We start from the raw sequence: 72089 nt of genomic DNA, 5'->3' as shown, positions 1-72089 counted from the left end.
TAGACAGCTTTCTACCCGCACTCAGTGTCCTGTATACATCTCTACTATAGACAGCTTTCTAGCCGCACTCAGTGTCCTGTATACACCTCTACTATAGACAGCTTTCTAGCCGCACACAGTGTCCTGTATACACCTCTACTATAGACAGCTTTCTACCCGCACTCAGTGTCCTGTATACACCTCTACTATAGACAGCTTTCTACCCGCACTCAGTGTCCTGTATACACCTCTACTATAGATAGCTTTCTACCCGCACACAGTGTCCTGTATACATCTCTACTATAGACAGCTTTCTACCCGCACTCAGTGTCCTGTATACACCTCTACTATAGACAGCTTTCTAGCCGCACTCAGTGTCCTGTACATACCTCTACTATAGACAGCTTTCTAGCCGCACTCAGTGTCCTGTACATACCTCTACTATAGACAGCTTTCTACCCGCACTCAGTGTCCTGTACATACCTCTACTATAGACAACTTTCTAGCCGCACTCAGTGTCCTGTATACATCTCTACTATAGACAGCTTTCTACCCGCACTCAGTTTCCTGTATACATCTCTACTATAGACAGCTTTCTAGCCGCACTCAGTGTCCTGTATACATCTCTATTATAGACAGCTTTCTAGCCGCACTCAGTGTCCTGTATACATCTCTACTATAGACAGCTTTCTACCAGCACTCAGTGTCCTGTATACATCTCTACTATAGACAGCTTTCTACCCGCACACAGTGTCCTGTATACATCTCTACTACAGACAGCTTTCTAGCTGCACTCAGTGTCCTGTATACATCTCTACTATAGACAGCTTTCTACCCGCACTCAGTGTCCTGTATATATCTCTACTATAGACAGATTTCTACCCGCACTCAGTGACCTGTATATATCACTGATATAGACTGCTCAGAGCTGTATCTATAATGGGTGCAGGATGTACGGTAATGGGTGCATAATGTGTGTAAGGTGTACGGTAATGGGTGCAGGGTGTATGGTAATGGGTGCATAATGGGTGCAGGGTGTACGGTAATGGGTGCAGGATGTATGGTAATGGGTGCATAATGGGTGCAGGGTGTACGGTAATGGGTGCAGAATGTACGGTAACGGGTGCATAATGGGTGCAGAATGTACAGTATTGGGTGCATAATGAGTGCAAGGTGTATGGTAATTGGTGCATAATGGGTGCAAGATGTACGGTAATAGGTGCATAATGGGTGCAAAGTGTACGATAATGGGTGCATAATGGGTGCAGGATGTACGGTAATGGGTGCATAATGGGTGTAGGATGTACGGTATTGGGTGCATAATGGGTGCAGGATGTATGGTAATGGGTGCATAATGTGTGCAAGGTGTACGGTAATAGGTGCATAATGGGTGCAAAGTGTATGGTAATGGGTGCATAATGGGTGCAGGATGTACGGTAATGGGTGCATAGTGGGTGCATGGTGTACGGTAATAGGTGCATAATGGGTGCAAAGTGTACGGTAATGGGTGCATAATGGGTGCAAGGTGTACGATAATGGATACATAATGGGTGCAGCATGTACGGTAATGGGTGCATGATGGGTGCAGGGTGTACGGTAATGGGTGCATAATGGGTGCAGTATGTACTGTATTGGGTGCATAATCAGTGCAAGGTGTACAGTAATTGGTACATAATGGGTGCAAAGTGTATGGTAATGGGTGCATAATGGGTGCAAGGTGTACGATAATGGGTGCAGGGTGTACAGTAATGGGTGCATAATGGGTGCAAGGTGTACGATAATGGGTGCATAATGGGTGCAGGGTGTACAGTAATGGGTGCATAATGGGTGCAGGGTGTACGGTAATGGGTGCATAATGGGTTCAGGTTGTACGGTAATGGGTGCAGGGTGTACATTAATGGGTGCATAATGGGTGCAGGGTGTACGGTAATGGGTGCATAATGGGTGCAGTTTGTATGGTAATGGGTGCAGGGTGTACGGTAATGGGTGCATAATTGGTGCAGGGTGTATGATAATGGTTGCAGGGTATATGGTAATGGGTGCAGGGTATACGGTAATGGGTGCATAAAGGGGACAGGGTGTATGGTAAAGGGTGCATAAAAAGGACAGGGTGTACGGTAATGGGTGCATAATGGGTGCAGGTTGTACGGTAATGGGTGCAGGGTGTACGGTAATGGGTGCATAATGGGTGCAGGGTGTATGGTAATGGGAGCATAATGGGTGCAGGGTGTATGGTAATGGGTGCAGGGTGTACGGTAATGGGTGCATAAAGGGGACAGGGTGTACGGTAATGGGTGCATAAAGGGGACAGGGTGTACGGTAATGGGTGCAGGGTGTACGATAATGGGTGCATAATGGGTGCAGGGTGTATGGTAATGGGTGCATAATGGGTGCAGGTTGTACAGTAATGGGTGCATAATGGGTGCAGGGTGTACAGTAATGGGTGCATATTGGGTGCAGGTTGTATGGTAATGGGTGCAGGGTGTACGGTAATGGGTGCATAATGGGTGCAGGGTGTATGGTAATGGGTGCATAATGGGTGCAGGGTGTATGGTAATGGGTGCAGGGTGTATGGTAATGGGTGCATAAAGGGGACAGGGTGTACGGAATGGGTGCATAAAGGGGACAGGGTGTACGGTAATGGGTGCAGGGTGTACGATAATGGGTGCATAATGGGTGCAGGGTGTATGGTAATGGGTGCATAATGGGTGCAGGTTGTACAGTAATGGGTGCATAATGGATGAAGGGTGTACAGTAATGGGTGCATAATGGGTGCAGATTGTACGGTAATGGGTGCATAATGGGTGAAGGGTGTACAGTAATGGGTGCATAATGGGTGCAGGTTGTATGGTAATGGGTGCATAATGGATGCAGGGTGTGCAGTAATGGGTGCATGGTGTACGGTAATGGGTGCATAAAGGGGACAGGGTGTATGGTAATGGATGCAGGGTGTACGATAATGGGTGCATAATAAGTGCAGGACGTATGGTAATGGGTGTAGGGTGTACGGTCATGGGTGCATAATGGGTGCAGGATGTACGGTAATGGGTGCATAATGGGTGCAGGATGTATGGTAATGGGTGCAGAGTGTATGGTAATGGGTGCATAATGGGTGCAGGGTGTATGGTAATAGGTGCATAATGGGTGCAGGGTGTATGGTAATGGGTGCAGGGTGTACGGTAATAGGTGCATAATGGGTGCAGGGTGTATGGTGATGGGTATATGGTAATGGGTGCAGGGTGTACGGTAATGGGTGCATAAAGGGGACAGGGTGTATGGTAATGGGTGCATAAAGGGGACAGGGTGTACGGTAATGGGTGCATAATGGGTGCAGGTTTTACGGTAATGGGTGCAGGGTGTACAGTAATGGGTGCAGGGTGTACGGTAATGGGTGCATAATGGGTGCAGGGTGTATGGTAATAGGTGCATAATGGGTGCAGGGTATATGGTAATTGGTGCAGGGTGTACGGTAATGGGTGCATAAAGGGGACAGGGTGTACGGTAATGGGTGCATAAAGGAGACAGGGTGTACGGTAATGGGTGCATAATGGGTGCAGGTTGTACAGTAATGGGTGCAGGGTGTACAGTAATGGGTACATAATGGGTGCAGGGTGTACGGTAATGGGTTCATAATGGGTGCAGGTTGTATGGTAATGGGTGCAGGGTGTACGGTAATGGGTGCATAATGGGTACAGGGTGTATGGTTATGGGTGCATAATGGGTGATGGGTGTATGGTAACGGGTGCAGGGTTTGCGGTAATGGGTGCATAAAGGGGACAGGGTATACGGTAATGGGTGCATAAAGGGGACAGGGTGTACGGTTATGGGTGCATAAAGGGGACAGGGTGTACGGTTATAGGTGCAGGGTGTACAATAATGGGTGCATAATGGGTGCAGGGTGTATGGTAATGGGTGCATAATGGGTGAAGGGTGTACAGTAATGGGTGCATAATGGGTGCAGGTTGTACAGTAATGGGTGCATAATGGGTGAAGGGTGTACAGCAATGGGTGCATAATGGGTGCAGGGTGTACGGTAATGGGTGCATAATGGGTGCATGGTGTACAGTAATGGGTGCATAATGGGTGCAGGATGTACGGTAATGGGTGCAGGGTGTATGGTAATAGGTGCATAATGGGTACAGGGTGTATGGTAATGGGTGCAGGGTGTACAATAATAGGTGCATAATGGGGGCAGGGTGTATGGTAATGGGTGCATAATGGGTGCAGGGTGTATTGTAATAGGTGCATAATGGGTGCAGGGTGTATGGTAATGGGTGCAGGGTGTATGGTAATGGATGCAGGGTGTACGGTAATAGGTGCATAATGGGTGCAGGGTGTAAGGTAATGGGTGCATAATGGGTGCATGGTGTACAGTAATGGGTGCATAATGGGTTCAGGGTGTACGGTAATGGGTGCAGGGTGTACGGTAATGTGCATGGGTTTGGGGAGTGGTACCCCCCAGGTCTGGTGGGGCTGGGCCACCTTGGGGTAGCACGCCATATTATTTATTTAGCACTTATGTAACACTCCTATTTTTTCACTAATATTACTCTTTTGAGTATTTTATTAACACCCTTATTTTTGTAGCACTTTCTAACCCATAGCTTCTGCTTCTTTCTTAACACATATTAACACTTTAGTATTTCAATAGTGTGCTGCCCTAGGGTGGTCGGGCCTGAGCCGACTTTGTGGGGTCCAAGCCCTGGACTTATGCTTAGTTAGGGACCTCCAGCAATAGAGCAGCCGTGAAGTGGCCTGGAGGCTTATCATATCTTTTGCAAAACATATGTAACGAAGAGCTCTAAATTTTCTATTATTACATAGTGTATACAGTTCTTCTTACTAACAGCCAGCAGAGTGCGTGGGAAAAATCCCTTTTGTATTTCTTGTCTAGAGTAACCCCCTCCCGCAGCACCTGGGGATTGTTACCAGCTTGATTAGAGCAGTTTTCCACAATTTATTGCAGTACGGTAATGGGTGCATAATGGGTGCAGGGTGTACAGTAATGGGTGCATAATGGGTGCAGGGTGTACGGTAATGGGTGCATAATGGGTGCAGGTTGTACGGTAATGGGTGCAGGGTGTACAGTAATGGGTGGAGGGTGTATGGTAATGGGTGCATAATGGGTGCAGGTTGTATGGGAATGGGTGCAGGGTGTACGGTAATGGGTGCATAATGGGTGCAGGGTGTATGATAATGGGTGCAGGGTATATGGTAATAGGTGCAGGGTATACGGTAATGGGTGCATAAAGGGGACAGGGTTTATGGTAATGGGTGCATAAAGGGGACAGGGTGTACGGTAATGGGTGCATAATGGGTGCAGGTTGTACGGTAATGGGTGCAGGGTGTACAGTAATGGGTGCATAATGGGTGCAGGGTGTATGGTAATGGGTGTATAATGGGTGCAGGTTGTATGGTAATGGGTGCAGGGTGTACGGTAATGGGTGCAGGGTGTATGGTAATAGGTTCATAATGGGTGCAGGGTGTATGGTAATGGGTGCAGGGTGTATGATAATAGGTGCATAATGGGAGCATGGTGTACGGTAATAGGTGCATAATGGGTGCAGGGTGTATAGTAATGGGTGCATAATGGATGCAGGGTGTATGGTAATAGGTGCATAATGGGTGCAGGGTGTATGGTAATGGGTGCATTATGGGTGCATGGTGTACAGTAATGGGTGCAGGGTGTACGGTAATAGGTGCATAATGGGTGCAGGGTGTATGGTAATGGGTGCATTATGGGTGCATGGTGTACAGTAATGGGTGCAGGGTGTATGGTAATGGGTGCAGTGTGTACGGTAATGAGTGCAGGGTGTATGGTAATGGGTGCAGGGTGTACGGTAATGGGTGCAGGGTGTACAGTAATGGTGCTAAAGGGGACAGGGTGTATGGTAATGTGTGCAGGGTGTATGGTAATGTGTGCAGGGTGTACGGTAATGGGTGCAGGGTGTACGGTAATGGGTGCAGGGTGTACGGTAATGGGTGCAGGGTGTATGGTAATGGGTGCAGGGTGTATGGTAATGGGTGCAGGGTGTATGGTAATGGGTGCAGGGTGTATGGTAATGGGTGCATTATGGGTGCATGGTGTACAGTAATGGGTGCAGGGTGTACGGTAATGGGTGCAGGGTGTATGGTAATGGGTGCATGGTGTACAGTAATGGGTGCAGGGTGTACGGTAATGGGTGCAGGGTGTATGGTAATGTGTGCAGGGTGTACGGTAATGGGTGCAGAGTAATGGGTGCAGGGTGTAAGGTAATGTGTGCAGGGTGTACGGTAATGGGTGCAGAGTAATGGGTGCAGGGTGTACGGTAATGTGTGCAGGGTGTATGGTAATGTGTGCAGGGTGTACGGTAATGGGTGCAGAGTAATGGGTGCAGGGTGTATGGTAATGTGTGCAGGGTGTACGGTAATGGGTGTACGGTAATGGGTGCATAATAGCGCAGGGTGCGCCCATTACATTAACCTCCTGTCTGCTGCATGCGCAGATCTCCGCCATTAGTTTCAGAATTATAACGCCATCACCATGCTTACTAAGACTGCGCTGGAAATATGCGTATGCACGGAATATTGGCACGCCCCCTTAAGTCATGACTCCGCCCCCTTTCCCAGAGTCTCTCATGTTTTATATACAGGGGGGATGTAACTGAGGCGCACCTATCTCCTGTCTGTGGTGGCTACACTGAGCAGACCCCAGAACACATAATAAAGTCTACAGTGTGTATCTTGGTAGTTGGATATATATTCACCTACACTCAAGCTGAGAAACATGTTATAAGTAGAGATGAGCGGGTTCGGTTCCTCTGAATCCGAACCCGCCCGAACTTCAGGTTTTTTACACGGGTCCGAGCAGGCTCGGATCTTCCCGCCTTGCTCGGCTAACCCGAGCGCGCCCGAACGTCATCATCACGCTGTCGGATTCTCGCGAGGCTCGGATTCTATCGCGAGACTAGGAGCCGCGCGTCGCCGCCATTTTCACACGTGCATTGAGAGTCATAGGGAGAGGACGTGGTTGGCGTCCTCTCCGTTTAGAGAAGAGAGAGACACAGTATTTTCGGGGAGCATTATTAGGAGGAGTACTACTGTATACTACTATACTACTTGCTGAAGTGATATTTATAGATTAGATAGTGTGACTGTAAGTGTATTATCTGACTTGTGGGGGAGACACTGACAGTGGGGAGCAGTTAGAGTCTGAGAGCAGGACTCAGGAGTACATATAACGAACAGAGCACACTTTTGCTGCCAGAGTCAGTGCCACACTGCCATTGTTGTGACCACACTGACCACCAGTATAATAATATATTTTGTGATTGTCTGCTTAGGCCTCGGAGTACTAGTTGCAAGTTGCAACGTGACCTGAAGTGACCACCAGTTTAATAATCAATCACCACCAGTTTAATATATATATATATATATATATATTTAATTGTATATAATATATATATATATATATATATATATTATATTGTATACCACCTACCCGTGTTTTTTTTTTTTTTTTCATTCTTCTTTATACATACTACTATAGTAGCTTACTGTAGCAGTCTGCGGTGCTGTGCTGACCTGACAGTGTCCAGCAGGTCCGTCATCAGTCATTACATAATAAATATATATAGTACCTGTCCGGCTGCAGTACTAGTGATATTATATTGATTTCATCTCATTATCAATAATTTATCATCCAGTCTAGACTCTATATTAGCAGCAGACACAGTACGTTAGTCCACGGCTGTAGCTACCTCTGTGTCGGCACTCGGCAGTCCATCCATAATTGTATACCACCTACCCGTGGTTTTTTTTTTTTCTTTCTTCTTTGTACATACTACTATAGAGTATAGTAGCTTACTGTAGCAGTCTGCGGTGCTGCTGAGCTGACAGTGTCCAGCAGGTCCGTCATCAGTCATCATTACCTAATAAATATATTATCTTCCTGTCCGGCTGCAGTACTAGTGATATTCTATATACATACATATATATATTGATTTCATCTCATTATCAATCATCCAGTCTATATTAGCAGCAGACACAGTACGTTAGTCCACGGCTGTAGCTACCTCTGTGTCGGCACTCGGCAGTCCATCCATAATTGTATACCACCTACCCGTGGTTTTTTTTTTCTTTCTTCTTTGTACATACTACTATAGTATAGTAGCTTACTGTAGCAGTCTGCGGTGCTGCTGAGCTGACAGTGTCCAGCAGGTCCGTCATCAGTCATCATTACCTAATAAATATATTATCTACCTGTCCGGCTGCAGTACTAGTGATATTATATATACATACATATATATATTGATTTCATCTCATTATCAATCATCCAGTCTATATTAGCAGCAGACACAGTACGTTAGTCCACGGCTGTAGCTACCTCTGTGTCAGCACTCGGCAGTCCATCCATAATTGTATACCACCTACCCGTGTTTTTTTTTTTTCTTTCTTCTTTGTACATACTACTATAGTATAGTAGCTTACTGTAGCAGTCTGCGGTGCTGCTGAGCTGACAGTGTCCAGCAGGTCCGTCATCAGTCATCATTACCTAATAAATATATTATCTACCTGTCCGGCTGCAGTACTAGTGATATTATATATACATACATATATATATTGATTTCATCTCATTATCAATCATCCAGTCTATATTAGCAGCAGACACAGTACGTTAGTCCACGGCTGTAGCTACCTCTGTGTCGGCACTCGGCAGTCCATCCATAATTGTATACCACCTACCCGTGGTTTTTTTTTTTCTTTCTTCTTTGTACATACTACTATAGTATAGTAGCTTACTGTAGCAGTCTGCGGTGCTGCTGAGCTGACAGTGTCCAGCAGGTCCGTCATCAGTCATCATTACCTAATAAATATATTATCTACCTGTCCGGCTGCAGTACTAGTGATATTATATATACATACATATATATATTGATTTCATCTCATTATCAATCATCCAGTCTATATTAGCAGCAGACACAGTACGTTAGTCCACGGCTGTAGCTACCTCTGTGTCGGCACTCGGCAGTCCATCCATAATTGTATACCACCTACCCGTGGTTTTTTTTTTTTCTTTCTTCTTTGTACATGCTACTATAGTATAGTAGCTTACTGTAGCAGTCTGCGGTGCTGCTGAGCTGACAGTGTCCAGCAGGTCCGTCATCAGTCATCATTACCTAATAAATATATTATCTACCTGTCCGGCTGCAGTACTAGTGATATTATATATACATACATATATATATTGATTTAATCTCATTATCAATCATCCAGTCTATATTAGCAGCAGACACAGTACGGTAGTCCACGGCTGTAGCTACCTCTGTGTCGGCACTCGGCAGTCCATCCATAATTGTATACCACCTACCCGTGGTTTTTTTTTTTTCTTTCTTCTTTGTACATGCTACTATAGTATAGTAGCTTACTGTAGCAGTCTGCGGTGCTGCTGAGCTGACAGTGTCCAGCAGGTCCGTCATCAGTCATCATTACCTAATAAATATATTATCTACCTGTCCGGCTGCAGTACTAGTGATATTATATATACATACATATATATATTGATTTAATCTCATTATCAATCATCCAGTCTATATTAGCAGCAGACACAGTACGGTAGTCCACGGCTGTAGCTACCTCTGTGTCGGCACTCGGCAGTCCATCCATAAGTATACTAGTATCCATCCATCTCCATTGTTTACCTGAGGTGCCTTTTAGTTGTGCCTATTAAAATATGGAGAACAAAAATGTTGAGGTTCCAAAATTAGGGAAAGATCAAGATCCACTTCCACCTCGTGCTGAAGCTGCTGCCACTAGTCATGGCCGAGACGATGAAATGCCAGCAACGTCGTCTGCCAAGGCCGATGCCCAATGTCATAGTACAGAGCATGTCAAATCCAAAACACCAAATATCAGTAAAAAAAGGACTCCAAAACCTAAAATAAAATTGTCGGAGGAGAAGCGTAAACTTGCCAATATGCCATTTACCACACGGAGTGGCAAGGAACGGCTGAGGCCCTGGCCTATGTTCATGGCTAGTGGTTCAGCTTCACATGAGGATGGAAGCACTCAGCCTCTCGCTAGAAAACTGAAAAGACTCAAGCTGGCAAAAGCACCGCAAAGAACTGTGCGTTCTTCGAAATCCCAAATCCACAAGGAGAGTCCAATTGTGTCGGTTGCGATGCCTGACCTTCCCAACACTGGACGTGAAGAGCATGCGCCTTCCACCATTTGCACGCCCCCTGCAAGTGCTGGAAGGAGCACCCGCAGTCCAGTTCCTGATAGTCAGATTGAAGATGTCAGTGTTGAAGTACACCAGGATGAGGAGGATATGGGTGTTGCTGGCGCTGGGGAGGAAATTGACCAGGAGGATTCTGATGGTGAGGTGGTTTGTTTAAGTCAGGCACCCGGGGAGACACCTGTTGTCCGTGGGAGGAATATGGCCGTTGACATGCCTGGTGAAAATACCAAAAAAATCAGCTCTTCAGTGTGGAGGTATTTCAACAGAAAAGCGGACAACAGGTGTCAAGCCGTGTGTTGCCTTTGTCAAGCTGTAATAAGTAGGGGTAAGGACGTTAACCACCTCGGAACATCCTCCCTTATACGTCACCTGCAGCGCATTCATAATAAGTCAGTGACAAGTTCAAAAACTGTGGGTGACAGCGGAAGCAGTCCACTGACCAGTAAATCCCTTCCTCTTGTAACCAAGCTCACGCAAACCACCCCACCAACTCCCTCAGTGTCAATTTCCTCCTTCCCCAGGAATGCCAATAGTCCTGCAGGCCATGTCACTGGCAATTCTGACGATTCCTCTCCTGCCTGGGATTCCTCCGATGCATTCTTGCGTGTAACGCCTACTGCTGCTGGCGCTGCTGTTGTTGCTGCTGGGAGTCGATGGTCATCCCAGAGGGGAAGTCGGAAGACCACTTGTACTACTTCCAGTAAGCAATTGACTGTCCAACAGTCCTTTGCGAGGAAGATGAAATATCACAGCAGTCATCCTGCTGCAAAGCGGATAACTGAGGCCTTGACAACTATGTTGGTGTTAGACGTGCGTCCGGTATCCGCCGTTAGTTCACAGGGAACTACACAATTTCTTGAGGTAGTGTGCCCCCGTTACCAAATACCATCTAGGTTCCACTTCTCTAGGCAGGCGATACCGAAAATGTACACAGACCTCAGAAAAAGACTCACCAGTGTCCTAAAAAATGCAGCTGTACCCAATGTCCACTTAACCACGGACATGTGGACAAGTGGAGCAGGGCAGGGTCAGGACTATATGACTGTGACAGCCCACTGGGTAGATGTATGGACTCCCGCCGCAAGAACAGCAGCGGCGGCACCAGTAGCAGCATCTCGCAAACGCCAACTCTTTCCTAGGCAGGCTACGCTTTGTATCACCGCTTTCCAGAATACGCACACAGCTGAAAACCTCTTACGGCAACTGAGGAAGATCATCGCGGAATGGCTTACCCCAATTGGACTCTCCTGTGGATTTGTGGCATCGGACAACGCCAGCAATATTGTGTGTGCATTAAATATGGGCAAATTCCAGCACGTCCCATGTTTTGCACATACCTTGAATTTGGTGGTGCAGAATTTTTTAAAAAACGACAGGGGCGTGCAAGAGATGCTGTCGGTGGCCAGAAGAATTGCGGGACACTTTCGGCGTACAGGCACCACGTACAGAAGACTGGAGCACCACCAAAAACTACTGAACCTGCCCTGCCATCATCTGAAGCAAGAAGTGGTAACGAGGTGGAATTCAACCCTCTATATGCTTCAGAGGTTGGAGGAGCAGCAAAAGGCCATTCAAGCCTATACAATTGAGCACGATATAGGAGGTGGAATGCACCTGTCTCAAGCGCAGTGGAGAATGATTTCAACGTTGTGCAAGGTTCTGATGCCCTTTGAACTTGCCACACGTGAAGTCAGTTCAGACACTGCCAGCCTGAGTCAGGTCATTCCCCTCATCAGGCTTTTGCAGAAGAAGCTGGAGACATTGAAGGAGGAGCTAACACGGAGCGATTCCGCTAGGCATGTGGGACTTGTGGATGGAGCCCTTAATTTGCTTAACAAGGATTCACGGGTGGTCAATCTGTTGAAATCAGAGCACTACATTTTGGCCACCGTGCTCGATCCTAGATTTAAAGCCTACCTTGGATCTCTCTTTCCGGCAGACACAAGTCTGCTGGGGTTGAAAGACCTGCTGGTGAGAAAATTGTCAAGTCAAGCGGAACGCGACCTGTCAACATCTCCTCCTTCACATTCTCCCGCAACTGGGGGTGCGAGGAAAAGGCTCAGAATTCCGAGCCCACCCGCTGGCGGTGATGCAGGGCAGTCTGGAGCGACTGCTGATGCTGACATCTGGTCCGGACTGAAGGACCTGACAACGATTACGGACATGTCGTCTACTGTCACTGCATATGATTCTCTCACCATTGAAAGAATGGTGGAGGATTATATGAGTGACCGCATCCAAGTAGGCACGTCACACAGTCTGTACTTATACTGGCAGGAAAAAGAGGCAATTTGGAGGCCCTTGCACAAACTGGCTTTATTCTACCTAAGTTGCCCTCCCACAAGTGTGTACTCCGAAAGAGTGTTTAGTGCCGCCGCTCACCTTGTCAGCAATCGGCGTACGAGGTTACATCCAGAAAATGTGGAGAAGATGATGTTCATTAAAATGAATTATAATCAATTCCTCCGTGGAGACATTGACCAGCAGCAATTGCCTCCATAAAGTACACAGGGAGCTGAGATGGTGGATTCCAGTGGGGACGAATTGATAATCTGTGAGGAGGGGGATGTACACGGTGATATATCGGAGGATGATGATGAGGTGGACATCTTGCCTCTGTAGAGCCAGTTTGTGCAAGGAGAGATTAATTGCTTCTTTTTTGGTGGGGGTCCAAACCAACCCGTCATTTCAGTCACAGTCGTGTGGCAGACCCTGTCACTGAAATTATGGGTTGGTTAAAGTGTGCATGTCCTGTTTATACAACATAAGGGTGGGTGGGAGGGCCCAAGGACAATTCCATCTTGCACCTCTTTTTTCTTTAATTTTTCTTTGCATCATGTGCTGTTTGTGGAATGTTTTTTGGAAGGGCCATCCTGCGTGACACTGCAGTGCCACTCCTAGATGGGCCCGGTGTTTGTGTCGGCCACTAGGGTCGCTTATCTTACTCACACAGCTACCTCATTGCGCCTCTTTTTTTCTTTGCGTCATGTGCTGTTTGGGGAGAGTTTTTTGGAAGGGCCATCCTGCGTGACACTGCAGTGACACTCCTAGATGGGCCCGGTGTTTGTGTCGGCCACTAGGGTCGCTTATCTTACTCACACAGCTACCTCATTGCGCCTCTTTTTTTCTTTGCGTCATGTGCTGTTTGGGGAGGGTTTTTTGGAAGGGCCATCCTGCGTGACACTGCAGTGCCACTCCTAGATGGGCCCGGTGTTTGTGTCGGCCACTAGGGTCGCTTATCTTACTCACACAGCTACCTCATTGCGCCTCTTTTTTTCTTTGCGTCATGTGCTGTTTGGGGAGGGTTTTTTGGAAGGGCCATCCTGCGTGACACTGCAGTGCCACTCCTAGATGGGCCCGGTGTTTGTGTCGGCCACTAGGGTCGCTTATCTTACTCACACAGCTACCTCATTGCGCCTCTTTTTTTCTTTGCGTCATGTGCTGTTTGGGGAGGGTTTTTTGGAAGGGCCATCCTGCGTGACACTGCAGTGCCACTCCTAGATGGGCACGGTGTTTGTGTCGGCCACTAGGGTCGCTTATCTTACTCACACAGCTACCTCATTGCGCCTCTTTTTTTCTTTGCGTCATGTGCTGTTTGGGGAGGGTTTTTTGGAAGGGCCATCCTGCGTGACACTGCAGTGCCACTCCTAGATGGGCCCGGTGTTTGTGTCGGCCACTAGGGTCGCTTATCTTACTCACACAGCTACCTCATTGCGCCTCTTTTTTTCTTTGCGTCATGTGCTGTTTGGGGAGGGTTTTTTGGAAGGGCCATCCTGCGTGACACTGCAGTGCCACTCCTAGATGGGCCCGGTGTTTGTGTCGGCCACTAGGGTCGCTTATCTTACTCACACAGCTACCTCATTGCGCCTCTTTTTTTCTTTGCGTCATGTGCTGTTTGGGGAGGGTTTTTTGGAAGGGCCATCCTGCGTGACACTGCAGTGCCACTCCAAGATGGGCCAGGTGTTTGTGTCGGCCACTAGGGTCGCTTATCTTACTCACACAGCTACCTCATTGCGCCTCTTTTTTTCTTTGCGTCATGTGCTGTTTGGGGAGTGTTTTTTGGAAGGGCCATCCTGCGTGACACTGCAGTGCCACTCCTAGATGGGCACGGTGTTTGTGTCGGCCACTAGGGTCGCTTAGCTTAGTCATCCAGCGACCTAGGTGCAAATTTTAGGACTAAAAATAATATTGTGAGGTGTGAGGTATTCAGAATAGACTGAAAATGAGTGGAAATTATGGTTTTTGAGGTTAATAATACTTTGGGATCAAAATGACCCCCAAATTCTATGATTTAAGCTGTTTTTTAGTGTTTTTTTAAAAAAACACCCGAATCCAAAACACACCCGAATACGACAAAAAAAATTCGGTGAGGTTTTGCCAAAACGCGGTCGAACCCAAAACACGGCCGCGGAACCGAACCCAAAACCAAAACACAAAACCCGAAAAATTTCAAGTGCACATCTCTAGTTATAAGACCACCCACAATTCCTCCGAGGTTCTGATACTTTGTTCACAGATTAAACCCAAAGGGGATATTACACAACACATAGAAATAACCTGAGACTATAATGACTACAATCTTTATTATAAGCTTCTTCGTTGTCTCTGTGATTCATTTATAGCAGAAGAGAAGAGGGAAATGGTGACCGCTGAGTAGCACCGGGCAGTTATATACAGTATGTTACTGCGTATATGGGATATACAGAACCTTTGTAACGTCAGTGGCAGCCACACGTCTATAAAACATCTGTATTTTATAACAATGCTAGTAAAACGGTCACCTCCACCTCCCCCCGCAGTGCGCCCTTGTAATAGTAACCCCCTGTGCCGGCTTAGGGTTCTCCCCTGCTGATCTGTCCCCTCTCTGTCACAGCAGTGGGAGCCGTGGGTGAGGAGGTGGGGTGTGGGCAAGCTGATCTGCACATGCCCGACTCCGGACCAGCCATTCTCATCAGCACGGATGGTGTAATGGTTAGTATTGCTGTCTCACAGCACTGAGGTCATGGGTTCCATTCCCACCATGGCCCTAACTGTGTGGAGTTTGTACATTCTCCCCGTACTTGCGTGGGTTTCCTCTGGGTACTCAGGTTTCCTCCCACACTCCAAAAATATCCTGGTAATTGGCTCCTGGCAAAATGAACCCTAGCGTAAATGTGTGTGTGTGTACATGTGATAGGGAATATAGAGTGTAAGCTCAACTGGTGCAGGGACTGATGTGAGTGGCCAAATACTCTCTGTACAGCGCCGCGGAATATGTGTGCGCTATATAAATAACTGGTAATAATACATAACTCACCATTATTAAATAGAAACATAGAAATCTGTGCTCACTTTAAAGCAACTTACTGTAAATGCAGAATTTGTAATTTATTTACGCCATGTACTAAGTGACAGACGGAATGGTATCGGGATACCGGCAGGCAGAATACTGACAGCAGCATCCGATGCTCAGGATCCCAACACCTACAGGTAAGTATGCTTCCCCTAATCCCTAAATTCCCTTACACTATCCCCCCCCCCCTCCCCCCCTCGCTTGCAGCTTACGTCTCTGCAGTACAAGGAGACCTTCAGTCAGGATCCTGGCTTCAGCATTACGATCCACCCGGTGTTGGTATTCCGAGCAGTGGCGGTATACCGGTGTCGGTATTCCGACAGCCGGGCTCCTAACCGGACACTGACAGAGACAATCACTGGACTACAAAAAAATATTTTTATTGTACCTTAAATTAGGTGACTGCAGATGCATATTTTTATTTCATCAGTTTATAATTCCACAGACGTTCTGTTTTCTTTGGTTATTTCCCTTAGGTCTCAACTGAGACCAATCCGACAGAACCTTGGCGGAACGTTATGCCACATATCTCTCCTGAAACCAGTTAGGGTAAAATTAGCAAATTACTAAAATACATGGCGATCAATCTACAGAGTGCACTGATATAATGTGTATTTTTGTCTATCTGTGCCGGAGTGATAATGTTTTATGTGCTGAAAGATTAATGGGTGTCATTCCGAGTTGATCGCTAGCTGCCGTTGTTTGCAGCGCAGCGATCAGGCTAAAAATCGGCATTTCTGCGCATGCGTATGCTCCGCAATGCGCACGCGCGACGTACGGGTACAAAGGCGTTTGTTGTTTAGCACAGGTTCTAGCAAAGTTTTCAGTCGCACTGACGGCCGCAAGAAGATTGACAGGAAGGGGGCGTTTCTGGGTGTCAACTGACCGTTTTCAGGGAGTGTTTGCAAAAACGCAGACGTGTCTGAAAAACGCAGGCGTGGCTGGGCGTTCGCTGGGCGGGTGTATGATGTCAAATCCGGACACGAATAGGCTGTAGTGATCGCAAGCGCTGAGTAAACTGCACAAACTGTTTTTGCAGATCTCGGCTGCACAGGCGTTCGCACTTCTGCTAAGCTAAAGTACACTCCCCAGTGGGCAGCGGCATAGCGTTTGCACGGCTGATAAAACTAGCTAGCGAGCGATCAACTCAGAATGATCCCCACTGTCTCACACATGCTCCTCGTCCTCTTTGGGTCAGAATACTAATATTAATATTTCTTAAACCAAAATATATCACAAAAATGAAGAAAAATTATATTCACTGGGGGGAATTCAAATGTTTGAAAAGTCGGTTGGGTGTCTGTTTTTTCCTGTCTATGAGATAGGAAAAACCAGACCCCCAGCTGACTTTTCAAACAATTGAATCTCCCCAACTGAATCCTAGACAGTTTATCATAGCAAATTGTAATCTACCCACCCAGGTTTTAATTTCCTATGTTTCTCTTTTCCCACGTGGTCCATACCAGGTTTGCCAATACTTTTCTTAAGGAGAAGTTTTGCCATGAACTGAGGAATGTCATCGCCCTAACGCATTGCACCGTCCTCCTCACCCACCTCTCCGTCTTCACTAACCGCTCCGTCCTCACACACTACTCCGTCCTCCTTATTCATTGCTCTGTTCTCACACACCTCTCCGTCCTGCTCACCTACCGCTCCAACCTCCTCACCCAACGTTCCGTCCTCCTCATTTACTGCTCCATCCTCCTCACTCAAGTTTTCATCCTTTTCAACCACTGCTCTGTCAACCACGGCTCTCCCAATCCTCCATCCTTCTCACCCAGCGATCCATCCTCCTCACACATTGCTCTGTCCTCCTCATCCAATGCTCTGTCCTCCTCACCAAGAGCTCCGTCCTCCTCACCCACTATTTGATCCTACTTACCCACCACTTTGTCACCCTTACCCACCATTCTGTCCTTCTCACTTAATGCTCCATCCTCCTCACCCACCTCTTCGTCCTCTCCTACCTTTCCAACCTCCTCACTCAATGCTCCATCCTCCTCCCCCACTCATCAATCCTACTCACCCACTGCTCTGTCGCCCTCACCCACCATTCTATCCTCCTCACCCACCTCTTTGTCCTCCTCATCTACCTCTCTAACCTCTTCATCCAATGCTCCATCCACCTCACCCATTGCTCCATCTTTCTCACCAAACTATCCATCCTCTTCACCCACTGTTCTGTCCTCCTCTCCCAATCCTCCGTCCTCCTCACCCAACGATATATCCTTCTTACTCTGTCCTCCTCACCCATTGCCCTGTCTTCCTTTCCCAATCCTCAATCCTCCTTACCCATTGATCCATCCTCCTCACACATCTCTCTGTCCTCCTCATCCAATGCTCTGTCCTCCTCACCAAGAGCTCCATCCTCCTCACCCACTGCTCTGTCGCCCTCACCCACCATTCTGTCTTTCTCACCCACTGCTCCATCTTCCTCACCCACCGCACTGTCCTTCTCACCCAATGCTCCATCCACCTCACATAGGGGGTCATTCCGAGTTGTTCGCTCATTGCCGATTTTCGCAACGGAGCGATTAAGGCGGAAATGCGCATGCGCATGGTACGCAGTGCGCATGCGCTAAGTATTTTAGCTCAAAACTTAGTAGATTTACTCACGTCCGAACTAAGAATTTCCATTGTTGAAATGATCGGAGTGTGATTGACAGGAAGTGGGTGTTTCTGGGCGGAAACTGGTCAATTTCTGGGAGTGTGCGGAAAAACGCAGGCGTGCCAGGATAAAACGCGGGTAGTGTCTGGCCGAACGCAGGGCGTGTTTGTGACGTCAAACCAGGAACTAAACGGGCTGATCTGATCGCAGTGTAGGAGTAAGTCTCGAGCTACTTAGAAACTGCTAAGAATTTTCTATTCGCAATTCTGCTAATCTTTCGTTCGCAATTCTGCTATGCTAAGATACACTCCCAGAGGGCGGCGGCTAAGCGTGTGCAATGCTGCTAAAAGCAGCTAGCGAGCGAACAACTCGGAATGACCCCCATACTCGGGCTGATTCTGATTTGCAGACAAAGTGCATACAGGGTATGGTGTGTATGCAAGCAGAAACCCGTTTGCCATTGGCTTTTAAGTCGCCCACTGTATCCATCATTATCCATATCTGTACTTGCTCCAGCCCCATGCTGGGTGCAAGAGATTCATCAGAGACAGGCTTCCCACCCAGGTTTTCATTTTCTAAGTTCACCTTTTCCCAAGTGGCCCATACCAGGATTTTCTTAAGGAGAAGCTCTGCCAAGAGCTGAGGAATGACATTGCCCTAACACATAACACCATCCTCCTCACCCACCATGCCATCTTTCTCAACCAACACTCCGTCCTCCTCACACACCGCTCCATCCTCCTCACCCATCATGCCATCTTTCTCAACCAACACTCCGTCCTCCTCACACACCGCACCGTCCTCCTCAGCCACCTCTCCATCTTCCTCACCAACTGCTCCAACCTCCTCACCCAACACTCCGTCCTCCTTACCCACCTCTCTGTCCTCCTCACCCACCATGCCATCTTTCTCAACCAACACTCCGTCCTCCTCACACACCGCACTGTCCTCCTCAGCCACCTCTCCATCTTCCTCACCAACTGCTCCAACCTCCTCACCCAACACTCCGTCCTCCTTACCCACCGCTCTGTCTTCCTCACCCACCTTTCTGTCTTCCTCACCGACTGTTCCAACCTCCTCACCCAAAGCTCTATCCTCCTCACCCACCATGCCGTCCTCCTCACCCAACACTCCATCCTCCTCACCCACTGCTCCATCCTCCTCACCCACTGCTCTGTCCTCCTCACCCACTGCTCCATCCTCCTTACCCACCTCTCCATCTTCCTCACCAACTGCTCCAACCTCCTCACCCAACACTCCGTCCTCCTTACCCACCGCTCTGTCTTCCTCACCCACCTCTCTGTCTTCCTCACCGACTGTTCCAACCTCCTCACCCAAAGCTCTATCCTCCTCACCCACCATGCCGTCCTCCTCACCCAACACTCCATCCTCCTCACCCACTGCTCCATCCTCCTCACCCACCTCTCTGTCCTCCTCACCCACTGCTCCATCCTCCTTACCCACCTCTCCATCTTCCTCACCAACTGCTCCAACCTCCTCACCCAAAGCTCCATCCTCCTCACCCACCATGCTGTTTTCCTCACCCACATCTCCGCCCTCCTCACCCTAATATCCATCCTCCTCACCCACCTCTCCGTCTTCCTCACCCACTTCTCCAACCTTCTCACCGATTACATTTTCAGAGACAGTTATATGCTAAATCAGTTTGTGCTTTAGCAAAGCCACTGGCTGCAGCGCCGACCACATAATGCACGGGGAACCACTTAGCACATATAAACATACATGTTCTGATGTATGTAATATGTGTGCTGGCTGGTTCTCCTGGGGACAGGCAGCGCTGTGTGTCAGATGCCATGCCACACACAGGACCGAGCATAAACCCTCACAAACCCGGTTCATCATTGCTGTATGACCATATCATACAGCCCTCCAAGAACCTTTGCAATCTGGCGAACAACTCTGCAATAGATAGCACCTTTCCTTGTGTAGGGTGTAGTACGGCTGACCGGCGGTCTCCTGACCGCCGGTCAGCTTATTGACGCCAGGATCCCAGCAGCATACCGACGCCGGGATCCCGGCGGGGAGGGGCGAGTGCAGCAAGCCCCTTGCGGGCTCGGTGGCGACCTGCGGTCGCCACGGGTTCTATTCCCACTCTATGGGTGTCGTGGACATCCACGAGTGGAAATAGTCCCTGTTGGTCGGCATGCCGACCATCGGGACAGTGACCCGTCGGGCTGGTGGAGGAGGTCATGTGACTGTCGGTCAGCTGACCGGCGGTCACATGAATACCACCCCTTGTGTACACATGCCTATTTCCCTATAGATTGTAAGCTTGCGAGCAGGGCCTTCCTACCTCTATGACTGTTATCACCCAGTTTGTTATTGTTATTTGAAATTGTAAAGCGCAACGGAATTTGCTGCGCTATATAAGAAACTGTTAATAAATAATAAATAAATAAATAAATAAAGGTATCACACTCCTTCTAAGCCCGCCCCCGGACTCCCACTGACGGGCCGCCGCTGCTCCCTAACAACATCTGTAATTTTGTCATTTTTAAGACTTTTTGAGCAATACGCATCTTGCATTTAAGATGGCTGCATCTGTATCCTGCGACCAGTGAGGCGCATCATGATCCGGCCACACTCTGTCACTCCCCATCTGTTACAGAGAACATCTCACCGCACAGGTAAAATAATCACCTCGTTAGCTCATAAATCAGATTATTCACCTGCAGCAATCTAGAAATAGGCTTCATTTGCAAACCCACAGGCTACATGCAACAACACGGATGAGAATGCGCTGTGAATTATGAATGAGAAACTAGCGGCAAATATAGATAATGTTCTTTATTTTATTAAGATCCACATAGACTAGCCAGCAAGCATTCTTCCTGAACGGATGTATATCTTGAGAAATTATAACTATTAATACTGAGTCTCTGTAACATTTCATTGAGACTTTTTAACAAGATGCTCCTGTTTAAATTTAATACTTTTATTTGTAAATGTATTTATTTTGTTACTAGCGTTTGCCCGCGGCTTCGCTCGTGTGGATGTCTGTTATTGCTCAGCGGAACTAATGTTACAAAGACAGTAGTGCCATGTAATATTGTGATATATATTTTATATTGTACACATTGACCACAACATTTCTTTGTAAACAATATTTGCAGTTTTTCCTTCAGGGATTAACACAAAGATGAGTGGGGCTACCAACTCGTGATCAAGCCCATAGGAGCAGCAGCTGGTACATGCACTTTTTGGGGGTGTACAATATATGTATATATTGTATATATGCAATATATACATATAAATAACATCAAACATCAGTTTTTTCCTTCATTGCTCCTCTCCTTGATGTCGCATTGAGATCAGACATACCTCAGTTTCTTTCTAGGTCACAAAGTTATACAATAGTGACAACGCCATCTAAATTCATCCAGTCGTTTTTGCGTCATGCTGGAATGAACAGACAGACAAAAAAATTTTACAAGAATTTTGTCTCCATAGTTCATACACAGTCCCTAGAAGTATATTCCCCAAAACATTGCTCTGTACAGACACAACCCTTACAGCGTTATTATATGTATTGATTATACAGAATATCTGTTTGTGTCCAGTAAAAGTGTCACTTAATGTTGAGAATCCTATGTGGATCTTATTAAATTTTAAGAATTGTATCTATATTTGCAGACTAGTTCTCATTCATTATTCCCCTGCTCTCTCTGTGCTCTCTGCGTCTGCGTCACCCCTGTCTGTCTGCTCCTCCCCTGTAGATTGTAAGCTCTCATGAGCAGGGCCCTATATTTACGGCCCTGGCTGATGGTACCTTTTAAATAAAAGATTATGAATAGTAATCGTCAGATTTCCTTGAATTGTTACAAAGATGGATTTAGGACAAAGGATGGGATACCTGGATGCGGCACTGCTTTTGTTTCAATTCCTCTATTTATCAACTATTCCTACAACATTTACTGCCCTGCATGTTACTGCCTTCTACAGGCCTTTGAATGGTAGATGTGATCCCCCCCTTTGCCTCCCCACACATTCGCCGTGTGCTCCCTCCTACTCTCATTGTTATGTATAAATGTATTGTTATTAAAATCTACACTGATATGTTAGAGAACCAGAGGGAATGCTGTCAGATGAATGTCGGTCCCGGCTGCATCTGTGTGTACTGTGTGTTTATTGATAGGAAGCCAGGATCATCTGCAGCCCCTATGGTTCCCTGTCAGTCCCTGCTGTCTCCACACATTCTCGCTCAAGCTGCTAGTGAAAGATGTTCTCATTATCGTGCATAGCAGTTCTAAGGAACAACAATTAAAAATAAAAAGATTCTGACATTTGAAGAGTTATGCGCTTGTACAAGAGAGGATTGTGCAGTGACAACACGGTGCGAGGAGAGCGTTCCACAGTCCTGTGTCTTCTCTCCTTCCAGCTAATTAGCGGGGTAAACATACAGGACGCCAGGCACCGTAAATGGCTAACGGCTGGATCATCTGTAGAAATGGGCAGAACTCATTAATTTCCATGACAGTACAAGTATACAATAGAGATGAGCGCCTGAAATTTTTCGGGTTTTGTGTTTTGGTTTTGGGTTCGGTTCCGCGGCCGTGTTTTGGGTTCGAACGCGTTTTGGCAAAACCTCACCGAATTTTTTTTGTCGGATTCGGGTGTGTTTTGGATTCGGGTGTTTTTTTCAAAAAACACTAAAAAACAGCTTAAATCATAGAATTTGGGGGTCATTTTGATCCCAAAGTATTATTAACCTCAAAAACCATAATTTACACTCATTTTCAGTCTATTCTGAATACCTCACACCTCACAATATTATTTTTAGTCCTAAAATTTGCACCGAGGTCGCTGTGTGAGTAAGATAAGCGACCCTAGTGGCCGACACAAACACCGGGCCCATCTAGGAGTGGCACTGCAGTGTCACGCAGGATGTCCCTTCCAAAAAACCCTCCCCAAACAGCACATGACGCAAAGAAAAAAAGAGGCGCAATGAGGTAGCTGTGTGAGTAAGATTAGCGACCCTAGTGGCCGACACAAACACCGGGCCCATCTAGGAGTGGCACTGCAGTGTCACGCAGGATGGCCCTTCCAAAAAACCCTCCCCAAACAGCACATGACGCAAAGAAAAAAAGAGGCGCAATGAGGTAGCTGTGTGAGTAAGATTAGCGACCCTAGTGGCCGACACAAACACCGGGCCCATCTAGGAGTGGCACTGCAGTGTCACGCAGGATGTCCCTTCCAAAAAACCCTCCCCAAACAGCACATGACGCAAAGAAAAACAGAGGCGCAATGAGGTAGCTGACTGTGTGAGTAAGATTAGCGACCCTAGTGGCCGACACAAACACCGGGCCCATCTAGGAGTGGCACTGCAGTGTCACGCAGGATGTCCCTTCCAAAAAACCCTCCCCAATCAGCACATGATGCAAAGAAAAAGAAAAGAAAAAAGAGGTGCAAGATGGAATTGTCCTTCGGCCCTCCCACCCACCCTTATGTTGTATAAACAAAACAGGACATGCACACTTTAACCAACCCATCATTTCAGTGACAGGGTCTGCCACACGACTGTGACTGATATGACGGGTTGGTTTGGACCCCCCCCAAAAAAGAAGCAATTAATCTCTCCTTGCACAAACTGGCTCTACAGAGGCAAGATGTCCACCTCATCTTCACCCTCCGATATATCACCGTGTACATCCCCCTCCTCACAGATTATCAATTCGTCCCCACTGGAATCCACCATCTCAGCTCCCTGTGTACTTTGTGGAGGCAATTGCTGCTGGTCAATGTCTCCGCGGAGGAATTGATTATAATTCATTTTAATGAACATCATCTTCTCCACATTTTCTGGATGTAACCTCGTACGCCGATTGCTGACAAGGTGAGCGGCGGCACTAAACACTCTTTCGGAGTACACACTTGTGGGAGGGCAACTTAGGTAGAATAAAGCCAGTTTGTGCAAGGGCCTCCAAATTGCCTCTTTTTCCTGCCAGTATAAGTACGGACTGTGTGACGTGCCTACTTGGATGCGGTCACTCATATAATCCTCCACCATTCTATCAATGTTGAGAGAATCATATGCAGTGACAGTAGACGACATGTCCGTAATCGTTGTCAGGTCCTTCAGTCCGGACCAGATGTCAGCATCAGCAGTCGCTCCAGACTGCCCTGCATCACCGCCAGCGGGTGGGCTCGGAATTCTGAGCCTTTTCCTCGCACCCCCAGTTGCGGGAGAATGTGAAGGAGGAGATGTTGACAGGTCGCGTTCCGCTTGACTTGACAATTTTGTCACCAGCAGGTCTTTGCACCCCAGCAGACTTGTGTCTGCCGGAAAGAGAGATCCAAGGTAGGCTTTAAATCTAGGATCGAGCACGGTGGCCAAAATGTAGTGCTCTGATTTCAACAGATTGACCACCCGTGAATCCTTGTTAAGCGAATTAAGGGCTGCATCCACAAGTCCACATGCCTAGCGGAATCGCTCCCTTTTAGCTCCTTCTTCAATGCCTCCAGCTTCTTCTGCAAAAGCCTGATGAGGGGAATGACCTGACTCAGGCTGGCAGTGTCTGAACTGACTTCACGTGTGGCAAGTTCAAAGGGCATCAGAACCTTGCACAACGTTGAAATCATTCTCCACTGCACTTGAGACAGGTGCATTCCACCTCCTATATCGTGCTCAATTGTATAGGCTTGAATGGCCTTTTGCTGCTCCTCCAACCTCTGAAGCATATAGAGGGTTGAATTCCACCTCGTTACCACTTCTTGCTTCAGATGATGGCAGGGCAGGTTCAGTAGTTTTTGGTGGTGCTCCAGTCTTCTGTACGTGGTGCCTGTACGCCGAAAGTGTCCCGCAATTCTTCTGGCCACCGACAGCATCTCTTGCACGCCCCTGTCGTTTTTTAAAAAATTCTGCACCACCAAATTCAAGGTATGTGCAAAACATGGGACGTGCTGGAATTTGCCCATATTTAATGCACACACAATATTGCTGGCGTTGTCCGATGCCACAAATCCACAGGAGAGTCCAATTGGGGTAAGCCATTCCGCGATGATCTTCCTCAGTTGCCGTAAGAGGTTTTCAGCTGTGTGCGTATTCTGGAAACCGGTGATACAAAGCGTAGCCTGCCTAGGAAAGAGTTGGCGTTTGCGAGATGCTGCTACTGGTGCCGCCGCTGCTGTTCTTGCGGCGGGAGTCCATACATCTACCCAGTGGGCTGTCACAGTCATATAGTCCTGACCCTGCCCTGCTCCACTTGTCCACATGTCCGTGGTTAAGTGGACATTGGGTACAGCTGCATTTTTTAGGACACTGGTGACTCTTTTTCTGAGGTCTGTGTACATTTTCGGTATCGCCTGCCTAGAGAAATGGAACCTAGATGGTATTTGGTACCGGGGACACAGTACCTCCAACAAGTCTCTAGTTGGCTCTGCAGTAATGATGGATACCGGAACCACGTTTCTCACCACCCAGGATGCCAAGGCCTCAGTTATCCGCTTTGCAGTAGGATGACTGCTGTGATATTTCATCTTCCTCGCAAAGGACTGTTGAACAGTCAATTGCTTACTGGAAGTAGTACAAGTGGGCTTACGACTTCCCCTCTGGGATGACCATCGACTCCCAGCGGCAACAACAGCAGCGCCAGCAGCAGTAGGCGTTACACGCAAGGATGCATCGGAGGAATCCCAGGCAGGAGAGGACTCGTCAGAATTGCCAGTGACATGGCCTGCAGGACTATTGGCATTCCTGGGGAAGGAGGAAATTGACACTGAGGGAGTTGGTGGGGTGGTTTGCGTGAGCTTGGTTACAAGAGGAAGGGATTTACTGGTCAGTGGACTGCTTCCGCTGTCACCCAAAGTTTTTGAACTTGTCACTGACTTATTATGAATGCGCTGCAGGTGACGTATAAGGGAGGATGTTCCGAGGTGGTTAACGTCCTTACCCCTACTTATTACAGCTTGACAAAGGGAACACACGGCTTGACACCTGTTGTCCGCATTTCTGGTGAAATACCTCCACACCGAAGAGCTGATTTTTTTGGTATTTTCACCTGGCATGTCAACGGCCATATTCCTCCCACGGACAACAGGTGTCTCCCCGGGTGCCTGACTTAAACAAACCACCTCACCATCAGAATCCTCCTGGTCAATTTCCTCCCCAGCGCCAGCAACACCCATATCCTCCTCATCCTGGTGTACTTCAACACTGACATCTTCAATCTGACTATCAGGAACTGGACTGCGGGTGCTCCTTCCAGCACTTGCAGGGGGCGTGCAAATGGTGGAAGGCGCATGCTCTTCACGTCCAGTGTTGGGAAGGTCATGCATCGCAACCGACACAATTGGACTCTCCTTGTGGATTTGGGATTTCGAAGAATGCACAGTTCTTTGCTGTGCTGCTTTTGCCAGCTTGAGTCTTTTCATTTTTCTAGCGAGAGGCTGAGTGCTTCCATCCTCATGTGAAGCTGAACCACTAGCCATGAACATAGGCCAGGGCCTCAGCCGTTCCTTGTCACTCCGTGTGGTAAATGGCATATTGACAAGTTTACGCTTCTCCTCCGACAATTTTATTTTAGGTTTTGGAGTCCTTTTTTTTCTGATATTTGGTGTTTTGGATTTGACATGCTCTGTACTATGACATTGGGCATCGGCCTTGGCAGACGACGTTGCTGGCATTTCATCGTCTCGGCCATGACTAGTGGCAGCAGCTTCAGCACGAGGTGGAAGTGGATCTTGATCTTTCCCTAATTTTGGAACCTCAACATTTTTGTTCTCCATATTTTAATAGGCACAACTAAAAGGCACCTCAGGTAAACAATGGAGATGGATACTAGTATACAATTATGGACTGCCTGCCGACTGCAGACACAGAGGTAGCCACAGCCGTGAACTACCGTACTGTACTGTGTCTGCAGCTAATATAGACTGGTTGATAAAGAGAAGATGTCTATGTAACTATGTATGTATAAAGACTGAAAAAAATCCACGGTTAGGTGGTATACAATTATGGACGGACTGCCTGCCGAGTGCAGACACAGAGGTAGCCACAGCCGTGAACTACCGTACTGTACTGTGTCTGCAGCTAATATAGACTGGTTGATAAAGAGAAGATGTCTATGTAACTATGTATGTATAAAGAAGAATGAAAAAAAACCACGGTTAGGTGGTATACAATTATGGACGGACTGCCTGCCGAGTGCAGACACAGAGGTAGCCACAGCCGTGAACTACCGTACTGTACTGTGTCTGCAGCTAATATAGACTGGTTGATAAAGAGAAGATGTCTATGTAACTATGTATGTATAAAGAAGAATGAAAAAAATCCACGGTTAGGTGGTATTACAATTATGGACGGACTGCCTGCCGAGTGCAGAGACACAGAGGTAGCCACAGCCGTGAACTACCGTACTGTGTCTGCTGCGACTGGATGATAAATGATATAAAAAATATATATATATCACTACTGCAGCCGGACAGGTATATATTATATATTATATAATGACGGACCTGCTGGACACTGTCTGTCAGCAGAATGAGTTTTATTTTTATAGAATAAAAAAAAAAAAACACACAAGTGAAGTCACACGACGAGTGTTTAACTTTTTCAGGCAATCACAATATAAGTATACTACTAACTATACTGGTGGTCAGTGTGGTCAGGTCACTGGTCAGTCACACTGGCAGTGGCACTCCTGCAGCAAAAGTGTGCACTGTTTAATTTTAATATAATATGTACTCCTGGCTCCTGCTATAACCTATAACTGGCACTGCAGTAGTGCTCCCCAGTCTCCCCCACAATTATAAGCTGTGTGAGCTGAGCAGTCAGACAGATATATAATATATATAGATGATGCAGCACACTGGCCTGAGCCTGAGCAGTGCACACAGATATGGTATGTGACTGACTGAGTCACTGTGTGTATCGCTTTTTTCAGGCAGAGAACGGATATATTAAATAAACTGCACTGTGTGTCTGGTGGTCACTCACTATATAATATATTATGTAGTACTCCTGGCTCCTGCTATAACCTATAACTGGCACTGCAGTAGTGCTCCCCAGTCTCCCCCACAATTATAAGCTGTGTGAGCTGAGCAGTCAGACAGATATATATAATATTATATATAGATAATAGATGATGCAGCACACTGGCCTGAGCCTGAGCAGTGCACACAGATATGGTATGTGACTGAGTCACTGTGTGCTGTGTATCGCTTTTTTCAGGCAGAGAACGGATTATAAAGTAAACTGCACTGTCCTCACTAGTAAACTCTCTCCACTCAGTCTCTACACTTCTACAGTAACAGTACTCCTCCTAGTCAGCTCCAGTAAATCTCTCTCAGTCTCTTATAATCTAAATGGAGAGGACGCCAGCCACGTCCTCTCCCTATCAATCTCAATGCACGTGTGAAAATGGCGGCGACGCGCGGCTCCTTATATAGAATCCGAGTCTCGCGATAGAATCCGAGCCTCGCGAGAATCCGACAGCGTCATGATGACGTTCGGGCGCGCTCGGGTTAACCGAGCAAGGCGGGAAGATCCGAGTCGCTCGGACCCGTGAAAAAAACATGAAGTTCTGGCGGGTTCGGATTCAGAGAAACCGAACCCGCTCATCTCTAGTATACAATAACCTTTGGTCTCTACAGGCGCATTAATGGGGTAATGCAGATTATTGCAGAACTGATGGCAGTGACTTTACTGCTGAAATGCATGATCGCCAGGGGATCGGTGCCATTTGTCTGGTGCGCCAGTCCAGCTGCCAGTTCATATATTAGAGGTCTATTTATTAAAATTAGTGATGAAATGCCCCAAACACTGTAGTTCCTTTGATAGTAAGCAGCATTACATGCTTAAACGTTAATACTGTAAATAACTTTTGTACTTAAGTATGTTATAATCATGCGGAACTGCTGCGGGGCAAAGAGGGTTAATTAAATTTGCCCCTAAGAGACATTTCAAGGTGAGAGAAAATGTATTTGACGTGATAGAGAGCTGAAGCAAACCTCACAGCACACGGGAGAGCTGGATACAAAATCCATACATTATGACAAGCCTGCGTTTCCTGGTGTACTCCCCCACCAATGTCGCGTGGCTGATAGCATTGGCAACGACGTTTGATAATTAAGGCTCCTCCTGAAAAATATGACTGAAAATAATCTCAAAACAACTCTGATTACGATAGTTAATGACTTACTCCAGCAGGTAAACTATGAATGTTCTACTTAGTAGGGGGCTCTTCCTACCTTCAAACATGACCCATTCCAGGAGGAACAAAATGCCCTGCTCCTGGACTTCCCTCTTAATTTGTGATTGCCATCACCTATTTTCAATAGGTAAATTGATAAGAAAGGTGTTTCAGCACAGGTGATGTCAATCATACATTAAGAGGGAAGCCCAAGAACCGAGCATGTTGTCCCTCCTGGAATGGGTCATGTTGGGAGGCATGGCTCTTAGACCACCAGGTTCTTACTGAGAGTCTGGAGAGGGTGTCATCATCTTCCACAAATATTTTATTGATGAAGGGATACTTGCTAACAAAGTCCAAATTTATGAGGGTCATCCAATTAGGGATGTATGTGGGTCACCCATCAGGATTACTACAATTTTGTGCATTGCGTCACCTCCCAGATATGCTCATAAACAATCACGTTCTAAACACAGTAGATGAGAGCCTTCAAGTGAACCCTGATGGGACTACAGACATCTTTAGAGACATCACAAATTTGTCAACTTTCTTGTGAAATTGTATTCTCCATTCTCTTGGACGCCTCAGCTGGAAGATACTGAAGACCACACTCTCTAACACTAGAACCAGGCCAAGGATGACCAGTGATGGTAACAAATGATAATACGGTGCCACGCTATACTTCTCTGGCCTTCAGTTCTTCATAGTCCTGCTGGCAATATGACCATGAGATGATCCTCAGCCTCATGTATCCATTCTTTCCAAGACAGGCCCTTGTCTTTCACTTACCTTGGAACCCACTGCGTGAGCTTTACCTAGAGATCCCAATGTTCTTTCTTCATGACTCTTCTTGGACCAGATTCTGGTTATTTACAATCTCCTTATGGATTGCTCAACTATGGGTTCCTTCTACATTACATGATATTGTGAAGTTTGCAGTACCCTCAGGCCCTTAATATACAGTACAGCTCCTGGAGTGATGTATGGAGAGATGGAGCCAATGGTTATCAGACATTCCCATTGTAGCCGCGGTTGGATGATGAAGTCTCTTCTGGAGTCCTTGGCTGCCCACGCGGTTCTTATTCTTTTCTTATACCTGGTTATGGGTCCATAGGGTTCTATTTCTTTCTCTTCCTTCTTTTCCCCATTCGCAAATTTATTTAAAATAAAAAGCTAAGAAATCACATGTACATAAGTATTCACAGCCTTTGCCATGAAGCTCAAAATTGAGCTCAGATGCACCATGTGTCCACTGATCATCCCTGACATGTTCCTACAGCTTAATTGGAGTCCCCCTGTGGAAAAATTGGTTGATTGGACTTGATTTGGAAAGGCACAAACCTGTTTATATAAGGTCCCACACTTGACAGTGCTTATCTGAGCACAAACCAAGCATGAAGTCAAAGGAATTGTCTGTAGACCTCCGAGACAGGATTGTCTCGAGGCACAAATCTGGGGAAGGGTACAGAAAAATATCTGCTGCTTCGAAGGTCAAAATGAGCACAGTGGCCTCCATCATCCGTAAATGAAAGAAGTTCTGAACCACCAGGACTCTTCCGAGAGTTGGCCGGCTGTCTAAACTGAGCGATCGGGGGAGAAGAGCCCTAGTCAGGAAGGTGATCAAGAACCCGTTGGTCACTCTGTCAGAGCTACAGCATTCTTCTGTGGAGAGAGGAGAACCTTCCAGAAGAACCACCATCTCTGCAGCAATCCACCAATCAGGCCTATATGGTAGAGTGGCCAGACGGAAGCCACTCCTTAGTAAAAAGCACATGGCAGCCCGCCTGGAGTTTTTCAAAATGCACCTGAAGGACTGTCAGACCATGAGAAACAGAATTCTCTGGTCTGATGAGACAAAAATGTAACTCTTTGGCGTGAATGCCAGGCGTCATGTTTGGAGGAAACCATGCACTGCTCATCACCAGGCCAATACCATCCCTACAGTGAAGTATGGTGGTGGCAGCATCATGCTGTGGTGATGTTTTTCAGCGGCAGGTACTGGGAGATCAGTCAGGACAGAGGGGAAGATGAATGCAGCAATGTATATCCTGTATGAAAACCTGCTCCAGAGCACACTTGACCTCAGACTGGGGCGCTGGTTCATCTTTCAGCAGGACGACCCTAAGCACACAACCAAGATATCAAAGGAGTGGCTTCAGGACAACTCTGTGAATGTCCTTGAGTGTCCCAGCCAGAGCCCAGACTTGAATACGATTGAACATGTCTGGAGAGATCTGAAAATGGCTGTGCACCGACGCTCCCCACCCAACCTGATGGAACTTGAGAGGTGCTGCAAAGAGGAATGGGAGAAACTGCCCAAAGATAGGTGTGCCAAGCTTGTGGCCATCAATTCAAAAATACTTGAGGCTGTACTTGCTGACAAAGGTGCATCAACAAAGTATTGCGCAAAGGCTGTGAATACTTATGTACATGTGATTTCTTAGTTTTTTATTTTTAATAAATTAGCAAAAATCTCAAAAACACTTTTTTCACATTGTCATTATGGGGTATTGTGAGCAGAATTTTGAGGGGAAAAATGAATTTATTCTAATTTGGAATAAGGCTGTAACATAACAAAATGAGGAAAAAGTCAAGCGCTGTGAATACTTTCCGGATGCACTATATATCTTGGAATGTTCCGGGTGTCAGAGAGCTTGAGGCTTTTCCACACCTATATATATGGAATACACAGCTGCCTTGTAGGAAACTCAACATCAATGTGACACGATCCAACATCCTTACACTGTACGTATATAGCAACTGTAATGCTAAACCCTGGGGAGTCTTTATCTTCATGCAAAAACATGTACATTTAATAATCTAGCGTGAATGAAAATGGTCCGAAGCAATGCTGTGATTTAGAGTGTAGCAGCGCAGAGGTGGGGCCATATTGGCATGATTCACTGTGAGTGGCGTTGATTCCGCAGACCCACCCAATTCAAGTAACTGGTTTAATTGGTTGAAGCTCCTACCTGGATACCAAGTGTACAGGCCTCTGGCACTAACCCTGGCTGTGCTTCCTGGTATGTACCTGGCTACCAAGTGTACAGGCCTCTGGTACTAACCCTGACCGTGCTTCCTGATATCTACCTGGCTACCAAATGTACAGGCCTCTGGTACTAACCCTGACCGAGCTTCCTGATATCTACCTGGCTACCAAGTATACAGGCCTCTGGTACTAACCCTGACCGAGCTTCCTGATATCTACCTGGCTACCAAGTGTACAGGCCTCTGGTACTAACCCTGACCGTGCTTCCTGATATCTACCTGGCTACCAAATGTACAGGCCTCTGGTACTAACCCTGACCGTGCTTTCTGATATCTACCGGCCACCAAGTGTACAGGCCCCCTGGCACTAACCCTGACCATGCTTCCTGATATATACCTGACTACCAAGTGTACAGGCCTCTGGTACTAACCCTGACCGTGCTTCCTGATATCTACCTGGCTACCAAGTGTACAGGCCTCTGGCACTATCCCTGACCGTGCTTTCTGATATCTACCTGGCTACCAAGTGTACAGACCCTCTGGCACTAACCCTGACCGTGCTTCCTGATAACTACCGGCTACCAAGTGTACAGGCCTCTGGTACTAACTCTGACCGAGCTTCCTGATATCTACCTGGCTACTAAGTGTGCAGGCCTCTGGCACTAACCCTGACCGAGCTTCCTGATATCTACCTGGCTACTAAGTGTGCAGGCCCTCTGGTACTAACCCTGACCGTGCTTCCTAATATATACCAGGCTATCAAGTGTACAGGCCTCTGGTACTTACCCTGACCGAGCTTCCTGATATATACCTGGCTACCAAGTGTACAGGCCTCTGGCACTAACCCTGACCGAGCTTCCTGATATCTACCTGGCTACTAAGTGTGCAGGCCCTCTGGTACTAACCCTGACCGTGCTTCCTAATATATACCAGGCTACCAAGTGTACAGGCCTCTGGTACTAACCCTGACCGAGCTTCCTGATATATACCTGGCTACCAAGTGTGCAGGTCCTCTGACACTAACCCTGACCGTGCTTCCTGATATATACCTGACTACCAAGTGTACAGGCCCTCTGGCACTAACCCTGGCCGAGCTTCCTGATATCTACCTGACTACCAAGTGTACAGACCTCTGGCACTAACCCTGACCGTGGTTTCTGATATCTACCTGGCTACCAAGTGTACAGACCCTCTGGCACTAACCCTGACCGTGCTTTCTGATATCTACCGGCCACCAAGTGTACAGACCCTCTGGCACTAACCCTGACCGTGCTTTCTGATATCTACCTGGCTACCAAGTGTACAGGCCCCCTGGCACTAACCCTGACCGTGCTTTCTGATATCTACCTGGCTACCAAGTGTACAGGCCCCCTGGCACTAACCCTGACCGTACTTCCTGATATATACCTGGCTACCAAGTGTAAAGGCCTCTGGTACTAAACCTGACCGTACTTCCTGATATATACCTGGCTACCAAGTGTACAGGCCCCCTGACACTAACCCTGACCGTGCTTCCTGATATCTACCTGGCTACCAAGTGTACAGGCCTCTGGCACTAACCCTGACCGTACTTCCTGATATATACCTGGCTATCAAGTGTACAGGCCTCTGGTACTAACTCTGACCGTGCTTCCTGATATCTACCTGGCTACCAAGTGTACAGGCCCTCTGGTACTAAACCTGACGTGATTCCTGATATCTACCTGGCTACCAAGTGTACAGACCCTCTGGTACTAAACCTGACGTGATTCCTGATATATACCTGGCTACCAAGTATACAGGCCCCCTGGCACTAACCCTGACCATGCTTCATGATATCTACCTGGCTACCAAGTGTACAGGCCTCTGGCAATAACCCTGACCGTGCATCCTGATATCTACCTGGCTACCAAGTGTACAGGCCTCTGGCACTAACCCTGACCGTGCTTTCTGATATCTACCTGTCTGCCAAGTGTACAGGCCTCTGACACTAATCCTGACCGTGCTTCCTGATATCTACCTGGCTACCAAGTGTACAGACCTCTGACACCCACCCTGACCGTGCTTCCTGATATATACCTGGCTGCCAAGTGTACAGGCCCTCTGGCACTAACCCTGACCGTGTTTCCTGATATCTACCTGACTACCAAGTATACAGGCCCTCTGACTCTAAACCTGTCCGTGCTTCCTGATATCTACCTGGCTACCAAGTGTACAGGCCTCTGACACTAATCCTGACCATGCTTCCTGATATCTACCTGGCTACCAAGTGTACAGACCTCTGGTACTAACCCTGACCGTGCTTCCTGATATCTACCTGACTACCAAGTATACAGGCCTCTGACACTAATCCTGACCGTGCTTCCTGATATCTACCTGGCTACCAAGTGTACAGGTCTCTGACTCTAACCCTGACCGTGCTTCCTGATATATACCTGGCTACCAAGTGTACAGGCCTCTGACACTAATCCTGACCGTGCTTCCTGATATCTACCTGGCTACCAAGTGTACAGGCCTCTGGCACTAACCCTGACCGTGCTTTCTGATATCTACCTGTCTGCCAAGTGTACAGGCCTCTGACACTAATCCTGACCGTGCTTCCTGATATCTACCTGGCTACCAAGTGTACAGACCTCTGACACCCACCCTGACCGTGCTTCCTGATATATACCTGGCTGCCAAGTGTACAGGCCCTCTGGCACTAACCCTGACCGTGTTTCCTGATATCTACCTGACTACCAAGTATACAGGCCCTCTGACTCTAAACCTGTCCGTGCTTCCTGATATCTACCTGGCTACCAAGTGTACAGGCCTCTGACACTAATCCTGACCATGCTTTCTGATATCTACCTGGCTACCAAGTGTACAGACCTCTGGTACTAACCCTGACCGTGCTTCCTGATATCTACCTGACTACCAAGTATACAGGCCTCTGACACTAATCCTGACCGTGCTTCCTGATATCTACCTGGCTACCAAGTGTACAGGTCTCTGACTCTAACCCTGACCGTGCTTCCTGATATATACCTGGCTACCAAGTGTACAGGCCTCTGACACTAATCCTGACCGTGCTTCCTGATATCTACCTGACTACCAAGTGTACAGGCCTCTGACACTAATCCTGACCGTGTTTCCTGATATCTACCTGGCTACCAAGTGTACAGGCCTCTGACACTAATCCTGACCGTGTTTCCTGATATCTACCTGGCTACCAAGTGTACAGGCCTCTGACACTAATCCTGACCGTGTTTCCTGATATCTACCTGACTACCAAGTATACAGGCCTCTGACACTAATCCTGACCGTGCTTCCTGATATCTACCTGGCTACCAAGTGTACAGGCCCTCTGGCACTAACCCTGACCGTGCTTCCTAATATATACCAGGCTACCAAGTGTACAGGCTCTATTTTTTGTCAGCAGCCATTTAACCCACCAATATGTTTTTTGAAGAGGGTGATAAAACCCACTGCAGGCTCCGTGAGAACATACAAACTGCACACAGATATGGTTTTGCTGAGGAATTGTACTCATGACCTCAGAACTGTGAGGCAGTAATACTAACCACTATGCCAACTACGCTCACCTGCCAGTGACCGATAATGGCGTTAACAGCTGCGGTGGTATTTGTTTAATCTTTTAATGAAATCTCTCATATACTGTATCTGGAAAATAAAAATTGCAAAACAAACTACTATGGACGCAGCATTAAACATGTTTTGTTTAACATTACCCAAAACATTAGCAATTCAGGAACAAAGAACTCCACAAGAGAATAATCAGGACCCGAGGGCCAGGAAACAGCCTGGCACAGCCTCTGCGCTGGATTCAGTCACGGATGAGAACCACGGCGTTCTGTGTCCTTCCCCAAATAAATAACTACTGAGACGCGTTGTTCATGAAGACCAAAGCCTAATGGCGTCACTGCGGCACGAGAGTCTCCGGGACCGAATCCCAAACGTACTATTATTATTTAGAGCAAGGCGGTGGTGAGCTAGTAACAATATGAGGTCATTCCTCAGGGGCTCGTCGGGGAAGACATCTCCACTTTGGGCAAGATTCTGTTCTGTGTCATCTTGGCCTACAATGTGACCGAGAGTCCCTCTCGCCCTCCGTACATCATGCAGCCATCAGTGGTTGGGTGTTGTTGGCGGTTTTTGGTCAACCTGACCTTCCCCCTGGTTACTTAGATCGATGGCTTCAGGTGGATGGCAGAGCTGTTTGGCCGAGCAGCGAGGATATAGATAATATTCTCCCTCAGAAAGGTCTCCCAATTCACCGTCCTGTAAGAGAGGAACAAGCTTATAGTTCTATATGATAAATAATACCCCTTTCACATCGCACAAATAACCCGGTACCGACACGGCATATTGCCGTGTCGAACCGGGTCAGTGTGCGATGTGAAAGCACACTGGCCGATTTAGCGGGTCGCCTGACCCGGTAAATCAACCCGGTAAAAAAGAAGGGTTTTACCCGGGTTGATTACCGGGTCAGGTGCGGTGTGAATGGGAGCCGTGTCGATGCGACACGGTTCCCATTCACAAGATAGGGAGAGGCGGCGCTGGAGATGAGCTCATCTCCCGACGCCGCCTCCACCCCCGCCCCTGCTGCTGCTGTGCGCTCCGTTGTTATGGCAACCGACCCGGTATATTGCCGGGTCGGAAAGCCAGCAGCGGAGTGCAAATGCCGGATCCCACCCGGTAAGTACACGTTTGTCTTACCGGGTAGGATCCGGCATTTGCAGTCTGAATGCAGCATAAGATACGCGCATGTGTGGCAGATGTAACATGTGCAGAGAGAGTTAGATTTGGGTGGGTTATATTGTTTCTGTGCAGGGTAAATACTGGCTGCTTTTTTTTTTACACTGCAATTTAGATTTCAGTTTGAACACACCCCACCCAAATCTAACTCTCTCTGCACATGTTACATCTGCCCCACCTGCAGTGCAGCATGGCTTTGCCCAGTTGTGTGCTTTTTTGCTGTACTTACAAACATGAATTAGACCCATATGGGTAAATTTACTAAGATGTGAGTTCTATTTAAGATAGGATGTTGCCCATAGCAACCAATCAGATTCTACTTCTCATTTATCTAGCACCTTCTAAAATATAATACCTGAAATCTGATTGGTTGCTATGGTCAACATCACATCTTAAATAGAACTCCCATCTTAGTAAATCTACCCCTCAGAGTGTTATGTGGCCAGCCTGTAGCTACTGTAGCAGTTGGTATGTTACAATAAAAGTAATGATACAGTTTGAACACTAGGGGGCAGTGTGAGAAGTAATCGTCTATGGCAGTGGTGGCCAACGCGTGGCTCTTGAGCCACATGCGGCTCTTTCTTCATTCAAATGTGGCTCCCAACACTCAAAGTCACGTGACCACAAGAGATCTGTAAACCGCTGCACTCCAGCCAGACATGCAGCAGCACTACGTAGACTGAGAACTGAGGGAGCCAAATACACACGGGGGAGCTGGCTGGAGTGACACAGGCGGGAGCTGGCTGGAGTGACACAGGCGGGTGCTGGCTGGAGTGACAAGGCGGGTGCTGGCTGGAGTGACACAGGCGGGTGCTGGCTGGAGTGACACAGGCGGGTGCTGGCTGGAGTGACACAGGCGGGAGCTGGCTGGAGTAACACAGGCGGGTGCTGGCTGGAGTGACACAGGCGGGTGCTGGCTGGAGTGACACAGGCGGGTGCTGGCTGGAGTGACACAGGCGGGTGCTGGCTGGAGTGACACAGGCGGGAGCTGGCTGGAGTGACACAGGCGGGTGCTGGCTGGAGTGACACAGGCGGGTGCTGGCTGGAGTGACACAGGCGGGTACTGGCTGGAGTGACACAGGCGGGTGCTGGCTGGAGTGACACAGGCTGGTGCTGGCTGGAGTGACACAGGCGGGTGCTGGCTGGAGTGACACAGGCGGGTACTGGCTGGAGTGACACAGGCGGGTGCTGGCTGGAGTGACACAGGCTGGTGCTGGCTGGAGTGACACAGGCTGGTGCTGGCTGGAGTGACACAGGCGGGTGCTGGCGGGAGTGACACAGGCGGGTGCTGGCTGGAGTGACAAGGCGGGTGCTGGCTGGAGTGACACAGGCGGGTGCTGGCTGGAGTGACACAGGCGGGTGCTGGCTGGAGTGACACAGGCGGGAGCTGGCTGGAGTAACACAGGCGGGTGCTGGCTGGAGTAACACAGGCGGGTGCTGGCTGGAGTGACACAGGCGGGTGCTGGCTGGAGTGACACAGGCGGGTGCTGGCTGGAGTGACACAGGCGGGTGCTGGCTGGAGTGACACAGGCGGGAGCTGGCTGGAGTGACACAGGCGGGTACTGGCTGGAGTGACACAGGCGGGTGCTGGCTGGAGTGACACAGGCTGGTGCTGGCTGGAGTGACACAGGCTGGTGCTGGCTGGAGTGACACAGGCTGGTGCTGGCTGGAGTGACACAGGCGGGTGCTGGCGGGAGTGACACAGGCGGGTGCTGGCTGGAGTGACACAGGCGGGTGCTGGCGGGAGTAACACAGGCGGGTGCTGGCGGGAGTGACACAGGCTGGTGCTGGCTGGAGTGACACAGGCGGGTGCTGGCTGGAGTGACACAGGCGGGTGCTGGCGGGAGTGACACAGGCTGGTGCTGGCGGGAGTGACACATGGATGAACTGAAGTGTATTATGTGAATCTGGCTTTTCAATATATTTTATGCGGATCTGGCTTTTTCAATTATTTGATGTAGAAGTGGCTTTTTCATTGTACTTTATGTTGGATCTGGCTTTTTCAATGTATTTTATACCAGGGGCGTGGCCTAGCAGGCACAAGGTCACACCCCATTTTTGCAAGTGAGCCTTCGGCTCGAAGTCGGCTCTTTGATGTACCTTCCAAGATTTCTTGGCTCTTTGTCTCTGACTGGTTGGCCACCCATGGTCTATGGTATCATTTACACGGTATACCTGGAAAAACGTCATTTATTGTATATTTCTTATGCGCAGAGGTAAAACATGCGTCCACCTCTCATCGCCCCTGTACTTCCTCCTCGCTTGTGCTGACAACTGCCATCTCGCTGGTCTGTGTTTTCCCCTCGCTGCGGGCGACCCTGCCAAATGTTCTCGGCTTCAGCGCACATCTCTGTCACATTAGCGGCAGTGTTTAGGAGCGGAGAGGTCTTTATACATTTCATCACCGAGTCATAACTGACGGCTCAGTCACACGCTGCAGCTCCACACTGTAATTACAGTCACGGGAGGAAAGCAACTGATCGGAACGAGATGTTAATCGCTTCTTAATGTTACATAATTTTCTCTGGAAGTTGTGAAATAGATCACACAGCGACAACTGCTATGGGGGGTCATTCCGACTCGATCGCTCGCTGCAGTTTGTCACAGCGCAGCGATTGGGTCGGAACTGCGCATATGCCAGCGCCGCAGTGCGCCGGCGCATGGCAGCCGCCGTTACCTAGCGATCGCCTCTGAGACAGAGGCGGTCGCTAGGCGGGAGGGGGCTGGGGGGGCTAGGCGGAGCGGTCCGGCCAACGCAGGCGTGGCTGGACCGTTCGGTGGGCGTGCCGCGACGGCTGTGTGACGTCTCACGCAGCCGCTGCGGCCAGCGGGAGCGACGAGTAACTCCCGGCCAGCCGCAGAAGCTGCACTGGCTGGGAGTTACTCCTCAAATACAAAGGCTTTTGTATTTGTGCGGGGGGGGGGGGGGGGGGGGGGGGGGCGGCACTGACATGCGGGGCAGACTAGCCCTGTGCTGGGGGTCCCCCCCACATGTCTGAGTCTATGATCGTAGCTGTGCTAAATTTAGCACGGCTGCGATCAACTCGGAATGACCCCAGTTGTGTCTGGTACACACTTCCTCCGAGATCTGACATTGTACACAACGGACGCACAACCCGTTAAATGTCCAGCAAGTAAAGTCACACAAGTTAAAAAAGAACTCTACCTAAAGGACACATGGAGGCCTCTCCTCTGTGTCTCTCAGGGGGGAGATGTATCAAAGCTTGGAGACACAGTGGAGAGAGAGATAAGGTACCAACCAATCAGCTCCTGACAATTTTCAAACGCAGCCTGTAACAAGGCAGCCAGACACTGATTGGTTGGTACAGTAGTTTAACTCCTCTCTGCTTTATCTCTCACTAAGGCTTGATACATGTCCCCCTGGTGCTGATGTAGTCAGCAAAGGCAATGTGACGATGCTGAAAAGCACTGACTGCAGTGTTTCCGCACAAAGTTGCGTACTGTGGAGGGGTGGGCACAGAGGCCAAACAGTAATACGTGCATTTGCTTCACTTGGGTGACCATGAGATTACGATTTTCTGGATGAATGAGACGTTCTGCTCTCAGTTGATGAAGAAGGGTATGCTCGGGGAGACCTCAGATAATTCCACGCATCAGCGCTAATCTAATCCCAGATCATTTACCTCAGTAATGCTGTATATTATCTAGTAAGGCTAGTAATACAGAAGTGTCATATAACACGGCTTAACGAATAACAGGGCACAAATCTAAATCTCTCTGCACATGTTACATCTTCCCCACCTGCAGTGCAACATGGTTTTGCCCAATTGCTAACTTTTTTGGTTTGCTAACCAACCTGAATAACCCGCAATGTCTGTAGCCTGTTGCGACATTCCAGGAATGTAAGCTAAGCGAGAGACAGTCTGTGCAATAAAGTCTGCTTCATCTGCGCATGGCATTCTCGCAGCACCGGACACACTCACCTGTGCTCATCTGGCTCCGTGCTCAGCGGTACCTTCTCTTGGCTCCTCCCACTGGTGCTGCTAGCCGGGCTGCTCTCCGACATGGGGCCGACATGGCTAATACTGGGATAAGGGGAAAGAGAAGGACACGGAGGTTAGCGTCGCGGGCAGAATGTGGTGCTGTGTTACCTGGTACACGTTTATCAATTTACCTACGCCATAGGCATAACAAACATAGCCAAGGGTGCCCAAGGGGGGTAGGTACTGGTTATCAGGGCAGGAGATTCCGTAAGGGTCCCAGCAGGAGCCGGGGGAGCTGTGTGGGGGAAAGAGGACCACACTCCTCAGTTCTCATCATTTTTTGGGGGGGTGAGCGTGGTAACACCATGATTAAGCCACACCTCCACATTCACCCAGGCCCCTCACTCCTCTCTATGGCTCTGATCACGGATAGGGCGATGAGGTCACGGAGGAGTCTTCTATACTGTCCACCAGAGCCGGGTCACTGGCCAACAGAGTATAGCATTTGTATATCCTTGTGTACAATAGTTGATGCGTCTTTTCTGGTGTCTGTCAGGACGACGCACAATCAGCGCTTTCCTTTAGGTATTTTTTATTTTCAATGAAGTGTTTTTATAGCAGATTATACATAATCACTAGAAAATGTAATACACCAACATAGAAACGTATAATTTATCATTTACATTGAAAATGAATCACGTAGTAATACTAATAATTTTATTGATATAGCGCTCTTTCTCCGATGGGACGGACGCAAGGCACTTAAATGTATAAACACTGTATGAAGACTTTTAGCTGTATGACAAGGGACAGGATTCTCCTTAATGTAGGTCTCTGTGAGTGTATCCACAAAGATAAAAGCTGTTTGGGTGATGCGTCCGGCGGTGGCGCCTACAGATGTACACCAGGGAAGGACTTTGTATGAAGTCACAGACGGTGGCCGGCAATAGACGATCAGGTCATAATCTGAAGGGTACCAGTTCCTAGCACGCACTCTGAGCAGTATAGAGCAGAGGAAACGGGAAGTATAATTGTACCGCTTCTGTAAATACGGGTATAACAATACATGAACTGAAAAATGAAGAGACATAAATCTGGTAATCAGAGCAATATAAAGTCTCAGAGCTGCTGTTGCTACGTAATAAAACGCATGCAATAAGAAACTAATTGCTGCTCACATGACTGCATGCGCTCCCATGTGACATATATATGACAGTATGTGCGCCGCCAGTTCACGGTCGTGTGCGGTAAACCGTGGATGTCACAAGACGTTCACCCACCACATATGTATGAAAGGGAAAAGTTTCCCTTAATAGAGTGTTATCTATGGCTGAGACACGAGGAAATCACCGATCTGAGCGATTCCACGCAAGACGCGCAGTGATGACAGGCGCAGCACTCACACAACTAACTATGCGGAATACTGATGTGACTGTACCACACGTTGGGGTGTACACAGGGCCATAACGCGAGCAGTGCTGTCGTACAGGATGCAGGACCCTGCGGGCGGCCCTATCACCGCCCCTGTATCTGCCTCTCAGGGTGCTGCCTGTACAGCCGCCCTAACGAGGGTCCAGGTTCTTTTGTACTTAAAGGAACGTGTGGACCCGCTGTTTAGTGTGATGCTATGTAGTGATGGTGATATATTCCATGTTTTATAAGCCTATACTTCCTCCTTCCATAAGGGAGATAGATACCCATCTACGTTACCACAGAGTGCAGAGGCTTCCTCAGGGCTCTGTGTTACCACTGAGTGCAGCGGCTTCCTCAGGGCTCTGTGTTACCACTGAGTGCAGCGGCTTCCTCAGGGCTCTGTGTTACCAGTGAGTGCAGAGGCTTCCTCAGGGCTCTGTGTTCCCACTGACTGCAGCGGCTTCCTCAGGGCTCTGTGTTACCACTGAGTGCAGAGGCTTCCTCAGGGCTCTGTGTTACCACTGACTGCAGCAGCTTCCTCAGGGCTCTGTGTTACCACTGAGTGCAGAGGCTTCCTCAGGGCTCTGTGTTACCACTGAGTGCAGCGGCTTCCTCAGGGCTCTGTGTTCCCACTGACTGCAGCGGCTTCCTCAGGGCTCTGTGTTACCACTGACTGCAGCGGCTTCTTGAGGGCTCTGTGTTACCACTGACTGCAGCGGCTTCCTCAGGGCTCTGTGTTACCACTGACTACAGCGGCTTCATCAGGGCTTTGTGTTACCACTGAGTGCAGTGGCTTCTTCAGGGCTCTGTGTTACCACTGACTGCAGCGGCTTCCTCAGGACTCTGTGTTACCAGTGACTGCAGCGGCTTCTTCAGGGCTCTCTGTTTCCATTGAGTGCAGAGGCTTCCTCAGAGCTCTCTATTTCCATTGAGTGCAGCGGCTTCCTCAGGGCTCTGTGTTATTACTGAGTGCAGAGGCTTCCGCAGGGCTCTGTGTTATTACTAAGTGCAGGGGCTTCATCAGGGCTCTGTGTTACCACTGACTACAGCGGCTTCATCAGGGCTTTGTGTTACCACTGAGTGCAGTGGCTTCTTCAGGGCTCTGTGTTACCACTGACTGCAGCGGCTTCCTCAGGACTCTGTTTCCACTGACTAAAGCGGCTTCCTCAGGGCTCTGTGTTACCACTGACTGCAGCAGCTTCCTCAGGGCGCTGTTACCACTGAGTGCAGAGACTTCCTCAGGGCTCTGTGTTACCACTGAGTGCAGCGGCGTCTTCAGGGCTCTGTGTTACCACTGAGTGCAGCGGCTTCCTTAGGGCTTTGTGTTACCACTGAGTGCAGAGGCTTCCTCAGGGTTCTGTGTTACCACTGAGTGCAGCGGCTTCCTCAGGGCTCTGTGTTACCACTGAGTGCAGAGGCTTCCTCAGGGCTCTGTGTTACCACTGACTGCAGCAGCTTCCTCAGGGCTCTGTGTTACCACTGACTGCAGAGACTTCCTCAGGGCTCTGTGTTACCACTGACTGCAGTGGCGTCCTCAGGGCGCTGTGTTACCACTGAGTGCAGAGACTTCCTCAGGGCTCTGTGTTACCACTGACTGCAGCGGCGTCCTCAGGGCGCTGTGTTACCACTGAGTGCAGAGACTTCCTCAGGGCTCTGTGTTACCACTGACTGCAGCGGCGTCCTCAGGGCGCTGTGTTACCACTGAGTGCAGAGACTTCCTCAGGGCTCTGTGTTACCACTGACTGCAGCGGCTTCCTCAAGGCGCTGTGTTATCACTGAGTGCAGAGGCTTCCTCAGGGCGCTGTGTTACCACTGAGTGTAGCGGCTTGCTCAGGGCGCTGTGTTATCACTGAGTGCAGAGGCTTCCTCAGGGCTCTGTGTTACCACTGACTGCAGCAGCTTCCTCAGGGCTCTGTGTTACCACTGACTGCAGCGGCTTCCTCAGGGCTCTGTGTTACCACTGACTGCAGCGGCTTCCTCAGGACTATGTGTTACCACTGAGCGCAGCAGCTTCCTCAGGGCTCTGTGTTACTACTGAGTGCAGAGACTTCCTCAGGGCTCTGTGTTATTACTGAGTGCAGCGGCTTCCTCAGGGCTCTGTGTTACCACTGACTGCAGCAGATTCCTCAGGACTATGTGTTACCACTGAGTGCAGAGGCTTCCTCAGGACTATGTGTTACCACTGAGCGCAGCAGCTTCCTCAGGGCTCTGTGTTACCACTGACTGCAGCGGCTTCCTCAGGGCTCTGTTACCTATGACTGCAGCGGCTTCCTCAGGGCTCTGTGTTACCACTGACCGCAGCAGCTTCCTCAGGGCTCTGTGTTACCACTGAGTGCAGAGGCTTCCTCAGGACTATGTGTTACCACTGAGCGCAGCAGCTTACACAGGGCTCTGTGTTACTACTAAGTGCAGCAGCTTCCTCAGGGCTCTGTGTTACCACTGACTGCAGCGGCTTCCTCAGGGCTCTGTGTTACCACTGACTGCAGCGGCTTCCTCAGGGCTCTGTGTTACCACTGAGTGCAGAGGCTTCCTCAGGGCTCTGTGTTACCACTGACTGCAGCGGCTTCCTCAGGGCTCTGTTACCTATGACTGCAGCGGCTTCCTCAGGGCTCTGTGTTACCACTGACCGCAGCAGCTTCCTGAGGGCTCTGTGTTACCACTGAGTGCAGCGGCTTCCTCAGGACTCTGTGTTACCACTGAGTGCAGAGGCTTCCTCAGGGCTCTGTGGTACCACTGAGTGCAGCGGCTTCTTGAGGGCTCTGTGTTACCACTGAGTGCAGCGGCTTCTTCAGGGCTCTCAGTTTCCATTGAGTGCAGAGGCTTCTGCAGGGCTCTGTGTTATTACTAAGTGCAGGGGCTTCCTCAGGGCTCTATGTTACCACTGACTACAGCGGCTTCATCAGGGCTTTGTGTTACCACTGAGTGCAGAGGCTTCTTCAGGGCTCTGTGTAACCACTGACTGCAGCGGCTTCCTCAGGACTGTTTCCACTGACTAAAGCGGCTTCCTCTGGGCTCTGTGTTACCACTGACTGCAGCAGCTTCCTCAGGGCGCTGTGTTACCACTGAGTGCAGAGACTTCCTCAGGGCTCTGTGTTACCACTGAGTGCAGCGGCGTCCTCAGGGCTCTGTGTTACCACTGAGTGCAGAGGCTTCTTCAGGACTCTGTTTCCACTGACTAAAGCGGCTTCCTCAGGGCTCTGTATTACCACTGACTACAGCGGCTTCATCAGGGCTTTGTGTTACCACTGAGTGCAGAGGCTTCTTCAGGACTCTGTTTCCACTGACTAAAGCGGCTTCCTCAGGGCTCTGTATTACCACTGACTACAGCGGCTTCCTCAGGGCTTTGTGTTACCACTGAGTGCAGAGGCTTCTTCAGGACTCTGTTTCCACTGACTAAAGCGGCTTCCCCAGGGCTCTGTGTTACCACTGACTACAGCAGCTTCCTCAGGGCTCCGTGTTACCACTGACTGCAGCGGCTTCCTCAGGGATCTATGTTATTGCAGATTGTCTTTCCTCTATGAGAGAATGATAATATGGAGGTGATGCTGTTGGTCCAGTTATCCACTTCCAGTTAGAGAAATCATTTGTTGTTGTTACAGATACAGATTATGAGACACCAGTGCGTCATGTTGATGATTCAGAGATGTGCACTGCAGACCTGACGGTTACTGATCTGCGCATGCGCTGTATGCTACACTCGCCATTTGTCTCACCTGACGTTACACGAAACTGCTTCTTTAGACTGTTTGCGGAACCAGCCATGCTGCGCTCTCTTGCACTCGCTGCTGACAATCAGCCGGTCGTTGTCCTGGTCCAGGGACAGAAATGTGGCGCATGCCCGCTCCCGCTCCTTGGCAGACAACTGTCTCAGCAGAGAATTCTGTGTAAGGGAGACAAGAGAGGCTCAGCCTGCCATCCTATACTGAGATCACCCCATACAATGTAACACGCACTGTGCCCGGACTGGGAGACTGGCAGCGCTGGCAAGTACCCACAGGGCTGCAGTGTCAGGGGGCATTAGTGGACTAAAGGGGGTTCCCGCGTATAGAAATGCAGACTGTGTGTTCTGTGTGTGCCAGGGCTGTGTGTTCTGTGTGTGTGACAGGGCTGTGTGTACTGTGTGTGTCAGGGCTGTGTGTACTGTGTGTGTGCCAGGGCTGTGTGTACTGTGTGTGCCAGGGCTGTGTATTCTGTGTGTGTCAGGGCTGTGTGTTCTGTGTGTGCCAGGGCTGTGTGTACTGTGTGTGTGCCAGGGCTGTGTGTACTGTGTGTGCGCCAGGGCTGTGTGTTCTGTGTGTTTGCCAGGGCTGTGTGTTCTGTGTGTGTGACAGGGCTGTGTGTTCTGTGTGTGTGCCAGGGCTGTGTGTTCTGTGTGTGTGCCAGGGCTGTGTGTTCTGTGTGTGTGTCAGGGCTGTGTGTACTGTGTGTGTGTCAGGGCTGTGTGTTCTGTGTGTGTGACAGGGCTGTGTGTACTGTGTGTGTGCCAGGGCTGTGTGTACTGTGTGTGTGCCAGGGCTGTGTGTTCTGTGTGTGTGACAGGGCTGTGTGTTCTGTGTGTGTGTCAGGGCTGTGTGTTCTGTGTGTGTGACAGGGCTGTGTGTACTGTGTGTGTGCCAGGGTTGTGTGTACTGTGTGTGTGCCAGGGCTGTGTGTTCTGTGTGTGTGTCAGGGCTGTGTGTACTGTGTGTGTGCCAGGGCTGTGTGTTCTGTGTGTGTGACAGGGCTGTGTGTACTGTGTGTGTGTGTGTGTGTGTGTCAGGGCTGTGTGTTCTGTGTGTGTGCCAGGGCTGTGTGTGTATTGTGTGTGTGTCAGGGCTGTGTGTACTGTGTGTGTGCCAGGGCTGTGCGTTCTGTGTGTGTGCCAGGGCTGTGTGTACTGTGTGTGTCAGGGCTGTGTGTTCTGTGTGTGTGTGCCAGGGCTGTGTGTACTGTGTGTGTGCCAGGGCTGTGTGTTCTGTGTGTGTGACAGGGCTGTGTGTTCTCTGTGTGTGACAGGGCTGTGTGTTCTGTGTGTGTGCCAGGGCTGTGTGTTCTGTGTGTGTGCCAGGGCTGTGTGTTCTGTGTGTGTGCCAGGGCTGTGTGTTCTGTGTGTGTGCCAGGGCTGTGTGTTCTGTGTGTGCCAGGGCTGTGTGTTCTGTGTGTGTGCCAGGGCTGTGTGTTCTGTGTGTGCCAGGGCTGTGTGTTCTGTGTGTGTGTCAGGGCTGTGTGTTCTGTGTGTGTGTCAGGGCTGTGTGTTCTGTGTGTGTGTCAGGGCTGTGTGTACTGTGTGTGTGCCAGGGCTGTGTGTTCTGTGTGTGTGACAGGGCTGTGTGTTCTGTGTGTGTGTGTGTGTCAGGGCTGTGTGTTCTGTGTGTGTGACAGGGCTGTGTGTACTGTGTGTGTGCCAGGGCCAGGGCTGTGTGTTCTGTGTGTGTGACAGGGCTGTGTGTTCTGTGTGTGTGTCAGGGCTGTGTGTTCTGTGTGTGTGACAGGGCTGTGTGTTCTGTGTGTGTGACGGGGCTGTGTGTTCTGTGTGTGTGTCAGGGCTGTGTGTTCTGTGTGTGTGACAGGGCTGTGTGTACTGTGTGTGTGCCAGGGCCAGGGCTGTGTGTTCTCTGTGTGTGACAGGGCTGTGTGTTCTGTGTGTGTGTCAGGGCTGTGTGTTCTGTGTGTGTGACAGGGCTGTGTGTTCTGTGTGTGTGACAGGGCTGTGTGTTCTGTGTGTGTGACAGGGCTGTGTGTTCTGTGTGTGTGTCAGGGCTGTGTGTTCTGTGTGTGTGACAGGGCTGTGTGTACTGTGTGTGTGCCAGGGCTGTGTGTTCTGTGTGTGTGACAGGGCTGTGTGTACTGTGTGTGTGCCAGGGCTGTGTGTTCTGTGTGTGTGACAGGGCTGTGTGTTCTGTGTGTGACAGGGCTGTGTGTTCTGTGTGTGTGTCAGGGCTGTGTGTTCTGTGTGTGTGACAGGGCTGTGTGTACTGTGTGTGTGCCAGGGCTGTGTGTTCTGTGTGTGTGTCAGGGCTGTGTGTTCTGTGTGTGTGACAGGGCTGTGTGTTCTGTGTGTGTGCCAGGGCTGTGTGTACTGTGTGTGTGTCAGGGCTGTGTGTTCTGTGTGTGTGACAGGGCTGTGTGTACTGTGTGTGTGTCAGGGCTGTGTGTACTGTGTGTGTGCCAGGGCTGTGTGTTCTGTGTGTGTGTGTCAGGGCTGTGTGTTCTGTGTGTGTGACAGGGCTGTGTGTTCTGTGTGTGTGACAGGGCTGTGTGTTCTGTGTGTGTGTCAGGGCTGTGTGTTCTGTATGTGTGTCAGGGCTGTGTGTTCTGTGTGTGTGACAGGGCTGTGTGTACTGTGTGTGTGCCAGGGCTGTGTGTTCTGTGTGTGTGACAGGGCTGTGTGTACTGTGTGTGTGCCAGGGCTGTGTGTTCTGTGTGTGAGACAGGGCTGTGTGTTCTGTGTGTGACAGGGCTGTGTGTTCTGTGTGTGTGTCAGGGCTGTGTGTTCTGTGTGTGTGACAGGGCTGTGTGTACTGTGTGTGTGTCAGGGCTGTGTGTACTATGTGTGTGCCAGGGCTGTGTGTACTGTGTGTGTCAGGGATGTGTGTACTGTGTGTGTGTCAGGGCTGTGTGTACTGTGTGTGTGCCAGAGCTGTGTGTACTGTGTGTGTCAGGGCTGTGTGTTCTGTGTGTGTGTGTTAGGGCTGTGTGTTCTGTGTGTGTGTCAGGGCTGTGTGTTCTGTGTGTGTGTTAGGGCTGTGTGTTCTGTGTGTGTGTCAGGGCTGTGTGTACTGTGTGTGTCAGGGCTGTGTGTTCTGTGTGTGTGTCAGGGCTGTGTGATCTGTGTGTGTGTCAGGGCTGTGTGTTCTGTGTGTGTGTTAGGGCTGTGTGTTCTGTGTGTGTGTCAGGGCTGTGTGTTCTGTGTGTGTCAGGGCTGTGTGTATTGTGTGTGTGTGTCAGGGCTGTGTGTACTATGTGTGTGCCAGGGCTGTGTGTTCTGTGTGTGTCAGGGCTGTGTGTTCTGTGTGTGTGTCAGGGTTGTGTGTTCTGTGTGTGTGTCAGGGCTGTGTGTTCTGTGTGTATGTCAGGGCTGTGTGTTCTGTGTGTGTGTCAGGGCTGTGTGTTCTGTGTGTATGTCAGGGCTGTGTGTTCTGTGTGTGTGACAGGGCTGTGTGTTCTGTGTGTTTGCCAGGGCTGTGTGTTCTGTGTGTTTGCCAGGGCTGTGTGTTCTGTGTGTGTCAGGGGTGTGTGTTCTGTGTGTGTGACAGGGCTGTGTGTTCTGTGTGTTTGCCAGGGCTGTGTGTTCTGTGTGTGTGTCAGGGCTGTGTGTACTGTGTGTGTGCCAGGGCTGTGTGTTCTGTGTGTGTCAGGGCTGTGTGTTCTGTGTGTGTGACAGGGCTGTGTGTTCTGTGTGTGTGCCAGGGCTGTGTGTTCTGTGTGTGTGACAGGGCTGTGTGTTCTGTGTGTGTGACAGGGCTGTGTGTTCTGTGTGTGTGCCAGGGCTGTGTGTTCTGTGTGTGTGCCAGGGCTGTGTGTTCTGTGTGTGTGCCAGGGCTGTGTGTTCTGTGTGTGTGACAGGGCTGTGTGTTCTGTGTGTGTCAGGGCTGTGTGTTCTGTGTGTGTGCCAGGGCTGTGTGTTCTGTGTGTGTGCCAGGGCTGTGTGTTCTGTGTGTGTCAGGGCTGTGTGTTCTGTGTGTGTGACAGGGCTGTGTGTTCTGTGTGTGTGCCAGGGCTGTGTGTTCTGTGTGTGTGACAGGGCTGTGTGTGTGCCAGGGCTGTGTGTTCTGTGTGTGTGCCAGGGCTGTGTGTTCTGTGTGTGTGACAGGGCTGTGTGTTCTGTGTGTGTCAGGGCTGTGTGTTCTGTGTGTGTGACAGGGATGTGTGTTCTGTGTGTTTGCCAGGGCTGTGTGTTCTGTGTGTGTGACAGGGCTGTGTGTTCTGTGTGTGTGCCAGGGCTGTGTGTTCTGTGTGTGTCAGGGCAGTGTGTACTGTGTGTGTGACAGGGCTGTGTGTTCTGTGTGTTTGCCAGGGCTGTGTGTTCTGTGTGTGTGTGTGTGTGTGTGTGTGTCAGGGCTGTGTGTTCTGTGTGTGTGCCAGGGCTGTGTGTTCTGTGTGTGTGACAGGGCTGTGTGGTCTGTGTGTGTGTGTGTGTGTCAGGGCTGTGTGTTCTGTGTGTGTGCCAGGGCTGTGTGTTCTGTGTGTGTGCCAGGGCTGTGTGTTCTGTGTGTGTGCCAGGGCTGTGTGTTCTGTGTGTGTGCCAGGGCTGTGTGTTCTGCGTGTGTGACAGGGCTGTGTTTTCTGTGTGTGTCAGGGCTGTGTGATCTGTGTGTGTGTCAGGGCTGTGTGTACTGTGTGTGTGTCAGGGCAGTGTGTACTGTGTGTGTGTCAGGGCTGTGTGTACTGTGTGTGTGCCAGGGCTGTGTGTACTGTGTGTGTGCCAGGGCTGTGTGTACTGTGTGTGTCAGGGCTGTGTGTACTGTGTGTGTGCCAGGGCTGTGTGTACTGTGTGTGTCAGGGCTGTGTGTTCTGTGTGTGTGTCAGGGCTGTGTGTTCTGTGTGTGTGTCAGGGCTGTGTGTACTGTGTGTGCCAGGGCTGTGTGTTCTGTGTGTGTCAGGGCTGTGTGTACTGTGTGTGTCAGGGCTGTGTGTACTGTGTGTGTCAGGGCTGTGCGTTCTGTGTGTGTCAGGGCTGTGCGTTCTGTGTGTGTGTCAGGGCTGTGCGTTCTGTGTGTGTCAGGGCTGTGTGTTCTGTGTGTGCCAGGGCTGTGTGTTCTGTGTGTGTGTCAGGGCTGTGCGTTCTGTGTGTGTCAGGGCTGTGTGTTCTGTGTGTGCAAGGGTTGTGTGTACTATGTGTGTGTCAGGGCTGTGCGTTCTGTGTGTGACAGGGCTGTGTGTTCTGTGTGTGCCAGGGCTGTGTGTACTATGTGTGTGCCAGGGCTGTGTGTGTGTGTGTGTGTGTGTGTGTGTGTGTGTGTGTGTGTGTGTGTGTGTGTGCTGTGTGTGTGCCAGGGCTGTGTGTACTGTGTGTGTGTCAGGGCTGTGTGTACTGTGTGTGTGTCAGGGCTGTGTGTACTGTGTGTGTGTCAGGGCTGTGTGTACTGTGTGTGTCAGGGCTGTGTGTACTGTGTGTGTGCCAGGGCTGTGTGTACTGTGTGTGTCAGGGCTGTGTGTTATGTGTGTGTGACAGGGCTGTGTGTTCTGTGTGTGTGCCAGGGCTGTGTGTACTGTGTGTGTCAGGGCTGTGTGTTCTGTGTGTGTGTCAGGGCTGTGTGTACTGTGTGTGTGCCAGGGCTGTGTGTACTGTGTGTGTCAGGGCTGTGTGTTCTGTGTGTGTGTCAGGGCTGTGTGTTCTGTGTGTGTGTCAGGGCTGTGTGTTCTGTGTGTGTGTCAGGGCTGTGCGTTCTGTGTGTGTCAGGGCTGTGTGTACTATGTGTGTGCCAGGGCTGTGTGTACTGTGTGTGTCAGGGATGTGTGTACTGTGTGTGTGCCAGGGCTGTGTGTACTGTGTGTGTGCCAGGGCTGTGTGTACTGTGTGTGTCAGGGCTGTGTGTACTGTGTGTGTGCCAGGGCTGTGTGTACTGTGTGTGTCAGGGCTGTGTGTTCTGTGTGTGTGTCAGGGCTGTGTGTACTGTGTGTGCCAGGGCTGTGTGTTCTGTGTGTGTCAGGGCTGTGTGTACTGTGTGTGTCAGGGCTGTGTGTACTGTGTGTGTCAGGGCTGTGCGTTCTGTGTGTGTCAGGGCTGTGCGTTCTGTGTGTGTGTCAGGGCTGTGCGTTCTGTGTGTGTCAGGGCTGTGTGTTCTGTGTGTGCCAGGGCTGTGTGTTCTGTGTGTGTGTCAGGGCTGTGCGTTCTGTGTGTGTCAGGGCTGTGTGTTCTGTGTGTGCAAGGGTTGTGTGTACTATGTGTGTGTCAGGGCTGTGCGTTCTGTGTGTGACAGGGCTGTGTGTTCTGTGTGTGCCAGGGCTGTGTGTACTATGTGTGTGCCAGGGCTGTGTGTGTGTGTGTGTGTGTGTGTGTGTGTGTGTGTGTGTGCTGTGTGTGTGCCAGGGCTGTGTGTACTGTGTGTGTGTCAGGGCTGTGTGTACTGTGTGTGTGTCAGGGCTGTGTGTACTGTGTGTGTGTCAGGGCTGTGTGTACTGTGTGTGTCAGGGCTGTGTGTACTGTGTGTGTGCCAGGGCTGTGTGTACTGTGTGTGTCAGGGCTGTGTGTTATGTGTGTGTGACAGGGCTGTGTGTTCTGTGTGTGTGCCAGGGCTGTGTGTACTGTGTGTGTCAGGGCTGTGTGTTCTGTGTGTGTGTCAGGGCTGTGTGTACTGTGTGTGTGCCAGGGCTGTGTGTACTGTGTGTGTCAGGGCTGTGTGTTCTGTGTGTGTGTCAGGGCTGTGTGTTCTGTGTGTGTGTCAGGGCTGTGTGTTCTGTGTGTGTGTCAGGGCTGTGCGTTCTGTGTGTGTCAGGGCTGTGTGTACTATGTGTGTGCCAGGGCTGTGTGTACTGTGTGTGTCAGGGATGTGTGTACTGTGTGTGTGTCAGGGCTGTGTGTACTGTGTGTGTGCCAGGGCTGTGTGTACTGTGTGTGTGCCAGGGCTGTGTGTACTGTGTGTGTCAGGGCTGTGTGTTCTGTGTGTGTGTTAGGGCTGTGTGTTCTGTGTGTGTGTCAGGGCTGTGTGTTCTGTGTGTGTGTTAGGGCTGTGTGTTCTGTGTGTGTGTCAGGGCTGTGTGTACTGTGTGTGTCAGGGCTGTGTGTTCTGTGTGTGTGTCAGGGCTGTGTGATCTGTGTGTGTCAGGGCTGTGTGTTCTGTGTGTGTGTTAGGGCTGTGTGTTCTGTGTGTGTGTCAGGGCTGTGTGTTCTGTGTGTGTCAGGGCTGTGTGTATTGTGTGTGTGTGTGTCAGGGCTGTGTGTACTATGTGTGTGCCAGGGCTGTGTGTTCTGTGTGTGTCAGGGCTGTGTGTTCTGTGTGTGTGTCAGGGTTGTGTGTTCTGTGTGTGTGTCAGGGCTATGTGTTCTGTGTGTATGTCAGGGCTGTGTGTTCTGTGTGTGTGTGTCAGGGCTGTGTGTTCTGTGTGTATGTCAGGGCTGTGTGTTCTGTGTGTATGTCAGGGCTGTGTGTTCTGTGTGTATGTCAGGGCTGTGTGGTCTGTGTGTGTGTCAGGGCTGTGTGTACTGTGTGTGTGTGTGTGTCAGGGCTGTGTGTACTGTGTGTGTCAGGGCTGTGTGTACTGTGTGTGTGTGTCTCAGGGCTGTGTGTACTGTGTGTATGCCAGGGCAGTGTGTACTGTGTGTGTGTCAGGGCTGTGTGTTCTGTGTGTGTGTCAGGGCTGTGTGTTCTGTGTGTGTCAGGGCTGTGTGTACTGTGTGTGTCAGGGCTGTGTGTACTGTGTGTATGTCAGGGCTGTGTGTACTGTGTGTGTGTCAGGGCTGTGTGTACTGTGTGTATGTCAGGGCTGTGTGTTCTGTGTGTGTGACAGGGCTGTGTGTACTGTGTGTATGTCAGGGCTGTGTGTACTGTGTGTGTGTCAGGGCTGTGTGTACTGTGTGTATGTCAGGGCTGTGTGTACTGTGTGTGTCAGGGCTGTGTGTTCTGTGTGTGTGACAGGGCTGTGTGTACTGTGTGTGTCAGGGCTGTGTGTTCTGTGTGTGTCAGGGCTGTGTGTACTGTGTGTATGTCAGGGCTGTGTGTACTGTGTGTATGCCAGGGCAGTGTGTACTGTGAGTGTGTCAGGGCTGTGTGTCCTGTCACTGTTTGGGCTGTAATAGCGGGCAATGTCCATCCCTCCTCTGCCAGGCTGGGTGCTGAGTGATGATTGGCTGGGCAGCTGCTGTCCCCGCAGGAGATCAGTATATCAGGAATACATCTATATACCTGTCCTGGGTGCTCGCACAGTATATGGAAGTCACTCATAAACCAGTATATAATATATAGTATGGGAACAGCTTGGCTCTGACCATACTGCCAGTGTTACCCGCCAGCCGCACAGGGCAGACACCTATATTCTATGTAACAAGCTGATGTTGGGTCACACAGTCTGTGGCGTGGTATACGGGGCTATTCATCATTACTGCATTCTCGCCGCGTCAGATCCCGCTAGCGTCAGGCGTCTTTTTACGTCTATTTGGCAAAAATGCATCTTAGACGCACCACAATGAGACTGTGCTGAGTGATCTGATATACGACACTTGTGTATCTGTGTGTGACTGATGCAGCAAGTTGCCAGCTCACCCACGCCACGCCACGCCAGGTCAGGTCAGGTGATGGGGACACATCTGTACTGAGCTTGGAGCACTCACCGGTGAACGCAGCTTTTGCAGCAGGCAGATGGACTCATGGGAGAGGAAGTCCGCCCATTCCACCTGTCCCTTCTTCTCGGGGTCCATGGAGGAGAACTGTAGGGTGGCCTGTTCCTCCAGCTCGTCGCTCAGCTGCTTCTCCTGCATTCTGCGATTCACCAGGTGCTTGTAATGGAGGAAGTCATCCAGTGTGAGGGGGCACTCTGTGTAGTGACAGAAACAGGACAGCAGGGGGCAGCAGTGAGTATACTGCAGGTAAGTAATATATCCATATAATGGTGCATCCAGCTATGAACAGTGGGGTAAATTTACTAAGATTCGTATTTTCCCGTTTGAGGTCAAAGTTCAATCACGAATGACATCGCAAGTGTAAATTTGCAACTTTTTGAATTTATTACGACTAATTTACTAAGCTGTCGTATTCTGCATTTTCCATTTTACCGATGTCGATGTCATTCGTTTTTTTTGGCAGTGTTTTACGTGAGTGACTTGTAAAACACTGCCGACTTTAATACAATGAATCTCGGCCGGATCTGAGAGATCCGTGCTGGGCTTCATTGTGCACCTTGTAAAAAAAAAAAAAAAAAAATGTTTAAACTTAAAAAAAAAATTGCGTGGGGTCCCCCCTCCTAAGCCAAACCAGCCTCGGGCTCTTTGAGCCGGTCCTGGTTGCAAAAATATGGGAAAAAAATTGACAGGGGTTCCCCCATATTTAAGCAACCAGCACCGGGCTCTGCGCCTGGTCCTGGTTCCAAAAATATGGGGTACAAAAAGCGTAGGGGTCCCCCGTATTTTTGAAACCAGCACCGGGCTCCACTAGCTGGACAGATAATGCCACAGCCGGGGGTCACTTTTATACAGCGCCCTGCGGCCGTGGCATTAAATACCCAACTAGTCACCCCTGGCCGGGGTACCCTGGAGGAGTGGGAACCCCTTAAATCAAGGGGTCCCCCCCCTCCAGCCACCCAAGGGCCAGGGGTGAAGCCCGAGGCTGTCCCCCCCATCCAAGGGCTGCGGATGGGGGGCTGATAGCCTTTGTTGAAAGTGTTGAATATTGTTTTTAGTAGCAGTACTACAAGTCCCAGCAAGCCTCCCCCGCAAGCTGGTACTTGGAGAACCACAAGTACCAGCATGCGGCGGAAAACCGGGCCCGCTGGTACCTGTAGTACTACTACTAAAAAAATACCCCAATAAAGACATAAGACACACACCTTGAAAGTATAACTTTAATACATACATCCACACCACCATATACACATACTTACCTTATGTTCACACGAGGGTCGGTCCTCTTCTCCATGTAGAATCCATGGTGTACCTGTTGGAAAAATTATACTCACAAAATCCAGGGTAGAAGGCTCTTCTGCTTGTAATCCATTTGTAATCCACGTACTTGTCAAAATAAAAAAACGGAGTCCCGACCTCGAACTGAAAGGGGCCCCATGTTTTCACATGGGACCCCTTTCCCCGAATGCCAGAAACCCCCTCTAACTTATGTCTAAGAGGGTTTCTTCAGCCAATCAGGGAGCGCCACGTTGTGGCACCCTCCTGATCGGCTGTGTGCTCCTGTACTGTATGACAGGCAGCACACGGCAGTGTTACAATGTAGCGCCAATGCGCTCCATTGTAACCAATGGTGGGAACTTTGTGGTCAGCGGTGAGGTTACTTTCGGTCAACCGCTGACCACAAAGTTCCCACCATTGGTTACAATGGAGCGCATAGGCGCTACATTGTAACACTGCCATGTGCCGCCTGTCAGACAGTACAGGAGCACACAGCCGATCAGGAGGGTGCCACAACGTGGCGCTCCCTGATTGGCTGAAGAAACCCTCTTAGACATAAGTCAGAGGGGGTTTCTGGCATTCGGGGAAAGGGGTCCCATGTGAAAACATGGGGCCCCTTTCAGTTCGAGGTCGGGTGTCCGTTTTTTTATTTTGACAAGTACGTGGATTACAAATGGATTACAAGCAGAAGAGCCTTCTACCCTGGATTTTGTGAGTATAATTTTTCCAACAGGTACACCATGGATTCTACATGGAGAAGAGGACCGACCCTCGTGTGAACATAAGGTAAGTATGTGTATATGGTGGTGTGGATGTATGTATTAAAGTTATACTTTCAAGGTGTGTGTCTTATGTCTTTATTGGGGTATTTTTTTAGTAGTAGTACTACAGGTACCAGCGGGCCCGGTTTTCCGCCACATGCTGGTACTTGTGGTTCTCCAAGTACCAGCTTGCGGGGGAGGCTTGCTGGGACTTGTAGTACTGCTACTAAAAACAATATTCAACACTTTCAACAAAGGCTATCAGCCCCCCATCCGCAGCCCTTGGATGGGGGGGACAGCCTCTGGCTTCACCCCTGGCCCTTGGGTGGCTGGAGGGGGGGGACCCCTTGATTTAAGGGGTTCCCACTCCTCCAGGGTACCCCGGCCAGGGGTGACTAGTTGGGTATTTAATGTCACGGCCGCAGGGCGCTGTATAAAAGTGACCCCCGGCTGTGGCATTATCTGTCCAGCTAGTGGAGCCCGGTGCTGGTTTCAAAAATACGGGGGACCCCTACGCTTTTTGTACCCCGTATTTTTGGAACCAGGACCAGGCGCAGAGCCCGGTGCTGGTTGCTTAAATATGGGGGAACCCCTGTCAATTTTTTTCCCATATTTTTGCAACCAGGACCGGCTCAAAGAGCCCGAGGCTGGTTTGACTTAGGAGGGGAAACCCCACGCATTTTTTTTTAACAAATTCAAACATTTCCCACCCCTTCCCACTGAAAAACATGCACGGATCTCATGGATCCGTGCATGCCTATCCAATCACGGTAAAAAAAAAGCAGGTCTGGGTTTTTTTAGCACTTTTTCACGAATTGTATTTCAGCACGGAAGTGTTTGGCTATTGTCGGCAGTGTTTGAGATTTGCACTTTTTAGTAAATTCCCGATTTCTACCAAATTGCAGGCGTATTTGACCGATGGTGTATTGATTCGTGATTTTTTCCTAGGACTTCCAAAATATTACGAATGCCCTCATCACTGCCGTGATTTTTGCTTAGTAAATTACCGAGATGACACTTTGAAGAAAAAACGGCATCTCGGTCAAAATCGGGAGCTTAGTAAATATACCCCAGTGTGTGTACTGTGGGCACAGGTGTCATAATATTCAGTGATCCCTAAACTGAGTGTACATTCATTATAACAGTGATCCCTACACTGTGTACATTCATTATAACAGTGATCCCTACACTGAGTGTACATTCATTATAACAGTGATCCCTACACTGAGTGTACATTCATTATAACAGTGATCCCTACATTGAGTGTACATTCATTATAACAGTGATCCCTACACTGAGTGTACATTCATTATAACAGTGATCCCTACACTGCGTGTACATTCATTATAACAGTGATCCCTACACTGAGTGTACATTCATTATAACAGTGATCCCTACACTGAGTGTACATTCATTATAACAGTGATCCCTACACTGAGTGTACATTCATTATAACAGTGATCCCTACACTGAGTGTACATTCATTATAACAGTGATCTGTAATACTATATCATCCGGCAGGTAAGTGTTACCTACTGTTTCTGTAATACTATATAATCCGGAAGGTAAGTGTTACCTATCTGTAATACTATATCATCCGGCAGGTAAGTGTTACCTATCTGTAATACTATATCATCCGGCAGGTAAGTGTTACCTATCTGTAAAACTATATCTTCCCGGAAGGTAAGTGTTACCTACTGTATCTGTAATACTATATAATCCGGCAGGTAAGTGTTACCTATCTGTAATACTATGTCATCCGGCAGGTAAGTGTTACTTATCTGTAATTCTATATCATCCGGCAGGTAAGTGTTACCTATCTGTAATACTATATCATCCGGCAGGTAAGTGTTACCTATCTGTAATACTATATCATCCGGCAGGTAAGTGTTACCTATCTGTAATACTATATCATCCGGCAGGTAAGTGTTAGCTATCTGTAATACTATATCATCCGGCAGGTAAGTGTTACCTATCTGTAATACTATATCATCCGGCAGGTAAGTGTTACCTATCTGTAATACTATATCATCCGGCAGGTAAGTGTTACCTATCTGTAATTCTATATCATCCGGCAGGTAAGTGTTACCTATCTGTAATACTATATCATCCGGCAGGTAAGTGTTACCTACTGTTTCTGTAATACTATATAATCCGGAAGGTAAGTGTTACCTATCTGTAATACTATATCATCCGGCAGGTAAGTGTTACCTATCTGTAATACTATATCATCCGGCAGGTAAGTGTTACCTATCTGTAATTCTATATCATCCGTCAGGTAAGTGTTACCTATCTGTAATACTATGTCATCCGGCAGGTAAGTGTTACCTATCTGTAATACTATATCATTCGGCAGGTAAGTGTTACCTATCTGTAATACTATATCATCCGGCAGGTAAGTGTTACCTATCTGTAATACTATATCATCCGGCAGGTAAGTGTTACCTATCTGTAATTCTATATCATCCGGCAGGTAAGTGTTACCTATCTGTAATTCTATATCATCCGGCAGGTAAGTGTTACCTATCTGTAATACTATATCACCCGGCAGGTAAGTGTTACCTATCTGTAATACTATATCATCCGGCAGGTAAGTGTTACCTATCTGTAATACTATATCATCCGGCAGGTAAGTGTTACCTATCTGTAAAACTATATCTTCCCGGCAGGTAAGTGTTACCTACTGTATCTGTAATACTATATAATCCGGCAGGTAAGTGTTACCTATCTGTAATACTATGTCATCCGGCAGGTAAGTGTTACTTATCTGTAATTCTATATCATCCGGCAGGTAAGTGTTACCTATCTGTAATACTATATCATCCGGCAGGTAAGTGTTACCTATCTGTAATACTATATCATCCGGCAGGTAAGTGTTACCTATCTGTAATACTATATCATCCGGCAGGTAAGTGTTACCTATCTGTAATACTATATCATCCGGCAGGTAAGTGTTACCTATCTGTAATACAATATCATCCGGCAGGTAAGTGTTACCTATCTGTAATACTATATCATCCGGCAGGTAAGTGTTACCTATCTGTAATACTATATCATCCGGCAGGTAAGTGTTACCTATCTGTAATTCTATATCATCCGGCAGGTAAGTGTTACCTATCTGTAATACTATATCATCCGGCAGGTAAGTGTTACCTACTGTTTCTGTAATACTATATAATCCGGAAGGTAAGTGTTACCTATCTGTAATACTATATCATCCGGCAGGTAAGTGTTACCTATCTGTAATACTATATCATCCGGCAGGTAAGTGTTACCTATCTGTAATTCTATATCATCCGTCAGGTAAGTGTTACCTATCTGTAATACTATGTCATCCGGCAGGTAAGTGTTACCTATCTGTAATACTATATCATCCGGCAGGTAAGTGTTACCTATCTGTAATACTATATCATCCGGCAGGTAAGTGTTACCTATCTGTAATACTATATCATCCGGCAGGTAAGTGTTACCTATCTGTAATTCTATATCATCCGGCAGGTAAGTGTTACCTATCTGTAATTCTATATCATCCGGCAGGTAAGTGTTACCTATCTGTAATACTATATCATCCGGCAGGTAAGTGTTACCTATCTGTAATACTATATCATCCGGCAGGTAAGTGTTACCTATCTGTAATACTATATCATCCGGCAGGTAAGTGTTACCTATCTGTAATACTATGTCATCCGGCAGGTAAGTGTTACCTATCTGTAATACTATATCATCCGGCAGGTAAGTGTTACCTATCTGTAATACTATATCATCCGGCAGGTAAGTGTTACCTATCTGTAATACTATATCATCCGGCAGGTAAGTGTTACCTATCTGTAATACTATATCATCCGGCAGGTAAGTGTTACCTATCTGTAATACTATATCATCCGGCAGGTAAGTGTTACCTATCTGTAATTCTATATCATCCGGCAGGTAAGTGTTACCTATCTGTAATTCTATATCATCCGGCAGGTAAGTGTTACCTATCTGTAATACTATATCATCCGGCAGGTAAGTGTTACCTATCTGTAATTCTATATCATCCGGCAGGTAAGTGTTACCTATCTGTAATTCTATATCATCCGGCAGGTAAGTGTTACCTATCTGTAATTCTATATCATCTGGCAGGTAAGTGTTACCTATCTGTAATACTATATCATCCGGCAGGTAAGTGTTACCTATCTGTAATACTATATCATCCGGCAGGTAAGTGTTACCTATCTGTAATTGTATATCATCCGGCAGGTAAGTGTTACCTATCTGTAATACTATGTCATCCGGCAGGTAAGTGTTACCTATCTGTAATTGTATATCATCCGGCAGGTAAGTGTTACCTATCTGTAATACTATGTCATCCGGCAGGTAAGTGTTACCTATCTGTAATTGTATATCATCCGGCAGGTAAGTGTTACCTATCTGTAATTCTATATCATCCGGCAGGTAAGTGTTACCTATCTGTAATACTATATCATCCGGCAGGTAAGTGTTACCTATCTGTAATACTATATCATCCGGCAGGTAAGTGTTACCTATCTGTAATTCTATATCATCCGGCAGGTAAGTGTTACCTATCTGTAATACTATATCATCCGGCAGGTAAGTGTTACCTATCTGTAATACTAGATCATCCGGCAGGTAAGTGTTCCGGCGATAGCTGCCAGTGAGACAGGAAGGAGCTGGGCCGCAGGTGATGGGACCACCTATACCTATCTGATGCCTGTGGCTGCTGTTCTGTGATCTCTGTGCTGGCGGCCAGTGCCTCCTCTGCAGCACGCATACCCCTGCTGTCCTGTGATCTCTGTGCTGGCGGCCAGCGCCTCCTCTGCAGCACGCATACCCCTGCTGTTCTGTGTTCTCTATCTATCTGTGTGCGCGGAGCAGCAGATGTTCCATACTATTGATTGCTAATGAAATGATTGCTCCTTGCAGCGAGCTGGGATAAAACATGCAGCACCAGCACTAATTAGGCAATTACAAACTGAAAAATTATATGTGTAGCAATAAACAAAGCAGGAAACATGATTATTGCTGAGAGCACTTGTGACATGGTGCAGTGGGTAAGCGCACACGGGAGAACAGTGGGTAAGCGCACAAGGGAGGAAAGGCTTGTCAGATGCCTTGCAATAGTTACTAATAACTGACAATACATTCCATGGAAACCGGGTCATGTACGGTACAGAGATTCCGTAACTCGGGGCGTGCTGAGCGCTGCAATCTCCACCACATCATCATTGTGTCAAAGTTATGTACTTTCTTGTCATTTAAATTTCAAGGGGCAAAAATTTAAAACTTTGGAGTGTCCCTGAGAACTAGGGCATGTAGAAGGGTGGGACAAGGGCCGAGCATAAAGGATCTACCCTACAGATGTGTCCTCGTACACCGTGGCCGAAGCTGTGCAAAACAGCCCCTTTTGGTGCGCTAGTCCCTGCACGACTTGGTTGCACCGAGCATATACTAATTTGCTCAAAATGTGCATCTTTTATCCCTTACAGACATGCAGCTAAATTCCGGGTTGATGCGTGTTATTACTGCATGTGTGAAAGGACACAACCTGGGAGTAAGTCCCGGGTCCCCAGCCCTGCTCCCGACAAAGGTCACGGAGCTGAGACTCGGAAATCTGCTGGCTGCTAGACCTGGCAAATTCCCAGGTCACTATGTCTGAAAGGGGTGTTATTCATCTGTGTGCAACTGAGTCTGTATCTGTGCGATGTGCATCAGTGTGCGACTGAGTCTGTATCTGTGTGCGATGTGCATCGGTGTGTGACTGAGTATGTATCTGTGTGCGATGTGCATTGATGTGCGACTGAGTCTGTCTCTGTGTGCAATGTGCATCGGTGTGCGACTGAGTCTGTCTCTGTGTGCAATGTGCATCGGTGTGCGACTGAATCTGTATCTGTGTGCGATGTGCATCGGTGTGCTAATGAGTCCGTATCTGTGTGCGATGTGCTTCATGTGCAAATGAGTCCGTATCTGTGTGCGATGTGCGACTGAGTCCGTATCTGTGTGCGATGTGCTTCAGTGTGAGACTGAGTCTGTATCTGTGTGCGATGTGCATTGGTGTGCGACTGAGTCTGTCTCTGTGTGCGATGTGCATCGGTGTGCGACTGAATCTGTATCTGTGTGCGATATGCTTCATGTGCGAGTGGGTCTGTATCTGTGTTGGGAAGCAGTCAAAATACCAACGCCAGAAACCTGACTTGCGGCCACAATCCCGATGTCAGAATGCCGATGAGGGGGGGAATCCCGTCATCAAAACATAGACGCCGGGAATCCAGATTGCCTATAAGTGGGAGAAGGGGGGTTAGGGTGTAGGGATGGGAAGGTTAGGGTTAGGTAGCGAGGAGGGAGGGTTAGGTTTAGAGCTCTGCAGCCGTATATAGAAGACCCTATAATCCAGTTACCTGCGATCAGATATAACCTCACCTGGGATGACTTTGCACTGGCTGAACGTCTCCATAAGGCTGTACGTCTCTTCCTCCGTCAGAAGCAGGTTCAGGTTATCCTGCAGCAAAGACAGAGACGACACATGTAGACTTTCTGCAGAGGAACCAGGGGCCCATTTATCACACATCAAACGCTGTCACCTCCGCTCTCCGGTTACAGCACCGAAAACATCTACATCATTCTGTCGTATTGTGAAGCATTAAATGTGTCCGCGACATAATCTAATGAAATCTGACTCATACAGAGTCTTACATTAAAAACAAGTCACCCATAACCGTGATGATCTCTATATGATGGAAATGCCTCCATAGTGGTTCAATAAGATTCCCACAGAAAGTAGCGGAGGGATGACGTCTGCGCAGGAAAAATAATTCCAAGGAATCAGTCATGGTAAATGCAGCATTAACGTCACATTGATGGTTTACAGGTGTATCGGTGCGGGCGAAGATACTGATTAATGGACTCATGCTTCAAATGCAGGAGATATTATAAGCCCCTGTTCTCTGCAGGCCCCTAGGCTTCAGCCTTGTCAGCCTTCTGGATAACACGACCCTGGTCAGGATCACAGAACACAACGCCATTGTGGCAAAAGGGCTATTTATCAAGATTTCAGATTGAAAGACTTTCCTGGAGTGTGAAGAGGACGTCATGTAGATCCAACCGCCTCTAGCAGCGCGCCCGCTAGGCCTAAGGACAGAACCCAGCAGTGTATAGTTTCGCCCCCACCATTAGCGACAAAAGCAAAGGTTTTAAGATATCAGAGGAGCTGTCCCTGGCATGAGTGCCATGATAAATAGCCCCCAGCATTATGTGTGCAGCGGAAACATATACAGATGGAGAGATAATGTGGAGAGATAAAGTTCCAACTAATCCGCTCCTGTCGTTTTTCAAGCACAGCCTGTAACATGACAGCTAGGAGCTGATTGGTTGGTACTTTAGCTCTCCATGTTTTGACACGTCTCCCCCGGGATGAGCAGTGAAAGGCATGATGGGAGATGTAGGTCTTTGGTTCAGGCCAGCCTATGGAGCGGAGTGATGGCATTGCTAGGTCACTGACATGATCAGAGATAGTTACACTGACACACTGTATCGCTGTCCTGTTCTGCCGCCCAGGGGACGTATGTAATGTGATATTAAATCGATGCACTGGACTTCCCAATAAACCACGAGGCAGTAATTACAGCTATTACTCACAGATAACATTCTTATGTCTCTGTATTCACAGTGCACAGCATCCACTGACAAATGACGCTCTATATATACATTCCTATATATCCACACCTAATCACCAGCAGCGGTGGGGGAAATACGCCAGGCGCTGCGTTACATCACGCTTTGGCTTCGCTCTGGTGCACCTAGCACGTCCGCCCAACACCTCAAGCTGTGCGCCACCCCACCCCCTCGAGGTGCCCCTCTGTGCAGAGAGGCGGGTAAGTCTCAACCGAAACACCTGGCCGCCCCATCTCCCCCTCACGTGCCTAAGCACCTTCAGTTACACTGGGTTAGTAGTATCAGGAGGGGGTAGGGCATGCGGGGGAGTAGTATCAGGTGGGGGTAGGGCATGCAATGCGGGGGAGTAGCATCAGGTGGGGGTAGGGCATGCAATGCGGGGAAGTAGTATCAGGTGGGGGTAGGGCATGCAATGTGGGGGAGTAGTATCAGGTGGGGGTAGGGCATGCAGGGGAGTAGTATCAGGTGGGGGTAGGGCATGCGGGGGAGTAGTATCAGGTTTTGGTAGAGCAGCATCAGGTGGGGGAAGGACATGAGGGGGAATAGTATAAGGTGGGGGTAGGACATGCAATGCAGGGGAGTAGTATCAGGTGGGGGTAGGGCATGCAGGGGAGTAGTATCAGGTGGGGGTAGGGCATGCGGGGGAGTAGTATCAGGTGGGGGTAGGGCATGCGGGGGAGTAGTATCAGGTGGGGGTAGGGCATGCGGGGGAGTAGTATCAGGTGGGGGTAGGGCATGCGGGGGAGTAGTATCAGGTGGGGGAAGGACATGAGGGGGAGTAGTATCAGGTGGGGGAAGGACATGAGGGAGAGTAGTATCAGGTGGGGGTAGGGCATGCGGGGGAGTAGTATAAGGTGGGGGAAGGACATGAGGGGGAGTAGTATAAGGTGGGGGAAGGACATGAGGGGGAGTAGTATCAGGTGGGGGTAGGGCATGCGGGGGAGTAGTATCAGGTTTTGGTAGAGCATGCGGGGAGTAGTATCAGGTGGGGGAAGGACATGAGGGGGAATAGTATCAGGTGGGGGTAGGGCATGCGGGGGAGTAGTATCAGGTGGGGGAAGGACATGAGGGGGAGTAGTATCAGGTGGGGGAAGGACATGAGGGGGAGTAGTATCAGGTGGGGGTAGGGCATGCGGGGGAGTAGTATCAGGTGGGGGTAGGGCATGCGGGGGAGTAGTATCAGGTTGGGGAAGGACATGAGGGGGAGTAGTATCAGGTGGGGGTAGGGCATGCGGGGGAGTAGTATCAGGTGAGGGAAGGACATGAGGGGGAATAGTATCAGGTGGGGGAAGGACATGAGGGGGAGTAGTATCAGGTGGGGGAAGGACATGAGGGGGAGTAGTATCAGGTGGGGGAAGGACATGAGGGGGAGTAGTATCAGGTGGGGGAAGGACATGAGGGGGAGTAGTATCAGGTGGGGGTAGGGCATGCGGGGGAGTAGTATCAGGTGGGGAAAGGACATGAGGGGGAGTAGTATCAGGTGGGGGAAGGACATGAGGGGGAGTAGTATCAGGTGGGGGAAGTACATGAGGGGGAATAGTATCAGGTGGGGGAAGGACATGAGGGGGAATAGTATCAGGTGGGGGAAGGACATGAGGGGGAATAGTATCAGGTGGGGGAAGGACATGAGGGGGAGTAGTATCAGGTGGGGGTAGGGCATGCAATGCGGGGGAGTAGCATCAGGTGGGGGTAGGGCATGCAATGCGGGGAAGTAGTATCAGGTGGGGGTAGGGCATGCAATGTGGGGGAGTAGTATCAGGTGGGGGTAGGGCATGCAGGGGAGTAGTATCAGGTGGGGGTAGGGCATGCGGGGGAGTAGTATCAGGTTTTGGTAGAGCAGCATCAGGTGGGGGAAGGACATGAGGGGGAATAGTATAAGGTGGGGGTAGGACATGCAATGCAGGGGAGTAGTATCAGGTGGGGGTAGGGCATGCAGGGGAGTAGTATCAGGTGGGGGTAGGGCATGCGGGGGAGTAGTATCAGGTGGGGGTAGGGCATGCGGGGGAGTAGTATCAGGTGGGGGTAGGGCATGCGGGGGAGTAGTATCAGGTGGGGGTAGGGCATGCGGGGGAGTAGTATCAGGTGGGGGAAGGACATGAGGGGGAGTAGTATCAGGTGGGGGAAGGACATGAGGGAGAGTAGTATCAGGTGGGGGTAGGGCATGCGGGGGAGTAGTATAAGGTGGGGGAAGGACATGAGGGGGAGTAGTATAAGGTGGGGGAAGGACATGAGGGGGAGTAGTATCAGGTGGGGGTAGGGCATGCGGGGGAGTAGTATCAGGTTTTGGTAGAGCATGCGGGGAGTAGTATCAGGTGGGGGAAGGACATGAGGGGGAATAGTATCAGGTGGGGGTAGGGCATGCGGGGGAGTAGTATCAGGTGGGGGAAGGACATGAGGGGGAGTAGTATCAGGTGGGGGAAGGACATGAGGGGGAGTAGTATCAGGTGGGGGTAGGGCATGCGGGGGAGTAGTATCAGGTGGGGGTAGGGCATGCGGGGGAGTAGTATCAGGTTGGGGAAGGACATGAGGGGGAGTAGTATCAGGTGGGGGTAGGGCATGCGGGGGAGTAGTATCAGGTGAGGGAAGGACATGAGGGGGAATAGTATCAGGTGGGGGAAGGACATGAGGGGGAGTAGTATCAGGTGGGGGAAGGACATGAGGGGGAGTAGTATCAGGTGGGGGAAGGACATGAGGGGGAGTAGTATCAGGTGGGGGAAGGACATGAGGGGGAGTAGTATCAGGTGGGGGTAGGGCATGCGGGGGAGTAGTATCAGGTGGGGAAAGGACATGAGGGGGAGTAGTATCAGGTGGGGGAAGGACATGAGGGGGAGTAGTATCAGGTGGGGGAAGGACATGAGGGGGAATAGTATCAGGTGGGGGAAGGACATGAGGGGGAATAGTATCAGGTGGGGGAAGGACATGAGGGGGAATAGTATCAGGTGGGGGAAGGACATGAGGGGGAGTAGTATCAGGTGGGGGAAGGACATGAGGGGGAGTAGTATCAGGTGGGGGAAGGACATGAGGGGGAGTAGTATCAGGTGGGGGAAGGACATGAGGGGGAGTAGTATCAGGTGGGGGTAGGGCATGCGGGGGAGTAGTATCAGGTGGGGAAAGGACATGAGGGGGAGTAGTATCAGGTGGGGGAAGGACATGAGGGGGAGTAGTATCAGGTGGGGGAAGGACATGAGGGGGAGTAGTATCAGGTGGGGGAAGGACATGAGGGGGAATAGTATCAGGTGGGGGAAGGACATGAGGGGGAATAGTATCAGGTGGGGGAAGGACATGCGGGGGAGTAGTATCAGGTGGGGGAAGGACATGAGGGGGAGCAGTATCAGGTGGGGGAAGGACATGAGGGGGAGCAGTATCAGGTGGGGGAAGGACATGAGGGGGAGTAGTATCAGGTGGGGGTAGGGCATGCGGGGGAGTAGTATCAGGAGGGGAAAGGACATGAGGGGGAGTAGTATCAGGTGGGGGAAGGACATGAGGGGGAGTAGTATCAGGTGGGGGAAGGACATGAGGGGGAGTAGTATCAGGTGGGGGAAGGACATGAGGGGGAATAGTATCAGGTGGGGGAAGGACATGAGGGGGAATAGTATCAGGTGGGGGAAGGACATGCGGGGGAGTATTATCAGGTGGGGGAAGGACATGAGGGGGAGCAGTATCAGGTGGGGGAAGGACATGAGGGGGAGCAGTATCAGGTGGGGGAAGGACATGAGGGGGAGTAGTACCAGGTGAGGGAATGGCATGAGGGGGAGAAGTATCAGGTGGGGGAAGGACATGAGGGGGAGAAGTATCAGGCGGGGGAAGGACATGAGGGGGAGTAGTATAAGGTGGGGGAAGGACATGAGGGGGAGTAGTATCAGGTGGGGGAAGGACATGAGGGGGAGTAGTATCAGGTGGGGGAAGGACATGAGGGGAAGTAGTATCAGGTGGGGGTAGGGCATGCAGGGGAGTAGTATCAGGTGGGGGAAGGACATGAGGGGGAGTAGTATCAGGTGGGGGAAGGACATGAGGGGGAGTAGTATCAGGTGGGGGTAGGGCATGCGGGGGAGTAGTATCAGGTGGGGGTAGGGCATGCGGGGGAGTAGTATCAGGTTGGGGAAGGACATGAGGGGGAGTAGTATCAGGTGGGGGTAGGGCATGCGGGGGAGTAGTATCAGGTGAGGGAAGGACATGAGGGGGAATAGTATCAGGTGGGGGAAGGACATGAGGGGGAGTAGTATCAGGTGGGGGAAGGACATGAGGGGGAGTAGTATCAGGTGGGGGAAGGACATGAGGGGGAGTAGTATCAGGTGGGGGAAGGACATGAGGGGGAGTAGTATCAGGTGGGGGTAGGGCATGCGGGGGAGTAGTATCAGGTGGGGAAAGGACATGAGGGGGAGTAGTATCAGGTGGGGGAAGGACATGAGGGGGAGTAGTATCAGGTGGGGGAAGGACATGAGGGGGAATAGTATCAGGTGGGGGAAGGACATGAGGGGGAATAGTATCAGGTGGGGGAAGGACATGAGGGGGAGTAGTATCAGGTGGGGGAAGGACATGAGGGGGAGTAGTATCAGGTGGGGGAAGGACATGAGGGGGAGTAGTATCAGGTGGGGGAAGGACATGAGGGGGAGTAGTATCAGGTGGGGGTAGGGCATGCGGGGGAGTAGTATCAGGTGGGGAAAGGACATGAGGGGGAGTAGTATCAGGTGGGGGAAGGACATGAGGGGGAGTAGTATCAGGTGGGGGAAGGACATGAGGGGGAGTAGTATCAGGTGGGGGAAGGACATGAGGGGGAATAGTATCAGGTGGGGGAAGGACATAAGGGGGAATAGTATCAGGTGGGGGAAGGACATGCGGGGGAGTAGTATCAGGTGGGGGAAGGACATGAGGGGGAGCAGTATCAGGTGGGGGAAGGACATGAGGGGGAGCAGTATCAGGTGGGGGAAGGACATAAGGGGGAGTAGTATCAGGTGGGGGTAGGGCATGCGGGGGAGTAGTATCAGGTGGGGAAAGGACATGAGGGGGAGTAGTATCAGGTGGGGGAAGGACATGAGGGGGAGTAGTATCAGGTGGGGGAAGGACATGAGGGGGAGTAGTATCAGGTGGGGGAAGGACATGAGGGGGAATAGTATCAGGTGGGGGAAGGACATGAGGGGGAATAGTATCAGGTGGGGGAAGGACATGCGGGGGAGTATTATCAGGTGGGGGAAGGACATGAGGGGGAGCAGTATCAGGTGGGGGAAGGACATGAGGGGGAGCAGTATCAGGTGGGGGAAGGACATGAGGGGGAGTAGTACCAGGTGGGGGAAGGACATGAGGGGGAGAAGTATCAGGTGGGGGAAGGACATGAGGGGGAGAAGTATCAGGTGGGGGAAGGACATGAGGGGGAGTAGTATAAGGTGGGGGAAGGACATGAGGGGGAGTAGTATCAGGTGGGGGAAGGACATGAGGGGGAGTAGTATCAGGTGGGGGAAGGACATGAGGGGGAGTAGTATCAGGTGGGGGTAGGGCATGCAGGGGAGTAGTATCAGGTGGGGGAAGGACATGAGGGGGAATAGTATCAGGTGGGGGAAGGACATGAGGGGGAGTAGTATCAGGTGGGGGAAGGACATGAGGGGGAGTAGTATCAGGTGGGGGAAGGACATGAGGGGAAGTAGTATCAGGTGGGGGTAGGGCATGCAGGGGAGTAGTATCAGGTGGGGGAAGGACATGAGGGGGAGTAGTATCAGGTGGGGGAAGGACATGAGGGGGAGTAGTATCAGGTGGGGGTAGGGCATGCGGGGGAGTAGTATCAGGTGGGGGTAGGGCATGCGGGGGAGTAGTATCAGGTTGGGGAAGGACATGAGGGGGAGTAGTATCAGGTGGGGGTAGGGCATGCGGGGGAGTAGTATCAGGTGAGGGAAGGACATGAGGGGGAATAGTATCAGGTGGGGGAAGGACATGAGGGGGAGTAGTATCAGGTGGGGGAAGGACATGAGGGGGAGTAGTATCAGGTGGGGGAAGGACATGAGGGGGAGTAGTATCAGGTGGGGGAAGGACATGAGGGGGAGTAGTATCAGGTGGGGGTAGGGCATGCGGGGGAGTAGTATCAGGTGGGGAAAGGACATGAGGGGGAGTAGTATCAGGTGGGGGAAGGACATGAGGGGGAGTAGTATCAGGTGGGGGAAGGACATGAGGGGGAATAGTATCAGGTGGGGGAAGGACATGAGGGGGAATAGTATCAGGTGGGGGAAGGACATGAGGGGGAGTAGTATCAGGTGGGGGAAGGACATGAGGGGGAGTAGTATCAGGTGGGGGAAGGACATGAGGGGGAGTAGTATCAGGTGGGGGAAGGACATGAGGGGGAGTAGTATCAGGTGGGGGTAGGGCATGCGGGGGAGTAGTATCAGGTGGGGAAAGGACATGAGGGGGAGTAGTATCAGGTGGGGGAAGGACATGAGGGGGAGTAGTATCAGGTGGGGGAAGGACATGAGGGGGAGTAGTATCAGGTGGGGGAAGGACATGAGGGGGAATAGTATCAGGTGGGGGAAGGACATAAGGGGGAATAGTATCAGGTGGGGGAAGGACATGCGGGGGAGTAGTATCAGGTGGGGGAAGGACATGAGGGGGAGCAGTATCAGGTGGGGGAAGGACATGAGGGGGAGCAGTATCAGGTGGGGGAAGGACATAAGGGGGAGTAGTATCAGGTGGGGGTAGGGCATGCGGGGGAGTAGTATCAGGTGGGGAAAGGACATGAGGGGGAGTAGTATCAGGTGGGGGAAGGACATGAGGGGGAGTAGTATCAGGTGGGGGAAGGACATGAGGGGGAGTAGTATCAGGTGGGGGAAGGACATGAGGGGGAATAGTATCAGGTGGGGGAAGGACATGAGGGGGAATAGTATCAGGTGGGGGAAGGACATGCGGGGGAGTATTATCAGGTGGGGGAAGGACATGAGGGGGAGCAGTATCAGGTGGGGGAAGGACATGAGGGGGAGCAGTATCAGGTGGGGGAAGGACATGAGGGGGAGTAGTACCAGGTGGGGGAAGGACATGAGGGGGAGAAGTATCAGGTGGGGGAAGGACATGAGGGGGAGAAGTATCAGGTGGGGGAAGGACATGAGGGGGAGTAGTATAAGGTGGGGGAAGGACATGAGGGGGAGTAGTATCAGGTGGGGGAAGGACATGAGGGGGAGTAGTATCAGGTGGGGGAAGGACATGAGGGGGAGTAGTATCAGGTGGGGGTAGGGCATGCAGGGGAGTAGTATCAGGTGGGGGAAGGACATGAGGGGGAATAGTATCAGGTGGGGGAAGGACATGAGGGGGAGTAGTATCAGGTGGGGGAAGGACATGAGGGGGAGTAGTATCAGGTGGGGGAAGGACATGAGGGGGAATAGTATCAGGTGGGGGAAGGACATGAGGGGGAGTAGTACCAGTTGGGGGAAGGACATGAGGGGGAGAAGTATCAGGTGGGGGAAGGACATGAGGGGGAGAAGTATCAGGTGGGGGAAGGACATGAGGGGGAGTAGTATCAGGTGGGGGAAGGACATAAGGGGGAGTAGTATCAGGTGGGGGAAGGACATGAGGAGGAGTAGTATCAGGTGGGGGAAGGACATGAGGGGGAGTAGTATCAGGTGGGGGAAGGACATGAGGGGGAATAGTATCAGGTGGGGGAAGGACATGAGGGGGAGTAGTATCAGGTGGGGGAAGGACATGCGGGGGAGTAGTATCAGGTGGGGGAAGGACATGAGGGGGAGTAGTATCAGGTGGGGGAAGGACATGAGGGGGAGTAGTATCA

At 49.8% G+C, this 72089-nt stretch overlaps 1 protein-coding gene across 1 annotated transcript; it reads right to left on the bottom strand.

Moving 5' to 3' along the window:
* Positions 1-35874: 35874 nt before the first annotated feature.
* LOC135005563 (PHD finger protein 24-like) lies at positions 35875-63161 on the bottom strand (the record flags this gene model as incomplete). The annotated part of the gene is made up of 5 exons (XM_063951944.1): positions 35875-36536; positions 40958-41059; positions 46084-46250; positions 54621-54823; positions 63083-63161. Coding segments are annotated over 5 exons (648 nt in total), but the record flags the coding sequence as incomplete, so codon positions are not given.
* Between the last annotated feature and the right edge of the window lie 8928 nt (positions 63162-72089).

The sequence above is a fragment of the Pseudophryne corroboree genome, unplaced genomic scaffold, assembly GCF_028390025.1.
Source record: "Pseudophryne corroboree isolate aPseCor3 unplaced genomic scaffold, aPseCor3.hap2 scaffold_2057, whole genome shotgun sequence".
In the NCBI taxonomy this organism is placed as follows: domain Eukaryota; kingdom Metazoa; phylum Chordata; class Amphibia; order Anura; family Myobatrachidae; genus Pseudophryne; species Pseudophryne corroboree.
Note: the sequence above shows the minus strand (reverse complement) of the source record. Positions and strands in the feature narration are given on the sequence as shown.